General features: G+C 35.4%; 6 protein-coding genes across 8 annotated transcripts in view; 2 read left to right on the top strand and 4 right to left on the bottom strand.

Moving 5' to 3' along the window:
* Positions 1-5,068: 5,068 nt before the first annotated feature.
* Positions 5,069-6,112, top strand: LOC132033346 (protein LIGHT-DEPENDENT SHORT HYPOCOTYLS 4). The gene has a single exon (XM_059423331.1). It carries the CDS (start codon positions 5,345-5,347, stop codon positions 5,942-5,944), a length of 600 nt encoding a protein of 199 aa, XP_059279314.1. The 5' UTR covers positions 5,069-5,344; the 3' UTR covers positions 5,945-6,112.
* A 32,056-nt stretch (positions 6,113-38,168) lies between these two features.
* On the bottom strand, positions 38,169-40,706 carry LOC132068156 (putative E3 ubiquitin-protein ligase XBAT35). 2 transcript variants are annotated; one of them, XM_059461650.1, is made up of 5 exons: positions 40,506-40,706; positions 39,552-39,667; positions 38,944-39,024; positions 38,533-38,621; positions 38,169-38,439 (listed from the first exon to the last, which is right to left on the bottom strand). In XM_059461650.1, the coding sequence occupies exons 1-5, from the start codon at positions 40,604-40,606 to the stop codon at positions 38,338-38,340; spliced, it is 489 nt and encodes a 162-aa protein (XP_059317633.1). In that variant the 5' UTR covers positions 40,607-40,706; the 3' UTR covers positions 38,169-38,337. The 2 variants fall into 2 exon arrangements, with proteins under 2 accessions (XP_059317633.1, XP_059317641.1); XM_059461658.1 differs by having other exon boundaries at positions 39,552-39,655; positions 40,505-40,705.
* Positions 40,707-41,423: 717 nt separating this feature from the next.
* LOC132033642 (AMSH-like ubiquitin thioesterase 3) lies at positions 41,424-44,860 on the bottom strand. The gene is made up of 5 exons (XM_059423703.1): positions 44,315-44,860; positions 43,052-43,116; positions 42,886-42,961; positions 42,625-42,798; positions 41,424-41,905 (listed from the first exon to the last, which is right to left on the bottom strand). Exons 1-5 carry the CDS (start codon positions 44,417-44,419, stop codon positions 41,537-41,539), a joined length of 789 nt encoding a protein of 262 aa, XP_059279686.1. The 5' UTR covers positions 44,420-44,860; the 3' UTR covers positions 41,424-41,536.
* Positions 44,861-46,484: 1,624 nt separating this feature from the next.
* Positions 46,485-54,021, bottom strand: LOC132033519 (putative E3 ubiquitin-protein ligase XBAT35). 2 transcript variants are annotated; one of them, XM_059423551.1, is made up of 11 exons: positions 53,839-54,021; positions 53,030-53,144; positions 51,691-51,771; positions 51,504-51,592; positions 51,295-51,386; positions 50,870-50,951; positions 49,941-50,043; positions 49,775-49,849; positions 48,458-48,543; positions 47,585-48,258; positions 46,485-46,752 (listed from the first exon to the last, which is right to left on the bottom strand). In XM_059423551.1, the coding sequence occupies exons 1-10, from the start codon at positions 53,938-53,940 to the stop codon at positions 47,617-47,619; spliced, it is 1,467 nt and encodes a 488-aa protein (XP_059279534.1). In that variant the 5' UTR covers positions 53,941-54,021; the 3' UTR covers positions 46,485-46,752; positions 47,585-47,616. The 2 variants fall into 2 exon arrangements, with proteins under 2 accessions (XP_059279534.1, XP_059279584.1); XM_059423601.1 differs by lacking the exon at positions 49,775-49,849.
* A 9,876-nt stretch (positions 54,022-63,897) lies between these two features.
* LOC132033267 (11S globulin seed storage protein 1-like) lies at positions 63,898-67,812 on the bottom strand. The gene is made up of 4 exons (XM_059423233.1): positions 67,428-67,812; positions 66,208-66,464; positions 65,072-65,542; positions 63,898-64,492 (listed from the first exon to the last, which is right to left on the bottom strand). The coding sequence occupies exons 1-4, from the start codon at positions 67,762-67,764 to the stop codon at positions 64,100-64,102; spliced, it is 1,458 nt and encodes a 485-aa protein (XP_059279216.1). The 5' UTR covers positions 67,765-67,812; the 3' UTR covers positions 63,898-64,099.
* A 1,220-nt stretch (positions 67,813-69,032) lies between these two features.
* The window catches only part of LOC132033190 (11S globulin-like), a 4,224-nt gene continuing 1,167 nt past the window's right edge, over positions 69,033-72,089 (top strand). Inside the window, exons 1-3 of the mRNA XM_059423121.1 lie at positions 69,033-69,427; positions 70,230-70,510; positions 71,513-72,028. Coding sequence (XP_059279104.1) covers positions 69,085-69,427; positions 70,230-70,510; positions 71,513-72,028 — 1,140 coding nt within the window. The 5' untranslated portion in view covers positions 69,033-69,084. The remainder of the gene's footprint in view (positions 69,428-70,229; positions 70,511-71,512; positions 72,029-72,089) is intronic.

Raw genomic sequence — 72,089 nt, 5'->3', positions numbered from 1 at the left:
ATCATCCATAATCAAAACTATCATACGACATCGTATTCGTTCTCATTTTATACTTCCTTAACGTCATTTGTATCGTTTACAACAAGATTTTACTCATAATACATCAAGAGTCATGATCCATGTCAACTACTGTTCAAGAATACCATTATTTTCACATTTGAGCTTCATATTCTATTTTCTTCCATAATCCAAGTCTTTCAACCCCTCAATAGTCTAAATGAAATGAATTGATCATAAAACTTACCTTTGATTGAGTAGGAATGGGTTTTGGAAAAAAAATACTCCACTTGAGGAAAACCCTAGCTTCAATTTCCAAGAGATTCTTGACTTCAAACAACCCTAGAGATCTTCTTGCACTTGATTGTCTTGGTTTGATGAAGTTGATCCTTAATTTTTCTCTTGGTTTCTTATAGATGAAGAGTGAAGAGGGTTCTAGATAATTCTTGAAGTGTGGAGAGAAAGAATGGAATGAAAATAAATGAACTTGGGTCCCCTTATATTAACTTAAAATCTATCCCGCTCAGTTTCACGGACCAACATACGGTTCGTACAATTTATATGGACCGTATGTGTGACCGTAGGTTTGGTCCAGTGAAGGTTGCAATTCTGGGCAGATTATATGGCCTAACATACGGCTAGTATAATTTATACGGCCTAACATACGGCCAGTATCTTTTATACTGTCAGTATATCGGACCGTATAATCCACAGTTTTCCGAAACTTGTTCTCGTCGACTCGTTTGATCTCCAATCCTTATGGAACCTCCTTACCACTTGTTTATCACTTCATTAACAATCTAAGGTACATTATAACTCTTCTCCAAGACATCGTTAAGCCATCATTAACTTGGTACCTTGTAAATTCTTTCCGATGCGCAACGCATACCTCGCCTTTCTTGACGAACTTTCTTCTCTTACCTCGAATGTCTTTGAAATATCATTTAGAACCATTAGATACTATATCTTACTTATGGAAACATTGTCTACTTCGTGCCTTTCGTTAGTCCATTCACTGTGCATCAACATGAAATTTTCCGAGGTGTAACATCATAGTTCTATGAGGAGGCCTAAAGTCGAATAATCTTATCAGAGTATTCCAACATTCACTTTCCTCGATTAATTAGTTAAAAATAGAACATCCCTTCATAAGTAGTATTTTTAGTTTGCATCTTGATACTACCATCAAAATTTAGTTTCTTTCTTACATGCACAAGTGGAAAATCAAACTATTAGTTTGACTTGTTTGAGTATATGAGATTAACTAGGAAACACGTCAATATTTTCTCTAGCATAATCTGTTTGAGTATGAGTTATGTAGTAATGTAGGCAGACTTTTCTTTTCATGAATCAAATTTCTACTATTTTGCTTTTTCCTATATGCCATATAATTGAAATTTTAAGTGTAACCCTACAGAAGGATTGCCAAGCATTATTTATAATATCATCAGGTCATTCAAATATGACTTAATTAGCATTCGTAACATCTATGTGGACTTATAATATACCTGATAATATGTGACGAATTCTCCACATCATCGATATACCTATAGAATGAACATAAGTATTCCTTTTTTACTTTATCTTTTCTACTTTTAGTTTAATTTACATACAAATCATATGACTAAAGATTCATGATATTTGGCACAACTATCTATGTTTCGTGTCATTTTACATCCTATTTTTATGACTTTTATCGCTTAATCTATGATGAAATCGTCGTATTTGAGCTTATATCGTTATATTTCATGTGTATAGGTACGATGTAGACAAACGATGGAAAACCGGGCTAAAAATGGTTGATTTTGGAGCATATCATGATTACACGAGGTGACGAGTCGAAGACCACAAGTGATGAACTAGAAGGAAAAAATTGAACTGAAGGAAGCATATGTGCCTTGAACTGAAGGAAGCATATGTGCCAGCCCCGCATTGCGGGGCCAGCACGTGAAGGTTGAGTCGCAGAAACCAGGAGTTTCGCGCTGCATAAGCGTTGCAGACCTGGCACAATCAACTTCCAAATTTCACTAAAGGTCCCGTACTGGACCCGCAACGCGTGGCCAGCACGGGACAGGTTTAACTTGTCCGATTTTAATTAGGATTTTTTAAAGCCCAAGTCTTTTAGTACCCTTTAAATACATATTTTACACGGTTTTTACATAACTTTGGATAGCTTGAAACCTTTAGTTCAGAACTTTGGACCTAGAGAGAGCTTGAAGCCGCCGTGGAGGCCAGAGTTACAGGGTTTTATCTTTTCTTCTCTGTAATACTTATTTTTATGTTTTTATTTAGATTATTTGTTGTTTTCCTTCCATGTCTATGTGGAGCTAAACTCTTTAGTTCTAGGGCTTTGACACAAACATGAAAGTTGACGTTTGATTATCGTTTCTATCTATTGATTTTCCATCTTTAGGTTGCTTATTTATTCTTGTGCTTAATTGTTTAATTACTTGATCACTAATTAGACACTATTTGTGGTGTGTGAATTGGGCTTGAGATAGGGAATTCACGTATGTAATAAGAATAAATAGAGTTTGTTTGATATTATCGTTTTGCTACTGAGGATAGAGATATACCCTTTAGCCCTACTTAGTTGATTACGGAGAAGTAAATGCGTTAGTTACCTCCCCGACGACCATAGAGATATAGGCGTTATAGTAGCGTATCTATAGGCTTGTGAGTAGTTCGAGAGAATATCATAAAGTTATAATTAACCCATCAACTAGTAACCCATAGGTAGAACGATTTGAAGACTCAACTGGATTGTTAGTGGTCATAGCCCTAGATCTATCTTTTCTCCGATAAAAATTCGCTCTTTCTTGATTGAAGTTCATTATTTGTTTTATTTTATTTTTAGTTAGTTAATAATTATAATCTTGAGTAGATAATTAGTATCGTTTAATTTAGTAAATAGTTAATCATAAGTGTCTGTGGGTATGATATCTGGACTTAAAAATCCTATATTACTTGTATGACTGAGTATATTTGCGTGTGCGTTTGGGAGCAACAATTCACTGCAAAATTAATACTGCCAACAGATAAGTTTTAATTCATTGCAAAATTAATACTGCCAACAGATAAATTTTCAGGATCACTAAGAGCACTGTTTAATTTAAAAAGCGAACATAAAAAATTTAAGCTATAAAACATTTATAAGTCAAAAATAAGTTGGGGTAGGCCAACTTATTTTCTACCCCAACTTATTTTTTGGCTTATAAAATGTTTTTTATTTATAGTCGTTTTTTTAGATAAGCTAAGCCAAACGAGCCCAATTAATTTTTAGGCTTATTTTAAGTATAAAATGACTTTTAAAATTTGTACTAGCCCAAACACTCAAAAAAGCTGAAAATAGCTTATAAGCAACTTATAAGTCAATCCAAACGGGCTCTAACTACTGTTTTGTTGTCATCTATTATTAGGTTTTAAAGACCAATAGAAAAAAAGGCAATAAAGATAAGCCAATTTAATTGCCCTATGACTTATAATGAAGATTTAAGAAACCGTGACTTCGAGATACATATGTCTACAGTCTACTAGCACAACCATAAGGCCAATAGGATCTTAAACTACCTCGAAGATCTTTATGTGAATTTTACTGTTCAACACTACTTTTTTCATAATCTAAAAAAGCGATTGAAAAGATCTATAGTGAGATTCAACACACACATATATATGTATTTCTAAATATATATTTTTACCTGTCTATACAACGTAATTTTTCAATAAAGTGGTCAATTAATATCCTTGGATAGGGTGCAGGGCATGGCCACTAATACAAGTAGTGTGGTATGATAATGAGATTCATCCATCTTTACTCTTAGATTGAATTCGGGCTGATTTGAGAGTGAAAAAAACTCGAGTACTTTTTTAAATTAAATTTTATGCTATGTGAATCGAATTAATTGATGGAGTGAATTTCAGCTACGGAATATATAGTTAAACTTAAAAAAAAAAATGTGACCTGCAGATTTGATGGTAGATACCTAACCTTTGCCAAATGGAAAGGGCTGATCAAACAGTTTGAAGTGTGAAAACTTTTACATGCAGCGTATAGTCATATTTATCCTGCAAGAATGAAAAAAAGAGTTAGGCCATTTTTGTCATTTTAACAAGGTATTGTCAATCACTGCCATAAAAAGGTTCACTAGTGAAGGAAACAAAATCATATTATTCCCTTCAAAATTTCTTTTTAACTCAAACAGTATAAGCTTTTTCCTGTCTCCATCTATCATTTCCAATCTTACTGTCAACCTCTTTTCATTTCCACAAAAGCCCTAACCAGGTCCCTTTACACTTACCAATTACCACTACCCTACGTCCTCGTCCCCCCACCCCCAACCCCCAACCCCCAATTTCAAAGACTACAGTGTTGCTCCTTTTCTAGGAAAAGTATCAGCCAATCTCTGCAAACAGTTTCAGAAATCAAAGCTCATAAAAGGCATCTCCCAAATATCAAAGGTTTTCTTTTCTAGGATTGATCAAATTATTGACTTAAAAACCAAAGAAAGCTACTCCATCAGTCCCACTTTATGTGATACGATTTGAAGTACAATAATTAAACTATTTAATTCGAATATAGAGTCTTCAAGTTCTTTGAAATAAAATGAAAGAAAGTTACTCCTTCAATCCCTGTGAAGATATTTGAAGACAGATACTAAACTTAAGAAACTTCTTCTGAAACTTGTGATATAAAACAAGATACTTCTTCTGTTTCAATTTATGTGAACTCATTTTTTTATTAGTTCGTGTAAAAAAGAATGATCTTTTTCTATATTTGGAAATAATTTACCTTTTTGTAATGATTTATAGCCACACAAAATATATGTGACTCATTTTACATCACAAGTTTAAAAGTCTTCTCTACTTTCTTAAACTCCGTACCCAGTCAAATGGATTCACACAAATTAAAACGGAGAGAGTATAAAAAATTATGTGATTATAAATCATTGCATTACAAATATAACAAAAAATTTAAAAGTAAATTTCTAAATATAGAAGGATCTATTTTTTTCTTAAAATAGAAAAAAATATCACATAAATTAATACTAAAGAAGGGAGTAACAAAAGTTCAGGTCCTCTTACCTTTCCCCCTATCTTAGCTTATCGTCCTCCTCTTTAAATTCTCTCTATTTTATTCCATCATGTAGCTAGCAGACCTCACATGGTCATCATAAGCAAGCAAAAACCCTAATTCACTATAAATCTATTGATTCCTAGCCTACTTCGTAGCTCGTATACTACCCTAAAATTTTGTTATCCACCTCTCTCTACTATCACTCTCTTCCTTTCTTTTTCGTTCAAGAACCAAAGATCATTAAAAAAAAAAAAATCCAAAAGATCAAAGATAATGGAACACAACCAAGAAGTGGATTCTCCAAACTCTGTCATCCAACATCACCATCACAACCACAACAACAACAATAATACGATGTTAGCAGGTCATAATAATTACCCTGCTTCATCGTCTTCGAATTCCCCAACAACCCTAAGCCGATACGAGAATCAAAAGCGTAGGGATTGGAACACTTTCGGTCAGTACTTAAGAAACCACAGGCCACCACTCTCTCTCACTCGTTGTAGTGGGGCACATGTTCTTGAATTCCTTCGATACCTCGACCAATTTGGGAAGACTAAGGTTCACAATCAAATGTGTCCGTTTTTCGGACACCCAAATCCACCAGCACCTTGTCCTTGTCCTTTACGTCAAGCTTGGGGTAGCCTTGATGCACTCATCGGACGGCTCAGAGCTGCTTATGAAGAAAATGGTGGAAAACCTGAAACTAACCCTTTTGGTGCTCGTGCTGTTAGGCTTTATCTTCGTGATGTTCGTGATTCTCAGGCTAAGGCTAGAGGTATAAGTTATGAAAAGAAGAAACGCAAAAAACCAAATCCTCAACAACAACAACAATCGTCTTCGTTGGCACCACCAACTGCAACATCAAGCTAATGATAAGATTTGTTTTTAAGGGCAAATCTTGTTTACTAGCATATTTTCAGTATTGTATGGTATGTCTATTTCTAGCAGCTGTTTTAAAAAAAAAAATTGGAACTTGCAATTGGAACCCTTTTTTCCTAGGAGTACTATTTTCGGGTATTGAAACAATGATCTTGATCAGTACTTTTTTTTAACCTCCCAGGAGTAACTAATTATGATTGCAAATAATGGAACTATGTGGCTAAGGCTAATTATGAGCTAGCTAGCAAGAACCAAGAAGTGATAGTGTTTTTCATGGAAGTGGCAGTGGCAGTGGCAGTGCCTATTATTAATTAAAACCAAAACAAAGATCTAGGTGAAATATTTTTGTGCAATAGATCTTTCAACATTTGTCATGGATATTTTTCTGTCTTAGCTGAAAACCCTTTTGTGATTTGTTATTTCGTAGATTTGCTATATCATGTCTCATGTCTTTTTGTTCATATTTTTTGCAAATTTTTAAATGGATAACAGTAGGGGAAGTGTTAGTGGCTTGGGCAAGACACCACATGTCAGTTTTGTCTAGGACTGGTCTGTCTTTGACACTGCAAAATATAGACCAATTTTCATCATCAATCATCTTTTTCATACTTAATAATTGGCTATTTTTTAAACGGAAAAGGCTCAAATATGCCATTCAACTATCGGAAATGGCTCATTTATGCCATTCGTCAATAGTTTGGCTCATTTATGCCATCGAACTATAGGAAATGACTCATTTATGTCACTCATCAATAGTTTGACTCATTTATGCCATCGCTCGTTACCAAAATGATTCATCCATGCCATTTTTTATTAACGCCGATTTTATAATACCACGTGGCTTCCAACTAGATTATGGTTGTGGGTGGGTAAGGTGTATGGATCGGATATTTTATTAATTTGGTATTTAAAATGGGGCTGGTTTAATTAAATGACGTAGACCTCTAATTGGAGGCCACGTGTCATATCCGGTATTATAAAATCGGCGTTAATAAAAAATGGCATGGATGAGTCATTTTGGTAACGAGCGATGGCATAAATGAGTCAAACTATTGATGAGTGACATAAATGAGCCATTTCCTATAGTTCGATGGCATAAATGAGTCATTTCCTATAGTTCGATGACATATATGAGCTAAACTATTGACGAGTGACATAAATGAGCCATTTTCGATAGTTGGATGGCATATTTGAGCCTTTTCCGTTTTTTAAAAAACTGATGATATATATAATTGGCTTGTCTCTATATTTTTTCTTTTCTTTTAGTATATCCTCCTATATACTCTTATTTTGAAATTTATTTTTTCTTCTCGGGCCAGTAGAAGCAATTTTTAGCCCGGTCATCTTTAGCCATCCGATATCACCAAGGAAAAATATATTCTTACACATGTACGTATATACCTCTTATTTATCCAAGGGTTTTAAAGAAAGCTCCTTCAAATTCCTCTATATGTTAGTCATCAAAGTTAATGTCGATATGTTAGTTCATTATATTAAGGGAATCTATTGAAAAGTAGTGTATATATACCTCGAAGAGTTTAAGTTAATTATGTGCACTTATATATATATATATTTTACATAATCATGTCACTTAAAGGTAATTAAAGTGATTTCATTAATTTTAGTTTTTACACTGATAATATAAATAACCATTACACAGCCAATTCAGTTTAACTTAACTTGTTATCGTAGGTTATTCCTCTATTTTATAGGTTATGATGTCAAACTTGATATGAAAAATTACCTATTGTTATTGATCAATTTTACCCGATAGTGGAAAATATTTATACACCCTCGATGCATATTATGACAAATAAAGTTATACTGGTAGTTTAAAATATTATTTACACTATCTGTATAACCCAAATTCTATTGCAAATTAGTGTAAAGAAAATTTCACACTATCATTAACAATTTTACTTGTTATAACAAGTTTTTACCCGATTTCTTAGGTTACCATATAGATTTGATATGAAAAATTAGCTAAGGTCAATCCTGTGTGTTACCTCTCAATTTTCTTTTCTCCTTTTTTTCTTTAGTATATCTTTCTGAATTCTGTGTATGGAATTGTATTCAGGGTGTTCCTGATCAGCAAGATCTTATGACATCAATTATTAAACCAAATTCATCTCCCATTGCTTCATTGTGTCATCTCATCTTATCAAAATGTTCCCTAAAGAGTAGGGGGGCATTAAATTAGAGAGGTACAATTCAACATTTATAGGTTTACTCCAACAGTATTATAATCGAGTTAGATATTGCACATTTATGGCCATTTAGCCTTGACCACAAAAAAAGACAAAACTTAACTCCAAAATACTCACTAGATATTAGGGGTGTACAAAGTAAACCGACAAACCGCACCAAACCGATAAACCGAGTCAAACCGAGAAAAAAACCCGACTAGTGGTTTGGTTTGACTTGGTTTGGTGTTGGAAAAAAAAAACCGACCATAATTGATTTGGTTTGGTTTTAACTAAAAAAAGTCAAACCGAACCAAACCAACCCGACATTACATGTATTCAATTCTTAAAATATTTTATACATAAAAATATTTATTTTTAAAGTAATTTATAAATATTTCTTAAATTTTTTCGTAATGTTTTTATCTATTATCATATTATTCAAGCTTGAACTTAAAATTTTGAATGTCAATAAGTTTTATATCCTATGGATGTTAGTAACTCAAATAAAGTCCAAACCAAAACCAACTCAATACTAATCCTAACAAAAGAAATTCAATTTACCACTAGAAATGACAATAATGTTGGATATCTACTCTTTAGTTTTGCATAATTGATTTAGAGAGTAAAAATACATAACTTAAGTTTTTTTTCTTTGTCATATAATTAATAGTTATTTTAGCATGACTTAGTAATTTTAGATTATGGTCATTTTCTTTTATGGCTTGTTAATTAGCAATATTTATTTTAACCGATTATATTAGCTTTTGTTGAATATTTTAATACAATGTCATCACTCTTCTCATATTTTGTGTTATTTTCTTAAGAAACACCTTAATTATATAATTGTATCTTACTAGGACTAAAGAAATATTTAAAGTAAAAGTTATATGTTTTGTATCAAGACTATTCCCAAAAAAAAATCCGAAAAATCCGAGAAAACCGAACAACCTGAACAACCCGAGAAAACCCGAGGTTGAAAAACCCGAATTTTATTGGTTTGGTTTGGTGTATAAATTTTAAAACCCAACGCAATTGGTTTGGTTTGGTGTTTAAAAAATTCGAACCAATCCGGTCCATGTACACCCCTACTAGATATGGTTGCTCCCTCAAGTTATGGCCAAAAACTATAGTTCATTTGTGGTTTAAAATTCAATATTATATTGTTCATACGCTAATTATATGCAATCTTCAATTTGTTCGCTGTGTGTATATATGTATGTAAATGTATGTTTATATTCATCTGAAGTAGACTTATGCAGTGGAATCGAGTCAATGTGTCTGACAGACACATAAATTGGAGTAGTATAGGAGATGCTAAAATAAGTATTTATGATTATTGTTTCGTCCTGGTTGATACATTGAGCATAAAATACCTAACAGCTATGTTGTTTGGATTTTTATTTAAATATTGCAACATTCGTATCGGATTTTTTAAAAACACATAGCTTTTGAAGGATCCGTTATACGCTTGGCAGTATTTTTGAAAAATCTCAGCAACATATATATTTTATCAGCTATGCCACTTGGACCCTCTATGTTGTTGCACGTTGAATTTTCCAAAAATGCATACTTTTGGACGATTTGCGACACACTCGACAATATTTCTAAAGTGTCCAAGCAACATATGTATCCTACCAGTTATATATGTTGCTTGAACCTTCCAAAAATGTGCCACTCTAGTGCCGGTTCTTCCAAAATACATACTTTTGAAGGATTCGACGCACACCCAATAATATTTTTAAAGAGCCCGGGTAACATAGCCTACTGACAAAATTGGTAATTGTGATTTTTTGGCAAAAACTTGAGAATGATACTAGATTATTGTGTTAGATCTCCTATAGTTGTTAAGATTCATCAAACAATTTCTTTTAAAATTGTCAGGCGTGATGTTACATGTGCAATAGACTTTTCTTGTAGTCTAAAAATGCACGAATTTTTGACAGAAATATTCGAGGGAGGTTCATGGGAAAGTGGCACATCCAAAGCTTTTTTTACGGAAATATTTTTAAAGAGTTCGGGTAACATAGCCTACTGACAAAATTGGTAATTGTGATTTTTTTGGCAAGAACTTGAGAATTATACTAGATTATTGTGTTAGATCTCCTATAGTTGTTAAGATTCATCAAACAATTTCTTTTAAAATTGTCAGGCGTGATGTTATATGTACAATAGACTTTTCTTGCAGTCTAAAAATGCACGAATTTCAGACGGAAATATTCGAGGGAGGTTCGTGGGAAAGTGGCAAATCCAAAGCTTTTTTTACGGAAAGTCCCATTTTCCCGACGGATTCCCTCGAAAATTTTCTATCAGAAATTTGTATATTTAAATTTTAATAGTGTAGGAGCAATTGGGATTAAATGTAGAATTGTCTTTCCTTAAATCTTTCAACTTATTTTCAGTGGTGATTATTAGCAATACTATTCATTGTCTTATGGTTTTGAGAAACATTAACTAAAAGAAGTGCCATTCGTGTTCTTTCTTCGTAGTCTCTACAAATTAGCCTGTTACACCCGTAAGAGTCCGTGCTACTTGACTTAAGACAAAATGAACGAGTAAAGAAAGTTCAAGGAAAGTTAATCGAGTTAGTAAGAATATCGTTATATATATATATATAGTTGCCTTAAGTATCCCGAGGTGACATGGCAACCTAAAGGATTTGAAATCGTGTTATGAGTATGTATACGAGGTAATGTGAGTGCCCTTTTAAAGTATTTGAGATTATTAATAATGATATAGAAGATGGACAAAAGATATGAATGTACTTTTGCGATTGGAGTTTCGTCGAAGCTTTGTGAGTTCTCTAGTTATGTTTAAGGTTATTGTGATTCTCCGGACCCTTCGAGACACGTGTATGGATTGTTATGGATGTATATGAGTATGTATATATATGTATAAGAGGTTACATGAGGGTTGGAAGAGGATTAGAAGTTAAACGAATCTAAACGAAATGAATTGGAACAACTTCAAGTAAAATCTCAAACCAGATTTTTAGCCCATATTGTTGGAGGCATATCTCCTAGTATATTAGGAGTTTTAAGGTGTTTCAAAAGCCTAAAATGAAGTTCATCGAGTCTAGTTTCCAACGCAACAAACCGCTGGTCAAAATGATATCGGGATAAGGAGTTATGGACGATGCAAGTTAGGCTGCCGGGTCAAAATGATATCGGGACAGCAAGTTGAGACCCGATCCAAGCATTTACATTTCGGCCCATGAGTATATTTGGGCCCATGAGGCCCATTAACGTTAATATATATGGAAAATTTATTTGAGGGCTGGTCATTTGCATCTAGGAGCTTCCAAAACATTATAGAGAGAGGAAGAGAGCTTCTAGGCTAAGAAGCCATTTTGATCAAAATCCAAGCCCCGAATCCCGAAGCTCATGAAGAGAAAAACGTTGTACGTTGCGTTGCCTTCAGTTTGAGCTAAAAATCAGCCAAAAAGAAGAGTGTTGACGTGGTTGCTGCATACATAAGGTAAGATTAAGGTCCCTTTTTCATTGTTAATAAGTTTATTTAGAGTTTTAACGGATTAGAACGGAGAAAATAGCGTTATAAACTCGTTTATTGTTTTGTTGAGATTTATGGATCGGGGGATATTTTAGTTAAATTAAATGGGTGGGATTAGCTGAGTTATGATGTATATTAATGGTTGGTATTGTTGTTGATGATTCAATTGAATTGGATTTTCGGGATTGTCCAATTTATAGAGGAAATGCTGTCCGAATTTCATTAAGTTCCGTTCCTATACAAATTAGATAGTAAGTGGTGTAAATAGTCTAATCGTGATATTATCGTCGTGATTGTAGACATACGGACTCGAGGAGTAGACGTTGGGTGATTAGGTAGATTGTCAGGTATGTAAAGCCATCCCTTCCTTCTTTTTTGCATGAATTACATAAAACGAGCGGACGATGAACGTACATAATTTCAATGAATTCTAGTTCTCAGTGGTACTTGACATAATAGTTGTCTTTGATTCTCCAGTGTTGGTTTATTCTAATTATTCTATTGAGTCTCAGATGATGATTTAATTTGTATATGGTTGCTCATGATATTCTACTCGTGCATGCTGTTAATATATCATTCACCGACTCCCGAGCCGGTATGTATTCGTGCACAGTTTCATTGCATTGTTCACCGAGTCCCTCACTAGAGGGCCGGGTATGGTATATATATATATATGATCATTTCACCGAGACCTTTACTAGAGGGCCGGGTACGGTATATATGTATATGACTTCATTCATCAAGTCCCATAATGGGCCGGGTACGGTATATTATATAGATATGCATGACTCATCTCGTAAGGCACGGGTGCGCATTGGTATCTTTGATTATCATACTTGTCTCCGTCATCTTTTATTCGCTCATGATCTTCTTTATTGTATTTCATGCTTTATATACTCGCAGACATTTTTCGTACCGACCCCTTTCTTCGGGGGCTGCGTTTTATGCCCGCAGGTACAGACACTCAATTTGGTGATCCTCCAGCCTAGGACTTCTGCTCAGCGGTTTGGAGAGCTCCATTGTTCCGAAGCCTAAGTCATTTTGGTACAGATCCTTTGCTATAGACTTATGCATATCCAGGGTTACGGCGGGGCCCTGTCTCGTCATATTTCACTATTATACTCTTAGAGGTCTGTAGACATGTGTGGGTTATATATAGGTTTTGGTCAGCTACATCGATATGGTTCGTTTTGGATATTCCCGTATATAGTGGCAGCCTTGTCGGCTTGCATATTATGTTATGTTTTGGTTCGTGACTCCTCAGAGAGACAGTTCATTATGATATATGACGTTTGAGTCTATTGCTTGCTTTTACAAATTTTCATATTGTCCTTAGTTTCAGTCTGACTATATCTAGCAGGTTCGTATACGAGTGTTCAGCTCGGGCACTAGTCATGGCTCATCAGGTTGGGTCGGGACATAGCCAATGCTGCTTGTCTGAAAAGTTTGAGTCAAATGAAATGCTTGATTTAGTGCTGTTAGCATTTCATGATGATGGCCTCATAGATATCTGATTATTACGTCGAGGTTAATTTGTCATGATCAATAGACTTTTCTTAAATTATTGACATGACCAATTATTAGACCCTTAGCTGTAGATTTAGCTACTAGCATGTTACACCTCGGAAAATTTCCTGTTGGTACGCAAGTGGACGAACTAGTGATGAGTGCGAGGAGTGCGAGTGTTTAATGTTCATGGGCAATGTATGTAAATGGATGGGAATGGATGGGAATGAATAGAATAAAAAGTCTAGAAATGTTAAAAGTTGAAAGTTGGCAAAACTGCCCAGTGGTCGTGAAGTCCAAATACGGACCGTAAAGTGAAATACGGTCCGTAAACTGTCAGTCGTAAACTGCCATGCAAAGGCTTCGAGTTTCTGCCAGCCGAGAGAATGGTTAAAAACGACCTGGTGGACGGACCGTAAAGTGAAATACGGCCCGTAAACCACGGTCGTAAACCCCCATGCATGCAGCCTTAAGTCTCTGGTCCTTGACATGGTTAAAGACGACCACGAGGGACGGTCCGTAAAGTGGAATACGGACCGTAAACCCCCATGGACGACCACTGTTCATGCAACACAGATTTTTCAAGTCATTATATATGAGGACCAAGACTTGTTTTATTTCATTTCCACATTACACCACTTCTCTCTAGAATCTCTCTCTACATTTATTACACAAGTTTTCAAGGATATTTGAGGATCAACAACATTAAATAAGTGAATCAAGAGTAAAGGAAATCATCAAAAATCATCCAAGTCAAGAAATCCATATGGAGAAAAACTAGGGTTTTGCTCAAAGAGGAGTATTAGCAACCAAGGCTTGTTCCTAAAGCATCTAAGGTAAGATTCATGATATGTATATGTTGTTTAAGGTATTTGGGAGTTGAAATACTTGGTCATTAAAAGAGAATAGCAAAATGGGTTATGAATGATGAATAGTGACGTTTTGAGACATAGTTGGAATTGAATCATGAATGTTGTTGGGTTGTGAGATAAATGTGTTATAAATGGTATTAAGAACATGAACTAGACACTTTAGGCGAATGGACGAAGTTGGGTATTATGACCATGAATATGGGTGAATTAGAAGCAAATTGAGAAACCTAGATAACGTGAATGACTAATGGCCATTGTTATGATATTAATGAAGGTTTAAACGCTGTCATTGGAAGGAGTCATACAAGCATAGAATAGTGCGGCAAAAAGGTATGTGAGGCTAACCCTTCTTTCATAAGGCATGGTTCTTGGCCGATTTCCTAATTCCTCTATATGAGTATGTTGTTCCCAAACGATTGATATTCCGAGCTCATAAGCTCACGATCCTTGATATGTACTACAATTGTACTACGCACCTTATGCGACGAGTAAGCCTATAATGATGACGTTAATAATAATGACGGAGAAGGTGCCTACGGGCTATTAGACGTATGTGTGCCTATGAAGGGCTATAATGAAACCTCGAGCCTATGGTGCCGGGTAGAGTATATGTTTATATTTATATATATGTATGTATGTATATGTGTAGAGTATGCATACGACGACGTAACGCGCGCACACATCTGCAGAAGGTACGGATAACACTGAGCCTTGGTAGGGCCAGGTATGGATAACACTGAGCCTTGGTAGGGCCAGGTACGGATCACACTGAGCCTTGGTAGGGCCAGGTACGTATAACCTTGAGCCTTGGTTGGCCAATTATGTATATAACACCGAACCCTATGGTCGGGTACGCCATGTATGTATATATATGTGTACGTGTTATGTATATGATATAACTGTGTATATAATCTGAATATGAATGTGATAAGACTATGTATAGGAACACGAATATGAGCACAATTATGGTACGAGTACTATTATGGACTATGGATAATGATATGTGTGTACAAATATATATGACAAAGGGAAAATCCCTATGAAAAGCAAGTAAGTGTCATGATGATGGTATTGACGTCTTCCCTTCTATGTTGCTGCATATGTGGTCTACTATGCTTCTATATTGATGTTAATCATGCTTTACATACTCAGTACATTCTTCGTACTGACGTCCTTTTGTTTGTGGACGGTTGCGTCATGCCGCCAGTGCACGGGGAGCGAGACTTGACCCATAGCCGCTTATTCGAGGTCGCGCAACGAGCTCCATTTCTTCGGAGCCGTAGCTTTTGGTACTCATTCTTTTGTGTACATAATTATGGGCATAGCGGGGTCCTGTCCCGCTCATATGACATGTCATACTCTTACAGGCTCGTAGCCACGTGTATGTGGACAGATGTGTCTGACCTTGTCGGCCTATATTTTTGTATATCATTTTGCTGGCCTCGTCGGCCCATGTACGTTGTTGTGGCACAGACGCCCGTGATATGATATATGATGATTGTCGTCCAATAGGACTATTATGGTGTATGATTAGAATGCATGAAATGATTATGGCTCACCTAGATGTTATGTAGATGTATGCGAAGGGGTGCCCGGGTGGGGGTAGCACCGGGTGCCCGTCGCGGTCCCCTAGTCGGGTCGTGACATAGCATTACATGAAAACATAGTTATTGTTGCAAAGTTAAAATGCTAGCTAGCACCACTTGCATTTAATTTATTTGTGCAATTTTGCATTCTAATAATTTTTCTTTCTCCTCATCCATTATGCCAATTATGACTTATAAGTGAAATATTAGTGTTTGATGCTTTTCTTTTCATTGTTTTCTTTTACACTTAATCTATTTCCTAAAAGGAGAAACCTATCATTGGTAGGGAGGAATAGGTCGAAAACTAGAAATGTTTGGGTCGGAGAATTAACCATTTAGTCTATGAACTCATCTTCAACACCCTTTTTTGAATTAACGTTGGACAAGTTCTCCTTAAATTTTCCATTACATTGAGGGATCGAGGAGAGAAAAGGAGGAACGCGAATCGCACTTACATATATGCACTCTTTTATTTTTGTGATCTAATTGGTCTCGGTTGACACTGTTCATGTGTCAAGGCTAACATTTCTGGGGGCGTTTTCAGATATTTACACCCTTTTTCTTGGATTCAGTCCTTCACTCTGAGTCGCGGTATTTAAGGTTTTTTCCGGTGAAATCGGATTTTACCAAAAAATCAGTTAGAGATTTATTTTTCTAGGGTTTAAAGACAAGTGGGCCGTATCGAATTCCGAAAACTCTTTTACGATCTCGGTTCGGAGTGGTGATATGTGTAAAAAAAGCTAACAATAGATAAACATGCAAGATAGTGAGTAATAATCCTCTATCTGAGAAAAAATAGATAAACTTGTATATTGCCTTTGAGAGAGAAAAAGATAGAGTTACAATGGTAGGAACAAGATGATGCCTTCCTTCTACCCTAAGTTTTCCTTATATAAGCCAAGATGATGGCTTCCTTCTACCCTAAGCTTCCCCTAAACAAGCCAAGGTTAGATTTTTCAACCCCTAAAGTATGGGTGATGTGGCCTCTCTGTGGCTCCAATGTTCGTATGTACAGTGGCGCTCTGATCGAGGTTGACAGATGTAACCCGAGTTGGTGGGAGTGGAGGCAGTTTGTGTAGATCCTCCGATCCCTCCGAGCACACTGTCACATGAGCTAACTCCGGGTGCACTTTTCGCCCAATACAGATAGTCCCCCACTTTCCGAGGCCTCTATAGCATGAGCGCGTGAAGTGGAAGAATCTGATTTTTTCAAACTCCACACGAGAAACTAACGAAACGTTGCCATTCTCCCCACGATTCGGTCATCTTGCTAATGCAACATTTAATTCGCCTCTTTACTCATCCGGAGTCCTGTCGCGAAATCTTGGCTGTGTTTGCAAGCAGGGGTGGAGCTAGCATAGTATTCGGGGGTTCGGCCAAACCTAGTAACTTTGGTCTAAAAGTCTGTATTTGTCTTGAAAAATTCATTGAATATGTATAAAATTTAGAACCCACTAACTTAAACGAATTAGAATCTCGAACCCACAAGTTTCGAATCCTGGCTCCGCTTTTGTTTGCAAGTTCAATACGTTTTATGGTTGTTGCCTCACTAAAAACCTTGCTTGTAAAAACCCTTTGAAAAAAAAAAGTCGGCCATGGAAAAGACTGTACACGTATTTTCTGATTCTTTTCTGCTTCTATCGGAATCGATCCCTCTTCTAGCTAATCCCAGTCCCAGTCCTGCGACCAAAATGTTAACGGAAAAAACAGGAAAAGGTACGTTGGAAATTCATACTTGTGCCCCTCAAGGCCGTATAATAGTGACGAAGTTGTCCGAAAACTCTGGCAGGCCTCACGTGCCCTTGGGCTCTTTGATTTTTTGTTTTATGATGAATGTCTTCTGTCTGTTTGCTTTCAGCCTTAACTCTTTGTTCCTACGCTTTGACATGCGATTTGTTTTTGCAATAATTATGATCATAAAATGACCCTTGGCTTTTTTATTTTGCACTTAACCGTCGACACGTGACCGCTATGCCCCTCTACCGGAACTATGCTAATATTAGAGCGTTTGTTGTTTAAGTTAAGGCATGATGACTGGTGCACGCTTATGTCATTTTTGTGTTTTGTGTTTGAGGTCACCATTCCTAACTCAATTCGCGAATGTCACTTTCGAAAACGCTTTCGTGATATTGGGGATCTAATCATCCAATTCGCAATAAAGGAGGGCCTCGATTTTTGATGCTGATAGGGGGGGAAGGGGGGAGGGGATGTCTCAATCCCATTTAATGGTACAAAGGTTCATGGAACCTGGACGCTCGGAGGCTCTATGGCCATGTCGTGTGTTCGAAGCAGTTTTATGGGGCCGCGCGGCCTTCGAGTTTCGTTATGCCCCAAATATTTTGAGTTCAAAAGGTGTCTTGTTAACAACATTTAAGGAATAAGTGGGGATTCTTATTCCATTCTTGAAGTTCGGATGGACAAATTGTCCTGTTGATACATTAAGAGTTTTCAGAACTTTTGCAGGAAGAGAGAACGGGACGCAAGCACCAATTGTCGGCAGTCCCTGTCACGAAAAGGAAGCAAGTTAGTACAAGATAAATGATATAGCCATGTGACAATACCTGTTGCGTCTTGTGACGTAAAACTTCTTGAGGTGGCTGACTTTCCAGCTATTTTTTTAACTACTTTTTGTGCTCGTCTTTGATCCGGTAGGGTTCCTTGGAAGGGGCTGAGCTGTGTATGGCTCATACCAATCTCTCAGCTTCCTCTGTTTGGCCAGGGGAACATTTCTGGGCCTCTCCTGCGACCTACCCCTTACTTCAATCCGGGCATCAGCTTTGAGGTCATCATCTATCCTCATTTTAGCCATGTACCTGTTGTTCACCTCATTCTCAGACTTAGCTGGGAACTCCCTCAGGCTTTCCTTCAGCTTTTACGGATGCATCCAAACTGTTTGGATTTAGACCGTCTGCGAATGCGGCTATGGCTCAGTCCTCCAAGATTGCTGGTAGCAACATTCTCTCCCTTTGGAACCTGCCCATGAATCTCATCAGCGATTCATCTTCCCTCTGTTTTATGGTAAAAATGTCCTCCTTGTGCGTCTCAACCCTTCGGGCTCCTGCATGAGCTTTCACAATTGTATTTGCAAGAGCAACAAAAGAGTTAATAGAAGTTTCAAGTAAAAGAGTATACCAAGAAAGTGCTCCCTTAATGAGCATTTAGTGGAATTTTTTAGACATGACTGATTCAATTTCGTGTTGCTTAAGATCGTGCCCAATGACGTTTGCTTCAAAGGTCGTTCTATGTTCTTCCGGATCCATGGTCCCGTCATATTTTGGTATATCCGGCATCTTGAACTACTTCGGGATAGGTGCTGTTGCTGGATTCTTCGGGTACGGTGACATCTCGCATTTTCGAGCTCCTATACCCTTCATAATAGAGGGTGCCCCTGGTATCCGGTTCATCCTTTCAAGTACCTCCTTTTCGACCCTGACGAGTGCCTCATTGAATGCATCCAGTCGTTCTTTCGCACTCTCAGTTTCCCCTCTTTTGACATGTGGTGCTGCGGAGGCTTTTTCTGTATTTTGTATGGACGCCGGAGTCCCACCCTTAGAAACTTGATCATGGAAACCATAGATATCTCTATTCGCTACATTATCTCATTTTGCGACTTGAGCGTGCCTACGACTTCGTTGTTTGTCTTGGAGCCCCTTTTTTGAGGGCCTCCTCTCCGTGATGATTTCTGCTTTCTCACCCGAGGCTTGGGCTGAGCCCTTTCTTTAAACACATGTTATAGCTCGTATTTCGTACGTCCGGATGTTGCGAGATAATGGTGAGAAATTAAGGACAAGACTATGTTCTAAAATAATTTTAGTGTCGGAGTCGTTGGGAAAATTATTTATGAATATTGGAATTGTGGAAATATTGAGAAAGGCTAAGGGCAAGAAGAGAAATTCGCAAAATGGGTCGTGAAAATAATGTGGAAGGTTAGGGACAAAATGGTAATATTGAGAAAAGTCGAGGGCAAAACGGGAATTTCACCAAGGGTTCATGAAAACTCTAAAAAGGGCCAAATTGGCCATGTGACACAAAAGAAAAAGAAAAGAAAAGAAAGATGACAAATGAGTCATCCTTGCCATGGAATTTCAAGAAAATTCTAGAGAAATTAAGAGAGGGATTATGTGATAAAATTTCCTTAGTTGAGGGGCCAAATAATAAATATGGAAAGTAATGGAAGACATATATATATATAGTTGGAGTCATCTTTTTAGTTGAAGAAATAAGAAAGAAAAGAAAAGAGAAGATGAGAGAGAGACATAGTAGTATTCGGCCATGGCGACAAAAATGGTGCCATGGAAGATGATCAAGAAAAATTTGTTCCTTCGTGTTTTCCTACTAAGTAGAAGGCCCTCGTCGACATGGAGTGGTTGTTGGAAGAAGAAAACCAATCGTTTTGCAAGGAGCAAAGCCTAGCCGTGTAGGAAAGTGGAATGAAGAAGGTATGATCCAATCTTCCCTTTTATATGTTATGAATGGTTTGTGGGTGTTGTGGTATGTGGAAATGAATGAAAAACATGAAAATAGGGTTGTTGAAGTTGAGCCATGGATGTTAATGTGTGGCCGTGTATATGTTGCAAAATATAGAAGTGAAAAACTAATTTATTTAGCATGTTTGGAGTATGTATTATAGATGTTTGTGTGTTGTTGTAATGTGTGGAAATGGATGGACTTCATGGAAATTATGCATGTTGAAGATAAGGTCGTGTGGGGCTGTTTAGTAGAGTATAATGGACTCATTTTATATAGTATTTTGGTTATTGATTGTTGTAGATTATGTGATGAAAATGAAGGTTGATGACTCCAATGGAAATTATAATTGTTGTGGGCTGATTTGGAGCATAATGCAATTTTAATATAGTCACTTGAGTTGATGAAAATGATGTTGGTAACTTATGGAAATGTTGATATAGTTTATGAGTTTGAAAGAAATAAATGTATTGTTGAATGTTCTTATTGAATTGGAAAGTATTGGATGAAGTAGTATATTGATTGAATCGTTTGAAAGTTATATGAATTGAATGGAATCTAATTGAATTGAATTGTTGGCATTGTTGTTGGTATTGTGGCCGAGTTCCATTCTCGGGTTGTTGTTGTTGAATTGGGCCGAGCTAGAATCTCGGGGATGGCGCATTTGAGAGGAAATCTTTGCCGAAATTTTGGTAGACAAGTGTTATTTTGAGAATTCACCTTTAGATGCTCAAGTTAACATTTGGTAAATGTGACCAATATGTAGATTACGGCGAACTTGGAGCTTGAATTTGGAGGAGCGTAAGAAGCGGAAAAAGGTATGTGAGACCTTACTTTCTTTCTTTGGCATGTCTTAGACGTATAGGCTTGATTTCGCGCCTCGGGGACTTCCCTAACTCTAGAAATCCGAGATTGAAAAGTAGTTACTATTCATTCAGTGGCATTGAACCAAAAGTGCTCGAATAGTGAAAGAAAGGTCGAAACACCCTAGAACTTGCAAGAATAAGACCCGATCACCCTAAGACTTCCATAAGCGACATTATGAAACGTATTATATAAATTGTGTACGCCGCCTCATTCGATCGAGGCGGGCCCACTATTCCCAAACCCCTTCTTATTGTTACATTAAGCTTACTTCCATGCTATAGCTAATAAAAGTTTTTGGTTATCGTTCCTACTATCAAATTAGTAGTGGTTTTAACTAAACCCTTGACCCCAATGCATGATTTTCTTTACTAAAAGTTACAAGTGATTTTCCAAAATATTCATTTTTCTTCAAAAACCAAGTTTTACAATATTGAACGCCTTAATGACTAAAACGACGACCATAGTTCCATGATGATAATAATGATTCCAGTAATAAGAAAAGGTATATGACGAAATAGCCAAGGCTACGTTTTTCAATGGCTATGACGAGAACGATCTTATATCTAAAGGTTCCAAAGTACATGAAATGCCTACGATAGATATATGGACGATGTGTTCTGTTATAACAATGAAAATATGGAGATGCTAAACTGTTTCTGGATATCCCAAGTCTAGTATAGGTAATGACTACTCTAAGGATTTTAAACACACGGAATTATGCCTTATGACCCCGATAGATATGTGTACCCGACATACATATATATATGATAACAGAATTAGAGCGCTATATAGACGCTGATAAATATACATGATATAAGTATACATATATGATAGCAGACTCAGAGCGCTATAGACGCTGGAATATATATATATGAGATAAGTATGTGCATACGACAAAAAGAATCAGAGCGCTATAGACGCTGATCTATGTATATGATGAAAGAGACAGGGCGCTATAGACGCCGATATTTATACATGAAATATGCATATATTTGCGGGGAAAATAGGGATAAGGGCAGAGCGTTATGTACGCGTATCCACGATCGGTTGGAGTATGGCACATGATATCGTCCGGACGCGGGATGCCGGACGCGGGATGTGCATATTATGGTTAAATGGATCGGTTGCGACGCCTCGGCAATATTATATATATTCTATTCTTATGTATATATATATATATATATATGAGTAAGGAAAGCTACGAAAGCACGATGTACGCAAGGGCACTTATAAGTACGGGTTACGGCATTTACATAATATGTTCTACGGTTCATGCTTTCGTTGTTGTACATGATTACATCTCTTTCCATGTTACTATTCATGTCTTACATACTCAGTACATTGCTCGTACTGACCCCTCTTCTTCGGGGGGCTGCGTTTCATGCCGCGCAGGTAAACCCAGACGAGCTGAAGCTAGCATAGAAGATGTCCAATGGAATTGGTAGGCTCCACTTGTCCGGGAGTGCTGCCGAGTCACGTATATGTGTGCCATGACGATATGTTCGAGTTAGAGACTTTGCGGACGAGTCGTGGGTTCCGAGTCGATGCGTACTACGATACAAGTTCTGTATAGTTACATATTATATTTGATTCTAAGTAACAAAGGAATAATTCAGCAGCCTTGTTATGTATACTTGACGTAGAGATTTCAAAAAAAAAAAAATTTAAATTAGTACGTAGGAAAAGTCAGTGGGTTCGCTCGGCTCCGATTACGGGGTCGGGTGCCCATCACACCCTAGTGAGATCGGGGTGTGACAACACAGGCCTCCGAGGCCCATCTGAATCCTCCGCACTTGAAATGCCTCCGCTCGGCTCTTTACTAGGTTATCTTTATGAAATCCAACCTGTGTCATTTCTTAGCTCCCGAGAAGACTCATCGTTATGTTTAGACACTAGCACTTCCACCTGACTCATCACGGCTCGCGTGTTCTCAGGTTTACGAGACTCGCGAGAACTATGGCTTACCCTTGACATGTTCAGTTCCGTATTATAATCGCATTCACTCTTCTACGAGTGAGTTCTTGCTATAGATCGGGACGACACCGCAACTGTCTATCCCCACAGACGAAGCCAAATGATTTTCCGGTGAAATTGGATTTTACCAAAAAATCAGTTAGAGATTTATTTTTCTAGGGTTTGAAGACAAGTGGGCCGTATCCAATCCCGAGAACTCTTTTATGAACTCGGTTCGGAGTGGTGATATGTGTAAATAAAGCTTTAAAAATATATAAACATGCAAGAGAGTGAGTAATAATCCTCTATTTGAGTAAAAATAGATAAACTTGTATATTGCCTTTGAGTGAGAAAAAGATAGAGTTACAATGGTAGTAACAAGATGATGCCTTCCTTCTACCCTAAGCTTCCCTTATATAAGCCAAGATGATGGCTTTCTTCTACCCTAAGCTTCCCCTAAACAAGTCAAGGTTGGACTTTTCAACCCCTAAAGTACGGGTGATGCGAGCTCTCTGTGGCTCCAACGTTCTTATGTATAGTAGCGCTCTGATTGAGATTGACGGACGTGATCCGAGTTGGTGGGAGTGCAGGCCAGCTGTATAGATCCTCCGGTCCCTCCGAGCACCCGGTCACATGAACTCTGAGTGCACTTTTCACCCAATACATAAGTGTAAGTTAACTTTCTCAATACCAATGCTAGAAAATAAATATAGAAATGATGTTATGTGATTTAAGCAAATCTAACTTTTAGAGTTATCAGACTGATCAACCCTTATAGAGACGTAGTTGGATAAGCAAAAGAAACTAAACGCTAATCCACTAATTACAAGAAGGGATTATTCTGAGAACCACGTAACTGCGACTTAATTAGCACTCCTTAAAGTATAAAGTTTTTTCATATTTTGAAGTGTATAGTATATGTTTACTCAATTAGATAGCATAAGAAATTATGTTACAAGTATTTCTTGGGGTTTCTGTGGTTACACTTACACGCTGGGTAGAGCTACGTAGGGTGAAAGGTGATCAGTTGAACACTTTTTGTCAGAAAATTGTATTTTGTGTATAAGTCAAATGTTAATTCTTATACACATATATTAAAGAGAAATTGACATAAATAGCCGTTCACTAAAATAAGGCTGAAGTGACTAAAACACTCATAAACTTGGCACGAATTGCAACTTTAGTCCCTGAACTATTGTCACACTTAAAAACACCCCTAATCTTGGCTAACTGAATTTTAATTCACCCCTGAATTGACATGCCACAGCCAGTGGAATGCACTTGCTGTCTACTTGGCATTTTCGTCTTATGTGTCCTCCATCTAGATAAATTGTTTTTTAAAAAAATGGTAAAAAAAAAATAATAAAAAAAAAAAACGGGTTTTCCATTTTTTTTTTTTTAAAAGAAGAATCAGTTTTCTAGATTTAAAAAGTTCAAGATTTATTTTAAAAAAATGGGTTTTCCACATTTTTGAAAAAAAATCAATTTTTTCTGATTTTAAAAAAATCCATTTTTAATGGAGGAAGGGGATGATTTAGATGTTGGAATTGAAAAAAAAAATTAAAAGGAAATGTAAAAAGTAATTGATTGGTCTTGCTTAAAAATAAAAATAAAAAAAAACAAAAAAAAAACCGATGTGGAAGCTTCTCATGCGCGTGTAGGTGTTTGGGCACACTTGTTGCGCCATGTGTCAATTCGGGGGTGAATTTAAAAACCAGTTAGCCAAGCTTAGGGGTATCTTGAAGTGCATCAATAGTTACGGGACTAAAGTTGCAATTCGTGCTAAGTTTAGGGGTGTTTTAGTCACTTCAACCTTAAATAATAGCCAACAAATGTATATTTTTTGTATAGTAATATATGGTATACATAAAATCTACATTTTTTTATATAAAAAATAGTGTATATTTGACTAGGAAATATAATTATTTTTAGCCGATCGATCAAATGTATAACCTAAATCTCAAATACTTTTAAACACCCTTAGGGAAATCCCTAGCTTTGCTACTAGAAATTACGTTCAGTTGGAGCTCAGATCAAGGTCATCATCTGCTTGTACACTAAACACCATCCTATGGTCGTAAATTTTCTCTCTTAATGTTTTTAACTACTTTTTTTGGGTCCTTAGACCTACCATGATTTCTTGTCTGCCTAAAGCAAACCAAATTGCCTAAAGACTGGTTAAAGTATCTAAAGTGATAAAAGCATTAGGAACAACAGTAAATTTGATTTAGAACATTCGGAACATGATTAGTGCTTCAAGAGGGCTAACACGATCCAAATGAAAATTTAAGAAAAATTTGGCTGAAAACAAGAATTATCATTATATATGATGCATGGTAAGCAAATCTGAGTTATCCGGCACACTGAAACAAACGTTGAGAGTTACTTAAATGTCCTTAAAATTCATACATCCCATGAAATTTATAGCTTCCACTAAAATGTTCTTAAAATTCATATATCCCATGAAATATGTGTCTCCCACTCCCAATTTATCCAGAAATGAAACCATAAAAATTACTCCATCCGTCTCAAAATATTTGTCTTTTTATTTACCCAAGATAAAGTAAGTATTTTTTTTTTTTCATTTTACCCTTGTATTAATTACATTAAGGGGCTGAGTTTGTGAGTTTACATACCAACATTTAATAGGTTTTATCATTAATGGAGTAAATATTTATTGAGAAGTGAGAACATGATGAAATATATTAAGAGGGTAAAATAGTTAAAATGCTACACTTATAAATGCTTTCTTAATGGGTATGTAAATAAAAAATGTGACAAATATTTTGAAACGGAGGGAGTAAAATAAAGAGGATAGATCAATCCTGTGAAATTGAACTAGTAGAAACTAGAAAGTAGCATTTTATTATTTGATTTGATAACTACACAGATATTCATGTGAGTTATAAGAACTTAATCATGACAAATTTTGTAGGGGAAATTTCTAGAATTTTTGCCAAAAGTGTTGCAAACAAAAATATTAAAAATAGAAGTTTTTCCACTCTAATAATTTCAACTTCTAAATGTGACCATCTATACAATTAATATACTACTAGTGTGCGTATAGCTGGAGGTTTAGGTTTCAAATCTCACCATAATCCATCAACAAAATCTTTACACATGGCTGGTTTACCCGAATAATATGTATCCGACCCACAAGTGAGATGCACGAACTTTTAGATTAGGCAATTAAACTTTCAGATGAGATGATTCACAGAATTTAGTATGAAACTAGAGCAACAGAGGATTCCAAACTCAATTATCCAGTCACGCATCAACATTGTAAACATTTGCACATTTTTGTCTCTAGAAAGTGAATTAGATTAGCACGTGGGAGTAAGATTTTGAGGTGGAAAGATTGAAACCTATTTTATGGAAAGATTGAAACCTATTCTTAAATCCAAAAGAGTGTTGGGAAAAACCTCCTCTGGGGAAAATAAAGGTGAACACTGATGGGAGTTTCATTCAAGGGAGTGGGAAAGCAGGAATTGGTGGACTAGTTAGAGGAAACTTCATCATGGCATTTTCACTACAAGTCAACTGCAAGAGCAACAATGAAGCGAGAGGCACTAGGTTTGCTAAATTTGGAGCAAGCGGTGTCTACAAAATGGATATAGGGGTTTTATTCTTGAGATGGACTCTTTAATCATCAAGGATATGCTCATCAAGAATCACACCAACAATCGGATGCTCAAATACATAATTCTCAAATACATAATGTCACGCCCCGAACCATGGCCTGGGCGAAACACGGCACTCGGTGCCTTACTGCATGTGACCGAGCGAACCACATGGCTTGCTGAATCATCATGAGGCATACATGAGCGAAAATATAGCATGAACGTGATGAGCTTTCATAAACATGAGATGTCATAATAATTTAATGAAAATACTAGTTTAAATCACAAATGCGGAAATAACATGAGTTGAGCTAAAGATGACTAAACACCTTGCATGTCTAATATAACTACGCTGACTAGTCTATGAAACCTCTAATCGTGAATCCTGACTGGAAAACATACTTGCTGGGACAAGGCCCCTAGCATACCTTTAGTTGCAAAACTAATTAAAGAATGAAAATGTCTAAACCCCGAATGAGATGGGGCTCACCAATAAGCTGGTACGTGCAGATCCCTGCGAAGCGAGAGGCGTCGTCCTAGAATCCGTATCGCATCGTGAAATGCGAGCCCCGGGTAATAAAGGGGACGTCGGCACATTGAATGTCTTGTGTATGTAAAGCAATCGAAAGAAATAACATGGGACATGGAATAACATGATACGACCGGCGAAAACCGGACATGAACATGAGCATGAGCATGAGCATGAATACATACATATATATATATATATATAACATGATAAGTAGGGAGAGCATTTCATAAACCGATCATATGATATCACCATGTGGGTACGTGGAGTACGGTACCTCGCCGGACGAGCGAGCCCCCATACCTTGCCGGGGTATAAGGTGGTAACGTGCACAGATGGATCCATTCAGTGTAAAATTAAGGTATCGTCCTAACTGGGCGGAGCGATCCTTGTCCTACGGTGGCTACGTAGTTTCAGGCTATCTGAGCCTTCTCGGTAATTCGTACAACTCCCAAAAACATGAACATAATATAGTTGGCTAAGAAGCCCATGATTTTCGTGAATTAACTTGTACTTGTCTTGTAATCATGATTTCACGAAATAACTTGTAAACATGGTTTCATGAAATAACTTGTATTTAGCATGTATATATCTTGAGTCATGGCATGAACATAGTTATAAAATACAATTGCATGAAAACTTGTAGACATGTAGAATATTCATGAAATAAGCATTTTCATTTAAAAACATGCATGCAAGAACCCATGGAATACAAGAAATGGGTTTTCATGGATTACGGACAGATTCTCAATAATCATAATGACTATCAAGAACACAATGATAGAATAATAGCAACTCAAACATAATATAGTCATAGACATGGACCAAGTGTTATCATGAGCATAGTATAGAATAGAAACCCTAGTTTTGTAAAGTTTCATACTTTATGGATTAGGAGGCGTGGGGAAGAACAATGATATTCCCACACGTAGGTAGTAACTCTACATACCTTAGTCGCTCCAAAACTTGAATTAAAGACTTGAGCTTTGAAGAAGATTTCCAAAACCTTGAATTCTTGAACCTTGAGATGGGTTTTCTTGAAAACCCTAGTTTTAGGAATGATGATTTCTTGTTTAGATTACAAGGATATGTATTAGAATTGACTTGGGATAATTAGAGTAGGCTTACCTTGGTATTCTTGATGATGGAAGAGGGTAGGAGGTCGTTCTAGGGCTTGAAGGAATGAAAAATAATGATTTGAACTGATATGGACGAATATATAGTGTTCTGGAAAATTGCAGTTTACGTCCAGCACAGTACTGGCCGTATTTTGAAATACGGTCCGTATTCCGAAAGGACTGCACTGCGTCTCTTCAGTAAAATGGCCATAACTCTTTGTACAGATGTCCGTTTGACCCCCATAATATACCGTTGGAAAGGTATTTCAAAGCTCTACAACTTTCATCAAGGAAGTTTTCCCAAATTCCAAATATGTTTTGAAAAACGGGCCATATTTTGAAATACGATCCGTATTTAACAATATAACATTCAAATGTCAAATTTCAGAATGCTCAGAAATCCTTGGTATCAGTTTACGTTTTGAAATACGGGCCGTATACTGAAATACGGTCCGTATTTAACAATGTAACATCCAAATGTCAAATTCCAGAATGTTCAGAAATCCTTGGTACCAGTTTACGACTTGATTTACGGACCGTATACTGAAATACGGTCACTGTTCATGGGCGTAAACCCCCATATTACAACTGAACAGGGAAATTTCAATTCTCACATCCTTTATCTGATTTTCTAAGTCTAGGATCATGGTCAAAGCTTAGGTCAAAGATACGAGGTGTTACACATAATTTAATACATATCACAAATCCTTCTTCAAGCTGCTCCTTCACCTACACATTTCTATAGAGAAGCAAACCAAATAGCTGACATTCTAGCCAAAAATGCTTGTTGAAAAGGAGAATCTTTTTTGTATGGTGATTTTCATAACATCCCAAGGGAAGCTAAGCGGCATTTCTACATAGATAAGAGTCAACTGCCTAGTTTTAGAATTAGGTATGACAAAGCTTATTTTTTTGTAAGTTAACTAAAGCTTATTTTTTTGTGAGTTAACTGATTTTAGAGAAGGGGACAAATGACGTAGCAAGGTCATCCAGTCCAATTCTGTCTCCAGGATGAATTATAATCATGTGTTTTTGGTAGCTGAAGGTCAGGCTTTATGTTCCCCTTCAGTCCTTGCAATGATGGAATGAAGCTCACCCAAGCTATTATGGGTGATTAGATTTTAAAAAAAAATTAAGCTCGATAGAAATTAGTATAATCAAGCATCAATAATTAACTTTAATTGGTTCGTTCAATGTCAACAGTACATCTGTATATGTCAGGCACTGAAAATGAATCGTTTTCCCTAAAGGTGAATTCAGAATTTGAAATTTGTTGATCGGTTCCTAAAGCAATCTCAAGTAACTATTATATTATATAAATAAGTTCGCAATCAAATAATTATAAATATTTGAAAAAAAAAATTAATATACATACATGATTTATATAAAGTTACTGATTCACGTGAACTCAGATATTATATTGCAGATCCACTATGTGCGTCTACCCAAATTTACAATTCTCCTAGGAAACTTATATAGATACCGTTAATAACATAACATCATCACGATTGAATCAGGTCAAAGTTGAAAACCTACTCTCTCATCCTACTCATCCCTTTGGTGCTTATATCCGAACTTTTTATAAACAAAAATATCTTTTCTGGGGTATTAAAAGAAAGTGATTTCGTTGGCCTGGTGAAAAAAAAAAAAAAAAAAAAAAAAAAAGGGAACGAACCAATGAAATGGAACTATTTGCAACTCGTAGTTAAATGGTATAATCCACCTCCTCTTGAAGTATCTATACACCAATTACCGCCGCCGAGTGACGTGGTGGGATGAATGGAGGAAATTTCGCGATCTTTATTAGAGATCTCATGTCTGAGTCATGCGAATTAAAAAATTCTTGATATGGAGCGTCTTTCTTTAATAAGGACTATGCTCCGCAAATTCTTAAGTTCATTTGTACTTAAAGTCAAACTCGAACTCAAGTTTTGCAACATGTATTTGAGTTGAGCTCTAAGTTTGAAACTCGATAGTAGAAATAATTATTGTGGCCTTTTAGCTGGATACGTATATACATTTGGTTCCTTCATTACTTTAAAGCTTGCAGTGAATGATATCCTCACATTGTATCCTTGAATAAACAATGTTATGTGTCATCAATCTTTATATCGAATCCAATAAATGTTGTCGATACAATCACGTTTAATATGATTATAAAAGAAAATAGTTGTACCGCGAACAATAACCATATGGATCTTGATTTATGTGAATTACCATTGTTTTCTTCTCCCTTAACCTTTTATCCGTGTTACTATGATGTTCTACCAACTATCAAACGAGTGAGAGGATCGCAATGCTCAATGGTACAATTGGTAAATATAGTCTTGAAAGATGAAGTGAGAGTAATACCACGCATCGGGTTGAATAAGTAATACTGAAATTATTATGTTGAGATTATAATAGGTGAAATTAATAAATAATGATGAAAGTATTTAGTAAACATACTTTCTTTGGTATATATTTGGTTTATTGGACTAAAATGAGATATACGAGATCAGGGGCGGAGCTACCCTTGCTTGAGGGGTGTCAAGCTTCACCCCTTCATCGGAAAAAAACATTGTATAGATAGATGAAATTTTAATTTTATAGGTATGTATACCATTGTTGACATGCTTTGACACAAGCTGAAGGCTCAGTGCAGTGGTTAAGGGGTTCAAAAAGTCCCTTAGGTTGTGGGTTTGAACCTGGGACACAACATATCTATATTTTTTGACACTCTTAATATAAATCTTGGCTCCGCCACTGTACGAGATATATCATAAAACATGTGTTTGAATTATACTAGATGAATTGGGATAAACCTTTGGAGAAGGACATCTTGTTTTGGTGCTTTTCCGGGATTAGATACCATGTGGATGGAAGAAATAAGATCTCGTGGCCTCTTACAATTTGAATAGAAGAATATATCAAATAACACCCTAATTATGATATAAATAATCCCAAAATCTCTAATTTCAAACATAAAAATTTAATCAAATAATTCCGTATCTTATTTTGAGATTATTATTTTCCCACAAATTATAATAGTAAGTGGAAAAATTTAACTCAAAGAAATGCGGCAGTCACTAGAAGGCAGTCCACAGGTGAATATCTGTCATTTTCATAAACTTTTCAGTCCCATACACAAAAAGAATCTCAAATCCATACATATTTTTGTCTAAAAGGAAACAGGTACGAGAATCCCTCCTGCTATGCTATGAGCCGGTGACCCAGTCAAAAAGTATTTTCTAAAATTTAAAATTAATTCAAATAAACAAAAAACAAAGTAGAAAGAATTAGTAGTGTAAGATTTTCTTTTTGCACATAATCATTCAGCAATCAGAATTGATGACTAACTTTTTTACTTGTATCGAAGTCTATTAAAGGAAGTAAAGCTCTCATTATTACAAAAAAAAAAAAATTAAAAAATTAAAAAAATAATAATAATTTACTAAGACTCGAAATCACAGCTTATGCGTAAAACAATTTCAACTATCCGATTCGATGTTGACAAAAGAAAATTAACATCTGTCTCTGTTTAATTCAATTCACGTGACCGGTGACACATTTTTTTAGCCTATCCTAAAAGGAAGATAATTTTTCTGTATCTAAAAATACTTTAACTTTTATAAGTTTTTATTTTATATCCTTTATAAAATGATTAGTAGCTAAATGATAGCTAAAATTTATTTTAGATCTCAAATTTTAAAATATTTTTTAAATGAAAATATTCTATTTAAAAAAATAATATCACATAATTAGGATAAAGAAAATAGAGATTTTTTTTTTTTTTTGGATCGTTTGTGGTACTACTTAATTACTCCTTCTCCCTCAAAACACTTTTTTTTTGTCCTCAAAAGAATGATATAACTTTATATTTAGAAATAATTTAAATTAAAACTTTTTTTTTTTAGCCTTAATGAAATGATTTACAATCACTCAAATTTTTATTACTTATTTTAAATCACAATTTTAAAAATCTCCCTTTTTTTCACATTAAGTATTTAAATTATAGGCGAAAGTCATAGATAGTCCCTAAACTTTGCCACATTTTCCTCTGGGATGCCTAAACCGAGACCTATTGGGTACCTAAACCGGTCCATACTCGATCCCATTGGGTACCTTTTTCACAATAATCAGCAAAATTAGGAAAGTGTATTACACTCTCCATGATGTGGCAACTTTGTCAAATGAAAACATGACATGTGGCGTTTGGGGGGGGGGGGGGGGGAGGGGGGATCCATCATAATAATTAAAAAATAAATTATACACCCCCCCCCCCCCCCCCCAAAAATTCTGGCTACCTCGCCCTCGCCCTCGCTTGAGAGTTGACCGGTGACAATTCCGGTGTTTGATCGACCTGGGAATTTACAGGGGGGTGCGCCATGATGTGGGGAGTAATCCCCAACACTCAAACTTGGACGAATTTGAGCGCTTGTAGGTCGAAATTGAGGATTAAACTGAGGCGACCCACCTGCGATTCTCCCAATGTTCGCCTAAGCAAATCTCACAAATTGAAAGGTGGAATTGTGTGGAACTTTGTGAGCAGGTGGATTAGGATATGGGAATCTTCTCCAACACTTAGAATTACTCAAATCAGGAAATAATTTCATGAGCCCAACGCCACTGTTCTTCTCAGGCGATTTCTCCAGACAAATTCCCAACGTTATGGAATGAATTTTGGGATGATTCTTGTTGGGTTTTGTGCGCAATTGAAGGGTGCTTCACATGGGTCTAGTCCGGTGGTTCAATTCCACCGGACGGCGGCACCGTGGCCATATCGTCGTTGGGGGGGGGGGGGGGGGTCACCACTAGAGAGAAGGGGAGCATTTTTAGAGAGAAAATGACGGAAAAGTTAAATTGGAACGAAGAAGAAGAAATTAAAAAAAATGGAAAAATAGGCAAAATAATGCCTTCCACGCGCCTATTTTGTGTGTATTACACGCACTTTGCCATATCGGCAAAAGGTGCTTAATAGGTTCAAATGTGTACTGATTTAGGCATCAAATTGAAACAATCCTCAATTGAGATGGCTATGAAAAATATGTGAACAAGTTTAGAGGGCCGCTTATGACTATTGCCAATTTTATATCATATAATTGGGATGGAAATAGGTGACGTTTTAATCATGCCTTTTTGAATTATTTAAAATTTTATCTCATAACATGAAATGATGAGATAAAATGGCATTTTACTGTACACTGTGACTCCCACTTGAACTGAGCCATATGATTTGACATAAAGTCCAATATTGGGCCCACGGTACCTGTCCAATGCACGTGGGCATTGTAGTTAATGTCGGCCCATATAGGTACACCAAGAGTTTGACGCTATGTGGAAAATATTTGTAGATAAAATACTGGGCCGTGAAGGTTGTTGTATTGTCTGTGTCAAGTGTGGGCCCATTAACCCTTATGCCTTGTCTTGTCTGGGTCAGTCTTTCTTTGGTTCTGTTTCATTTCTTTTGTAAATTTCTTACGTATCCTTTCTTGTCATATTTTCTCTTACTTTCTCATTTTGGCCAAGGAATATTTGGAATACTAAGGCTTTATGATTTACAAATACTTGATTGAAGTAATTTTATAATATTATTTTCTCATCTCTTTTGTCATTCTGCGTCTGCCTTGGCAATTACATCTGTAACATGGTAAAAATGGGGTGAATCTGTGGCCCAGTGACAGTGATTAGTGTAAAAACATTTTTTTTTTTTTGTGCAGAGTGCCCTTCAAATGCACTTGTCTTTAAATTTTATCCCTCAAATTAGTGGTCTTTAATTTTTATCCTTTGCCTAAAATTTTTAGGTTTTGGGTTCAAACTTTCATTCAGTCAAAGTTTTAAAAAAAAATCGCTAGGTAGAACTTGAATTCGCAAGTCAGAGTTTTAGCCTGCGAAACTCTGCCTTAATGCAGAATTTTGCCTTCAAAACTCTGCCTTAAGGCAGAATTCTGCCTGAAGGTAAAATTCTGCCTTAAGATAAAATTGTGCTCAAAACTCTATCTTAAGGCATAATTTACCTGCAAACTCTGCCTTAAAGAGAGTTTTGCACGCAAACTATGCCTGAAGGGGCAGAGTTTGTAGGCAACCTCTGCCTTGCGATTTTTTTTTTAAAATTTTCGCCTGAGTAGGGGTTCGACCAGAACTCTGAGATTTTAGACAAAGGACAAAAGTTAAATACTTTCATTTTGATGGGCAAAATTTAAATACCACCCCAAAATAAGGGCATTAGTGCGAATTTCCCGGGTAAAAACAAGACAGATTTCCTGATTTTGGACCATTTAGTACTCCCTCCTTCCCAATATACACTCTTTTATCACAGATGCCCCGTCAAATAAAAAAAAATTATCCGCCCATATTCCCATTATTTTCATGCCCCAAAAAAAATTAAAAATATTTACCCGAGATGCCCCCAGTTATGATACCAACATGGTATATAAATATATTGAAATGGTATCATGGGAGATGCTTCCGTCCTTCTCTTAGTCCTCCATGATACCATCATGGTATATAAATATACTGAGATGGTATCATAAAAGATGCTTCAGTCCTTCTCTTAGCCCTCCATAATACCATCATGGTATATAAATATACTGAGATGATATCATGGAAGATGCTTTAGTCCTTCTTTTAGCTCTTCATGATACCATCATGGTATATAAATATACTGAGATAGTATTATGAATGATCATGTTCGTTTATTAAAAAAAACACACTTTTTTCGGAAAAAAAAAATCTCTATGATATCATCATCTTACCTTCAAATACCGTGATGGTATCATGAAGGACTGCTTCAGTCCTTTAATAAGACACTCCTCAGGATCACGATGCCATCTCAGTATATTTATATACCATGATGGCATCATGATCCTGAGGATTGTCTTATTAAAGGATCGAAACGATCTTTTCATGATACCATCACGGTATTTGTATGTAAGATGATGATATCATAGAGGTTTTTTATATACCATGATGGTATTATGGAGGACTGTTTCAGTCCTTCTCTTAGTCCTCCATGATACCATCGTGATATATAAATATACTACGATAGTATCACAGAGAGGAAGGGGTTTGGCTGAGGGGTATACCGGGTGAATACTTTCAGCTGGGGGGGATAGAAGCGAAAATAGTTTGGGCGAGGGTATGGGCGGGTAAATATTTTGTATTTTGGGGTCAACTAGTGATGTTTTCCCTTCTTTTTAGTCGGTCCAAAAAAAAAAAAAAAGACGCATTTTATATTTAGTAACAATTTACCTTTGAAGTATTTATTTTACCCTCAAGAAAATGATTTCTAATCACATAAAATTTGTTGGCTTGTTTTAAACCACAAGATTTAAAAATCTTCTCCTTTCTTAAATTTCGTGCCCAATTAAATACCCTCATGTAAATTGGGACGGAGGGAGATATTTAATTAAAGTTTGAAATAACAACTTTGTAAGGTAGAAAAAATAAAATATTTTTAACTAATCACACAACATAATTCCAGCACATTTATATTTATAAAGATTCAAACTTCAAAAAAGAATTGAAAACTAAAATAGGCATAAAAAATGAAGAATGAGTAGAAGCCCAAAATTATTAGCCCACTGAATACTGATTTTTTTTTTGGTTGGGGGGGGAGGGGGGGGGGGGGTTGGGGGGAAGGACACAAATGGCCATTCGGGTGAAACTATTGACACCTGATGGCCCAAAAATTTTAAAAGTGATTTTTTAGTCTTTTCAAAATAATTTCATTTTCTAGTCATTTTTCAACTACTCCAGCATATGAACATAAACTGTATAGTTGTTGTATATGTATAGAAAATGTATCATTGTTGTCGAGAATATGTATCACTACTATATATGTATAAAAAAAAAATTATATGTATAGAAGTTGTATCATTATCGTATAAATATGTATCCCTACAGCATATTAATAGAAAATATATCATTGTTGTATAACTTGTGTATAATAAATGTATAAGCAACGTATAATTAGAAAATTTATCATTGGTGTATAATATATGTTTAATAAATGTATACTTACTAATTATACACATATTATACACATCTTACACATGTTTTGGGATATTCTTGAAGGCTCAATTAACGTATACTTGCTAATAATACACATATTATACATGTTTTGGGATATTTTTTGAAGGCTCAATATGAATTTTGTCGTCAAACTTTAGTGGCGACTTTTGATCTTTTATGGCAACTACAAGTCGCCACAAATAGTCTTGTTCTTTTTGGAGTGACCATTTTAGTGACGACGTTTCGATCTTTTGTGGCGATTAAAGTCACCACAATAAGTCTATTTTTTTTTTTTTTTTGGGTTGTAAATGAGCTGCTGGGCTAGCCCTTGGCAATACTTTGGGCCGAACCACCAACGCGGGTATTATGCCTAAATGTGGGCCAAACAAATATTGGTTGGCCATTGTGTGTCCTTTTACTTTATTTTTTTTTTTGGTTTCTCAATGGATGTTTTATACTTTTATTGGGGTTTGGTTAATCTGAATTCGTGTAGAAAAGTTTTACTTGAGAGAAAACAGTCCCTATCGAACAAGACTTTATTTCATATGGATGGAACTCGAATTTTCTAGTTGAGCATTAAGCATCACTTACTATCCCACCACAATCTTTGATGGTAAAATAAATAAATAAAATTGATGTCAAAGCAGATAATATTGATGCACATACTACTAGTCCATTTTCCAAATAAAAAAGATTGGAGTATTACTTGTTTAATGGAACTGAAATAAGCAGAAGCTTATTATTTTCAAGAAATTTATTCTAATTGCATTACAATTTTATCATTTGTCACTAATTATACTCCTCCATTCCAAATTATATAACACTCTTTTTCATTTAGTCAATCCAAAACAAATGACATATTTTTATATTTAGTAACAATTTAACGTTGAATTTTCCATTTTACCTTTAATGAGATGATCATATATAGTCACACAAAAATGTATGACTTATTTTAAATCATAAGTTTCAAAAGTCTTCTTTTCATTCTTAAATTTTTGTGTCAATCAAACACGTTCACATAAATTGTGAAGAAGAGAGTATAATTTGTTTTCGGAATGGTTTACACAGTATTTCAACTTTGAAATGGTATAATGCATAGTCTGCCGTTTCAACTTGTTCAAAACTTTACCACACGTGTTATATCAACCGATGCATTAGTGTCTCTTTATTGCCTATTTTCTGTTGGTTAAATTGATTTAGATTCGTTGCCAGGTGTTCAATGTGTTGAGATCGAAATATAGGGCGTTATGCGGAAGCTAACAATTGCAAATCTTCAACGACGATAAATCCAACGACAAGGAAAATTATAAAAAGACTTTATTATATGATATGAGTTTGGTCAATTGACCTACACATGACAATACTAATATAAAAAAATATTCTAAAACTATTGAGAAATAAATCTTCCCTTAAGCAAAACCCTCTAAATGATTATATTGTAGATGCTATTGTGTGTTCTCTAGTTGTGAGAAGAAGGTCTTCAATTTATAGATGTCCAAAACTTTTCCTCCAAGAAAAGAGTTACTCAAATGTGAGATTTATATTTTCCTTTAGGAAAAAGTAAAGCAATTACGGTCATATTTTGACTTTCCTTCAAAAAAAAAGAAGTAAAATTCAAACATGGTAAGAAAATCAGGGCAAAACCCTAACACAATACTCATTTAAGAGAAAAGTCTATGTGTATAATTGAACTTACATACAAAGAATGCCACTTTTAGACATGTTGAAAACGAGGAAGCTGAATTGGGTCTCTTTTTTATATTTTTTTATTTTATTTTAAAATTATAGGAACAGAATAAAGTAGGTAAGTGTTCATTCTACTTTCACGTTATATATCCAAAGAGTATTTACAAGTAAGCCTCCTTAAAATATGGAGTTTGATATTTTAAAAATAAGATATTTATCTGTTATAACAGGTAAAGTTGACTTGATGGTGTAAAAATATTAAATATGAAATTTAAAATTTTAAAAACAAGATATGTTGCCTGCTATAATAGGTAAAAATGACCCGATACCGATAGTATAAATATTATTCATACTAACAGTATATATTACTTAAACTCTATTTACATATGCAGATATCTTAGCTTCATTTTGACAAACAACATATGGAAATAAAAGTAGCTACACTTTATTTCCAACAAGACATATATACCACACCACTTGAACAGGAGCATCTAATCAGATTAATTTCATAAGTCGAATAAGCACGACCAGAAGAAGAACCCCTAAGCATATTACATAAAATGAATTATCATTTCTACGCTGGTAGTCAATATGGCCCTGAACAACAATGTGAGAAATGAAAATTAAAACATCTTCATAAAAAAAGTTTGAGAAGCTTACAAATGAAAGGTGAACATCATATATATGTACCTCAATTGCCCGAACAACATCGATGTATCCTTTATTTCTAGCAACATCTAGGGGTGTTTGGCCATCATCATTCCTTCTAAATGCATTTGCTTAATTGATTAAGATTTAACACATGCAAAAAGAAGGAAGAAAGTGCATGTGTCAATATTGGAAGACTACTGCAAAGTTAGAGTCGGATGCCAAATCTTATTCATGTCTAAATAAGATTTATACTTGAAATTAGATAAAAATATGTTTTTCAATTTCTAACTAAAGTAAATTTTGTATACTAAATAAGAGTATTACTACCTAATATGTAATATGGCAAATCGTGGATATTATTAAGAAATTTATGAGATTTTCTTTTCCTTCAGTCAAAGGTTTGATAACATTAAATGAATTGTATGTACCATAGTTTCAGTAGAGATATACCTCTACGTGCTAGAAGTAACTCAACTGTCGGCACAAAATCTCTTCTTGCAGCATGATGTAGAGGAGTACCCCCACCTCTTCCTAAACAATTAAGCACATAGAGGTGTTAAAGAAATGATCAAACAGAAACCCATAATATGATGTAGCAGATCATTGTGTTAGAAATATAGTGAACTTAATTGTATGGATGTTTAAGAAGTGTCTAGGTTCATATATGCTCCTAGTTATATAGTACTTTATTTTAGGCGCATGATCTTTTATATAATTTTAAATGACTTTTATGTTATGAAAACATAACTAAGTTGATAGTCGATGTAAAAGTATTTATAGGTTTAAGTCCAGGAAGACAACTCATTGTCACCTATATGAACTCCCCTTGTAATATAGTGTTGTTTTGTAAGAATGGAGTCTTTCGTAATATTAATTCCTGTTGTGCTTTTAAGTTTGTCTCCCTCTTTCATCCTTTTTAATTGGTCCGTATGATATTTTGAGGAATTCACCTTATACTCCAACATCCCGATTATATCCATGAAAAGTTAAATTTCTATACTGATAATGTAATAGTTTGACTGTCAAATCATCTAAAAGATAACTATATGTAACATTACCTAGACGGTAATGGTTGACGTTAGCACCCAACTGTATCAAAGTTCTCGCAACATTGTAGAGCTCGGGTTTCATGCACGCCACAATTAAAGCTGTCCTACCTTCCCTATCATTCCACAGAAATCAACACATTACACTTTCCAAAAACAAATTCCTGCAATACTAAATAGTCAAAATTTACATGCGTTTATAGGCACAAATGACAAACATAAATGCGTCCATGCGCACACACAGAGAAATATAATCAATCAAATAAACCACGCTTTAGCTAGTATAAACTCTTAAATACACTTTACTAATTATTAAGTCTTGAAGTGTGTGACCATCTATATCTAAATGCTTAAGTCGTAGAAAGAGCATAATTTTATTTACTCTAATCCTACTTAATTATATTATTATGTTTTAACACTAGTTTCCTTGTAGTAGTGTCCTCCACTTCACATGTTTTCCACTTAAAATGTAAAATTCCAAAGTTAGAAAAATGAAAAGCAATTCATACAAATAAAATAAGATAAATCTATATAGAGCTCATACGTATATTTAAAAAAGGAAGGAGATATCATAGGCTCCAGGATTTGAAGTTTATGAGTTCGGGAGTCTAGCCTTTTGACTTAATCGGTTTTAAATTAATAATTTATATATATGACATAAATTTTTTAAGACAAAATATAAGGTTTTGACCGAAGCTATAAGATTCAGTTGAATATGTACCCTTAACTATGCATCCGCCCTGAAGGAGGGATGATATAGGACTTCAAAATTGGGGATAGCTTGAAGCGAATTCAAAAGATCAACTGGACAGATATTTTACTGTGTGTTACATACTATAGATGGATTAGCACAACAGGAGGTTGAAAAGCAAAATGAGTGAATGATAACAAGACCAAAATGATTAGTGGTTGAGATTATATATGTAATCTGCAATTTTGAGAAGAATAATTTTGAATAATAATACCTCAAGGCCAGCGCCTTGTTGGTGGAGGGTTATGATGGCTTTGACGTTTCCAACTCTTGCTTGTTCATACAAACGCTCCTCTAAGCAATTCTGCCTCCTCATTTGATAAACTTTGACAAGAAAATCGAAATACTTGCCTTAATTTTTATAACGAGAAAAATTAAATGATTTGCTCGAAGAAATAATAATTGAAGTAAGAGATGAATATGGACGTACCTAACTGCATATATTCTTATAATACTAATCAATAGCATAAATTTGATCTTTCGTAACAATTTTGTTTATAATCACAAAAAGAAAAAGATATAAACTCGTGACTAGTCTTAAGCTATTGATAATGAGTGGACGAATGCATTAAACCGTTCTCATTAGGTTTCTTCTTTTTATAGAGTAGCAGAGTTGGTGCTTATGCTTTGTTGGGTGAAAGAAAAGGTTTTTGACTTTTAAGATAAGAAGTAAACGAACTAATACGTTTGCACTTTCCAGTGGCTAGCTGTGTTTCTTCTGGTCACTCTTTCTAATAAGTATAAATAAATTAACTAACGGAAACAGTACTAATTAATTAAAAATCTATTAAATTAAAAGAAAAGTTAAACGATAAACATACTTCTCAACTGTTATGTTAAATCTGCCTATAGAACTAAAAGCACATTTGCTCAAGAAAAATATCACTGAAGCTGACATGAAGAATACATTTCTGCCACAGTACGTTGCCAACTTGGCTCAGAAACTTACACAATCTTTATTTACAAATGACATCAAGCTGCAGCAAAAACCAACAATAGCAAGAAAAAAATGCTGGGATAGAAATTCAGATGTTGAAACTTGAATCTATGAGGCATATCATGGACATTAACTTGATACAACTAGCCACTATTGGGACATAACAAAATAGAAACAAGCTGAGGGGCAATCAGAATTTGGACACTGACATTTGTTTTGCTTTATAATTTACAGAACACAGCAAAGTATAGCACAAATAAGTGGTCATTCTAAACACATTTACACCAACATTATATCCTTCTTCATTTGTTAAACAGCATATAAACGTAAAACAAGCTCGATTTTAGTGCGACAGACAGGGCATCCCCAGCTTTTGGCTTTAATCTCGTTCAAACAAGACATGCACCCAGCCATATGTCCACATGGTACACAAGCCCCCTCTATTGGGGCTTCATAGCATATAATACAGGACGAAGCAGCATTAGAACTTCCTTCGTCTTGTCTTTTCGATAAGTTCTCCGTTGTTGAAGAAGATGAATCCACAAAACTAGACTCAGCTGAACCAGATTGCAATGGGGCATCATCATCTATGATCAAATTTTCAATTGGTGGTGCTGAAGGTACAACTTCAGGGTTAGCAGGGCGCGGAATAGTTAGTGTCAGTCTTGAATGCCTTGTCTGTAAACAATTATGCAGAAACAAGAAACAATTGGTAGTCAATGAGCAATTTTTGTGCATAAATGATATGTCTGAATTGATACAATCCGAAGTTGCTCGAACTCTTTGAAAAATATCGCTGGGAGTGTATCTGACCCTCCAAAAGCTACACATTTCAAAGAATCCGACATGGGTGCAACAACATTTTTGGAGGGACCGACAACATAGCATAAATTATATGTTTTGGTGGATAAAATCTATGCTGCTCGAACTGTTCATAAATACGGGCAGGTGTGTCTTGGAACATCCAAAAGCTATGTATTTTTTAAGGATCCGAGACGGGGTGCAGCAGTATTTTTGGAGGGTTAACATATCATAAATTGTAGAATGATTTAGTGGATACATCCTATGTTGCTCGAACTCTTCAGCCAAGTGCGTGTGTCGAATCATCCAAAAGTTATGTACTTCCAAAGGATTCGATATGAGTGTAACAACATTCGTGGATGGTCCGAGCAACATAACATAAATCATACTATGTTTTAGTGGATACATCCTATGCTGCTCGAACTCTTCAAAAACATTGCTAGAAGTGTGGCGGATCCTCCAAATGCTGTGCATTTTTTGAGGATCCAACACAGATGCGACAACATTTTTGGAGAGTCCAAGCAACATAGGATACATCTGACATGGATGAAAATATAAACAACACGTTTCAAGAAGAAAATTTCACAATGCATTACCTGCTTATTGTCTGGCCATAAGGAAGCCATTCTACTATGAGGTGACTGTCTAGACGATGATGCATTGTTTAACCGAATCTGTTCCTTCAGTGCATGTTCTCTGTTCACTTTATTAATTTCTCGTTCAAATTGTGGTCTTAAGCATTCCAGCTCACGAAGTACGTCCAGTAATTTCTTAAATCACATCACAGTACTAATGATTTAACATCCATGAGGATAAAAATCCAAACAAGTGCAAGTTTAGAGATATTGCTTAATTACCTTTTTGTAAGATGTCTTTCCTGTATGATTTGAAGCACTGTAGTCTCGGTGGAAAGGTATAGTTTCACATATAATACTGGAACCACAGAAATATTTAAGAAATTACATATATATATAGGCATTAAAACGCCTCAAGTAAGTTATAACCATGGAAATATTTGTTTACCCTGCGTATCTGATAAGCAGAATGTACAGATCTATGATTTTGTTCTCCTGCCGATAAGTGTTTGCCTAGAGGAAAATGAAACAGAACTTTAACTTCAATAAAATTGGCTCACCAACTCAGAGTTAAGCAGTGGTGTGTAAACATAGTCTTATTAAGTGGTTGATTTGAAAGAGCACCATATACTAAGGCAGGTAATCTTGTAAACACCTGTCAAAAATGATAGAACTAAAGAGTATGCCTTTGTCTCTCTAGAAATTGTGCTAACATCCATTTATTTGCATAGACAAAATCAGACTACACATGAATCTAACTATACAATTGAATTTGTATAAACTTAATAGAAGATTTACTTGCTTCTTTCATTTTTGTCCAAGAAAATGTCAAAGTTCTTTATGTCACCCTTGTCCAGTTAGTAATTGGTGGCTAACTAGTAGTACAATATAGTTCTACTCCAATTCTTGAGCTTCTATGCAGGGGGAGATGCAGCTTTGGAGAACCAGATTTATCTGAACCCAGTACTTTTAAAGATATAAAAACATAACTTTGAGAATATAATGGGCTCAACAATAAAATCCTAAAGGTTGAAATCATAAAGCTTAAATTTTGGATCTGTCCTGCTTCTATGTCTAGAGTATACGTATTTTGATAAGATAAATTTGGAAGAAATGTAGCGACAATCCATTTTGTTAATTCTCCCACACATCTACCATTTTCCTTATCATTTCCCAAACAGAAGCTATTATAAGAACATGGAAATGAAACCAGAAGGCAACAAAATAGTTTCATGCATGCCTATATAATTTGATTCTGTGTTCAACATTCACATGCATAGGGAGGGTTGCAAGGGATAAGATACAAACTGCAAATTTACCTATCAAAAGGAAAGGGGGGGTGGGGGGGAAGGGAAATGATACAAATATACAATTAAACTGCAAATTTTCCCTTCAGGTAATAAGATCATCTCAATTTTCAACAATAGAAATGAAGACTCCAAGTAAACTCAAGTAGTATACAATTATACATAATTTGCTCGCAAGTACTCAGACATGACAGAGGATTCTGAATTAGAAATCCTACCATTGCATGACAATTACGGTCAATTCATTTAAGTACTGTATATATAGTAGAAAGAAAAAAATATTAATGCAGACATAACAAGAGTCGTGATGGGATGGATAAAATTCCTAGCAACATTAACAAGAGGTCTCGGATTCGAGCTCTGGATATGCAAAAAAAATGAAAGAGAGAGAATGATATTGGGACCTCTTTGAGAAGATTATCAGCAGTCTTATAGTAAAACTTGAGAGGAATACGATGATCAACTTCGATCTTTCTAGTTACTTCTCCTATGTTGATCCCCGAACTCATTTCACCGATAAAAACTCCAAGTTTGAAGTTCCGGTGAGTTGACTTTGTGGAATTTCTCAACTCCTAAGAATGGAATTAAATGTAACTAGTCTTTTGACTTTTGGCGGCCCAAAAGAGTGGCACGATCATATTCTTTCTCTTTTTTTTTTTTTTTTTTTTTTTTTTCCATTTTTCTAAACATAATTTATATTACACAGCCATAGGTTTGAGGATACTTCGTATTTCTCTTTACACAGTCAACAAAGAGTGGTTGAGAGAGGTTTAGATGAATAGTCCTAAAATAATCCGTTGAAACTAATTTTTTTTTTTCCAACTAGTGAAATAATGTACGAAGATTCTTGAAACCTGTGCCATCAACTAATTTTTACTAAGGAAATAGAATTAATTTGAGATGAGTTTATCCCATGAGATACAATCTCGGTATAACTAATCAAAATAATAACTTGTTCGCTCGCCAAACGAGAGTGTCTATCGTAGCGTCTTATAATAAGTAGGCGTTTGGCTATAGAAAAAAAAATTACTTTTTTTGAAATTTTAGAGTTGGAGTTGGAGTTGTGTTTGGCCATAGTTTTTAAAATTGTATTTTTTGTTAAAATGCAGATGTTTTGGTTGTGAAAAAAATGAAATTTTAAAAAAAATAAGTTTTTCTTATTTTTGGAATTCCAGAATATTACTTCAAGTTGTATTTGAAATTTTCATGGCCAAACGCGATTCCAGAAAAAAGTGAAAAAAATTTCCAGAATAAAGTGAATAATTCTTGTGGCCAAACGGGCTCTAATTCTTCTTACCCTTATTCATCATCATAAATCACCATTACACCACCTTTGCCCCTACCTCGACAGATCAATGTATCAAACAATGCTTACTTTGTATCCAACTATAAACTGAAACGTGATATAAGAAACAACGTTTTTTTTTTTTTTTTTTTTTTTGAGAATGGTAATGTTATATAATTATTTACGACATTTCTCCATAAATATATTCCCCATGAGAAACATTCACCTTTACAAAGAGGAATCTTACACCCCCCCCCCCCCCCCCCACCCCAACCCCAAAAAAAAAAAAAAAAAAAAAAAAAAACGCCGTAGTTGGATGCAACACAAATTTTAAAAACGGAAAAGGGCCAAATATCTTCGTTATCTCAGCCTAAATATACCCTAGTTATCTTTGAACACAAATATACCCCTCCACCGTTAAAGTTGACTAATGTGTAACCCACTCCCACATGACATCAATATTTTAATGAAGCAAATAGCATGTGGCATGCCACCTCATTAATCACATCCAATTTTTAAACACCCCCCCCCCCCCCCCACCCTCTCAGAAACCCCCTCCTTCCGTATCAATTTCAAGGTGCAGCTGTACACAGTATGCCAAGATCAAGAACTGATAATTATATGCCTCGAACAAATTTGTGCAAAATATTGGGGCTTAAACTGTAGAACCCTTTTGTCCTAAAAATGGGTTTGGAGAATTATGCGAAAGAGTCGAGATATCCACAACAACGCCTTCAGTTGTATTCTAGCAAGCTTCAATATGTTCGATCCCAGATTCCAATGTAAATAGACTTATCGTCATGCCTTGTTCATCTGATGCTCCAGAATTAATAATTGGAGGGAGGGGTTCAGGTACCCTCTGTTAAAATAGAAGAAAGCAATCCAATTACAGTTTTCTTTTAGGACAAATAATGATCCATACATTAGGGGTTTAAAAGACTTCTGTAATGGTGAAATTGATATGGAACGAGGGGGTGGGGGTCGGGGTCGGGGTGTGGGGTATAAAATTGGGTTTAATTAATGAGGTGGCATGCCACATGGTATTTATTTCATAAAATATTAATGCCATGTGGCATTGGGTTATACCTTAGTCAACTTTAACGGTGGAGGGGTATATTTGTGCTCAAAGTATAACAGTAAGGGTATCTTTAAACCCAAAGTATAACGAGGGGTATATTTAGCCCTTTTCCGGTAGTACAAGGGTATATTTGGCCCTTTTCCGTTTTAAAAAATGGAGTACATAACCGGACAATTTATACTGAACTGAAGTAAAATAAACATCACCAGGATACTAGTAACGCAATAACCAAGTTGAAGCTGCACATAAAGGTCCCAATAAAAATAAAAAATTATTCACAGATTTTATCAATATATCTGTAATCCCAGCAACAGTTTCACTTCTCTGCACAAGAAATTTACATTCTTTCCAGGAAGAAAAACCATGAAGACAACCGTAGCATTTTGGTTCCTTTAGAAATCTTAAACACAACTAGGCATATATATATATATATGTATACAAACTCGAAATTTCCAATAATGCAAAACTTCTGCGTATGCCTGCAAAATGAAAAAGAACATAGATGGTCAGCTGCTAGTAAGAAATCTTGTAATATGATTCTACCACATTCTCATATGCACAACAATCATATTCATAGCCATCAAGTCTTTCAATCAGTGCATTAATCAAAAATTGAAAATGCTGGGTTCAGAACGTCGTGAGACAGTTCGGTCCATATCCGGTGTGGGCGTTAGAGCATTGAGAGGACCTTTCCCTAGTACGAGAGGACCGGGAAGGACGCTGCACCTCTGGTGTACCACAAAAATGGAGACGAACCAGGATAACGTCCGATCTTGTTTCTGGATTGAGTAGAAAGCTAACGAGAAGATTCTGGTTAAACCGGGCATTCCTCAAAGCAAAGAAAGATTTTTCCAAAATAGAATCACAGCAAAATCAGAACATCTGGTAGCACTTGACATAGCTAAAAACCTATACTCTCGAGACAGTCAACAGGCAACAAGGATGTAACTGCAGGTGCTAAGCAAGGGGGATGTTCTAAGAGAACAAATAAAAGTTGAACGGAATAGTGGAAACACCTATCAGTTCCAAAATTGGTCATAATTCCTGAGATGCTTTTGATTATGACAGCAAGAACTTCTATAATGTACTGTGTACAACTGTAGATCTAAAAACATTTTTTTCCCCAAAAGCAAGCACATTTTCCTCCCTTTTCTTAAATGTTATACACTAACAGCAGAACCCAAGATCTACTTAAACAAGAGCCAATTAATCAAAAGTTGGGATACCCCAAAACTTGGTCTTATTTACTTTGCTATTATATCTAGTGAAACAAAAGCAAATAAGAGGACATGAGGTTCCCGAAATGCTTACATTTAATGCTTCAATCATTTGCGGTTCAACTGTTAAACAGCATATAGCCTTATCACCTGATCTATCTTGGCACGACAGACAGGGCAGCCCCACTTCTTTCCCTTAATTTCATTCAAACAAGACATGCATCCAGCCATGTGGCCACAAGGGATGCAAGCTCCTTCCACTGGAGCATCTAAGCATATTATACAAGATGAAGAAGCGCCATCAGGATTATCGCTTTCGTGTGCTCCGGAGTTCTGAACAGTCGGAGAAGACACGTCAACTGGGCTGGCGTCGATCGATGGATAATGAATTGGCCCATTGTCTATTACGTCATCCGTAAGAGGAGGTGCTGTTGGGGCAGATGCAGTAACCGGATTCTCCGGCATTGCTTGGACAACAGTAGACGTATCACTCGAAGCCTGGACTTGCTCCACTTGAGTGCCACTTGAACTGGCTTCCTCAACTTGACAGCCAGTACCGCTAGCTTTTTGGGAAGAAGCCCCTGTAAAGGAGCTATCACTATGACTGGCTGATCCAGGGTGATTCTCATGAAAAGTTGGTCTTTGTTGTGAAGCGGACTGAAGAGAGGCATTAATCGCCATTGCTAATTCCACATCCTCTGTGGTTGATGGAGCAGTTGGAGGGACCACAGGGGTTTGAGATCTGAAAGGAAATGCTGGATGCATGACCTGAAAATGTGATACAGCAGCTAAGTTTTTTAACTAGACATTGACTAAAATAAAAGCACAGTTCTATGTGTCCACTGAATATAATAAATTAGTAATCATCACTGAATATAATAAATTAGTAATCAGTTGGCAAGCAACAACTAGGTCTAGACATGACTGCAAATTAGCTCTGAAGAGAAAGGATGTATGATATATATACCTGAGGAATTCCCTTGCATGCATTGCAGAAAGACTGCAATTGCTGCTTTTCGCTCTCCTGGACTGCTGTAAGTTTAATCCTTGCTTCTGCAATCGATATTTTGGAAGTGGGGAAAGTGATTCAGTAATAAAGTTGCATAATTTAAATTATGAGTTCTTTGGCTTAAACAACGGAATCATGCGATGGACAGATAATTATTCGGTGTCCTGGGACCCCCAAAGATAAAATTCATTTCTACAACATGGAACAATCATTTCAAATCTTTAAACTAGCAGATGGAGTTTCTGAGAGTGTTTAACCAATTATTTCTCTTATGATTGGGGTAGGTCAATCTTCATCTTTGAAATATACATCTGAACCCATTCATTCGTTAAGTTTGCTAAAGTTGAGCACATTTGGCCCAACTGACCCTTAAAATTAACAAGTAATGATGAAACCACGTGCCACTCATGTGCCACAGTAAAAGAGGTGGAATTGGGGAAGACGGCTCAGGATGGCCTTTTATCTAAACCATGCTCTTGTGACTGGCAAATGGTTTCACCATTAGTTCTTTGGTCCAGTAAGTATCATTCCGCTAGTTGGATCAAGTTTGCTCAACTTTAGGGAACTTGAGGGATGATATGAGCTCGTCTATATATTAAAAGAATGAAAATAGACCTACCATAAACATAAAGAATGGTTTTGGTTAAGACTCAAGTTTTTGAACAATGTTTTTAAGCTTGAGGTGAAGGTATAGCATAAGCAACACGCAAAACGGATCTCATATGCTTAAGTTGGTAAATAATAGTATGAGAATGAGACGGTAAAGTATTATCATATGAGATGCTAAAGTATTATCATTTCACACATTCGGAGTAGATTTGACCAATAAGATTTGATATGCCTAAATGTCAAGCACCAGCTAGGAGAGAACTATCTTAGCAATATATTAGAACAGCTGGCAAAACTTCTAACTGACTTGATAAGCTCTCAGCAAATCATTGCATAGTCCAATGCTAAGTAATCATTGCACAGTCCAATCCTAAGTTGCGCAGACTCTTCACTTTCAATGCCGCACTTGTATCGGATTCTCCAAAAATACACTACTTTTGGAGAATCTGACACGCACCCATTGACATTTTTGAAGTGTCCGAGCAACATAGGTCCAATGTATAAATGTATAGACAGAGCACACGTTACCAGTACATTTAAGTAATAGAACTGCCTTATTGTGACTTTCAAAGTTCATAAAATTGCATAGCCCTTCCCCTGGTTACGAACTATGTCACCCCAATTCTTCTGGGGGACATTAACTCGATCAGAATACAATGTACTTACGCCTAGCTCCTTGGAGTCTATTCCTTATCATTTGGGAGGGCGTTATCCCTCGCCTTCGCCTCCAGCGCCTTGGGACTATGCATGAAAATTAACAAATAATCATCTTCAAATGGAAATATTTCATTGCAGGCTATAAGAACTCTGGTTAAAGAACGTAGGAAATTACTGTTTGAAACATCGGATATGATAACTGCTGAATCAGGCTGGCTGAAATTTGGCTCTTCCATATTGGCCTTCCACAGTGCAACTATTGTGCGGGGCTGAGCATCCTGGTCAAGATATAGCAATACATATGTCAATAGTGACTTTTCAGAACAACAAACATATTGCGTTCCCTGGTCCCATATGAAAAGCATATGACATGAGCAGCAATCAGGAACGAATATATGAAAAACAATGGGATCTTGACTTTTCTAACCAAAAAGAACCCATAGGGAAGAATGTAATCTACCAGCAAAAGAAAGAATCTAAAGACTTGCAACGTAGCAAGTCCACCTGAAGGTTTTGCCCAAAGATAATGATCACATTTTGTTCTTTCACAAATGATATGGTTTATCAAAAACATACTTTTACGAGAAGAGACAATAATTTTCTTAAGTTTTTGAGAGGCATTCCAAAGAAACCATCCAGGACTAGGACTAAGAGGTAAAAATATGAATTTAGCTCATTGCTTAACACCAGGAGCCAAGCCCACCTGAAAGTTTCGCCCAAAGAAAATGATCAAATTTTGTTCTTTCACAAATGATGTAGTTTGTCAAAAGTACGCTTTTATGAGTAGAGATGATAAATTTCTTAAGTTTTTGAGAGGCATTCCAAAGAAACCATGCAGGTCTAGGACTAAGAGGTAAAAATATGAATTCAACTCATTGCTCAACACCAGGAACTAAGTATATGAATTTAGCTTGTCAATGCAGTATTACCTATGGTCATTAATTAAGATTTAGATATAGTACGCTAGTATATGCTTTGTCTGTATAGGTCTATGACAAACAAGAAACAGGTTAAGCTCCCAGTCATTAAAAAAAAAATAAAAAAAAATTAACAGTCATAAGTTCCCAACTGATACATTGTGAAAGATTAGAAAGCTAAACTTACCTGGACAGCTGAATATATAGCAAGCTCCAACCTGAAAGGCTTTCTGAGATTACGGGAACCACATGGTAAGACAACCACCCAGCTATAAAAATGAGGAATCGTCGTAAGTCCATTTGGATAATAATGGTAAAACTTGAATAAAAGGCAAGAGCAAATTATTGAACTGTAAAAGGAATCGGTAGCAGCGGAATAAGATATATAAATCAACACCATGCAACAATGATGCAATACGTAGGATAACAAGCCAACGGACGGGAAAAAATTATACGCGATGGTGTGAGACCAGTCTAAGAAGTCACACACCATACCATCTCCAGTAAATATAATCACGTGAATATGCATTAATCAAGTCTGAAAGAAACACCCTCCAAATGGCTCTGGTTAAAACAATTTTATAGTGAAAATAAATTGAACATTATACTCACACTTTCCGGCTAAGAAACTGTGGTGCCAATACTTCAAGGAATCCAGGCCCGTAAAGTTCCCGTAGCCAACCAGAAAATAAGCAAATATGGCTCTAAACACATACATGAAAAAGAAGGATGACATTGTATGATAAAAAGAATTAGAACATAATCCTCTCATAAGTTGAAGGGTTGAATTAAAAACATAACACTGAAGTGTGAACATATACCTCAATTGCACGGACAACATTGCTGAAACCTTTATTTCTGGCAACATCAAGGGGAGTTTGGCAGTCATCATTCATTATCAACGCATTTGCTAAAGACACATGAGATAGGAGAGAATCAAACAAGTCAACAAGGGGCTGATAGCATAAAAGAATCAGTCAATAAATATACCAGTTTGAGTAGATATACCTCCATGTAAAAGGAGTAACTTAACCATCTGCTCAAGACCTCTTTTTGCTGCATGATGTAGAGGAGTCCCCGCATGACGACCTAAAGATGTACATAAAGGTGTTAAAGAAGGATCAAATAGATATCCAAATATTTTTTCCTACATAATTAAATACAGCACTGATAATATAAATAATTAAATACAAATATTGTTTCCTACATAAGAGCTGAATGCACATTATTTGCTGTGACGAAATAAATTTGGAAAATTAAAACACATGCAATACAAGTATCCTGATAAATTCAGGACACTTCATCTGAATCTAGGTGAAGAGGCTGGAGAAAAATCAAAGCATTTTAATTTACTAGTAATAACCGATGTTTGATTAAACAAATGCACAATTGCTTGAATTAAAAGAAAAAAGAAAAGATTAATCACCGTCCATTCTGAGAGATATTGATATGCGATTGATTTGGCTTATTCCAAATGTTACTCCATCCATTTCTTCTAAGTAGATGATATACTTTCAGTAGCAACAGATTAACATAAGAAGTTTGCAATTGGAATACTTAATAGGCGTTTGGACAATATTGGTTGGGGTTGAAAATAAGAGTATTTGAAACTGAAGTTTAAAAAGTGTATTTGGATGTTGATGTGTTTGGACATGGATTTCACTCGGAAAAAGTTAGAAGGTTTGTGAGTGAAAACCATTACTTCACTCGAGAAACTTCTTAAACAAGTTTTTCAATATATCACCAGTATTTTAAATACTGAAGTTTAGTATTTGCAAATACTGACGGAGAAGCTAGTATTTGCAAATGCCAAATTGGGTTACTATTTCACAGTTAAACAAGTTGTTCTAATTTCTAAACAATAAATTAAAATGTCAGCAGGAAAAACAGCTAGCTGAAAAGATAATATCACCACTAAAATAAAATAAAAACTACCATTACTTTGTATGCTTGGAGAGGAACAAATATCCTATTTAAGAGAAAGGGAGAAGTATGTTATGATGAATGAAAAACCGAAGCATGTAAAATATGTAGAAGTATCTCTTATACAAAACAATTCACATTTCTTAGCATTAGAATCGATCATACTATTATCATTCTCAAAAACCATTAGCATCGATCATTTTCTCATAAAACAGATGCAAGAATCAAGTGACTTAATATGAAGTCTAACATGTCATGTCGAAATACTCATGTCGCGAGTTGCATACACAAAAATGAAATACCTGTCAATCAGCACCATGAGTTTTCTCTTTTAACTCACTCCATTATTACACAGAACTTTTCCCGGTCAAGCACACTACCACAATTGACCATCTTAGTATACAGAAACAGAGAAGACCGTTACCTGGACGGTAAGCATTGACATTTGCACCCAATTCTATCAAAGTTTTTGCAACATTGTAAAGCTCGGGATTCATGCACGCCACCATCAACGGCGTCTTCCCTTCCTTATCTAGCCACTGAAATCAAGCCATTTTAACACATTATAACCACAAATTCCTGCAATACTCTTAATCATTATAAGCACAGACACTATCTATGTAAGCTTCACAAAGCATAACTAGGGCCTAAACCCGAAAAGAGCCTGAATAGAGCGGATAAATATCCGATAATTAATACAGCACCCCCCAACTAGTTTGGATTGAATCATAGTTCATTCATTGATATTTTTACTCATAATAAACATACAAATACTTTCAAGTTCACAATTTTACCACAATAAAACAGAAAAACAGAGATATCTATAATCAATCAAAACAAAAACCATAATTCAGCTTTTAAAAACTTAAAAACTTCAGTCAACCATCGATATTAACTAAATTCACAGTCTTTCATCACTATAGCAATTCAATCTCATCAAATTCACAATTTTTTCCACTTATCTTTCCCTAAAATTCAAAAAAAAAAAATGAAAAATCTCCAAAATTAGAAAATAAAATAATCATACTCCCTCCGTCTCAATTTCAGTGTCTTACTTTCCTTTTTGATGAATCCCAAAAAAGAGTATCTCTTTCTATATTTAACAAATTTACAATTCAAACATCCTACGCACACATGCCCAACTTTATGCCCAATCAAATTAAGACACTTAAATTGAAGCGGAGGGGGTATTAATGCAAACAAAAATTTAAAAAAAAAAAAAATTGATAATACCTCAAGGCCAGCGCCTTCGTTGTGGAGAGATTTAATGCCTTGAACATTACCATAATTAACTTGCTGATACAAAAGCTCGTCTTTAGATTGCTGTTGTCCCATCCGATAATTGAAAAAACAAAATTGGAATTATTTTTCCCCTTCTTTTGGGGAAATTTATATTTTGAGGAAAGAGAAATAGGGAAGGGAGTTGAATTACGCGGTGCGTGTTGGAAATATGTGGGGTTGAAATAATAAATAGCGTGAAATGTAGAGGCTTGCTTAATAATTAAGAAGGGAGTGGACAGGTAGATGAACTGACGTTTAGACTAAGAGGTTAGTTTTGCTCTTTAGGTCCCTCTATTTTCTTGGACAGAGACTGCGTTTGTTTAAGAATTTTACTTCAAAATCAATCTTTTATTTAGGTGGAAAAGCTAAATTTATCTCTCTAACTTTGATTATAATTTAAAATTGTTTTTGGTTCATTGTATGCTACTCCCTCCGGATAAAAAAAAATCCATTTAGCCATTTACACACTCTTTAAAAAAATACTAACTTCTAGACAAAAATAGATAATTTGACTAAACTATCTCTAATTAAATAGACATTGGGATTTGATCATATAACACTTACTAGGGGCAAATATGAAAAACAAGATTAATTCTTTCTTGATTTGCTAAGTGAATTTCTTTTTTATCCAAAAAAAAAAGGCTAAGTGGACTTTTTTTTTTATCAGGAGGGAGTAATACATTTGAACATTTGCCTTTGACTTTAACAAGGTTCCAATATGGACTTGAGACTTTGACCAGGTTAAAATCTTGACATAATGAATTTCATATGCCAAGCATATTTTGAAAAAATGCTCGAATTTATTATCCTACTTGTTATGAATTAATAGCGATATAGCAAAAACACAATTAACAAAGCTTTAAAATATAAAGAGAAAGGGAGTAATGGTAGAAGCAAATAAGAAAGCTGCCTTTTTGTTTCTTTCAATTGTGTGTCCCCTTTCCATCGAATACAATGCAATTTATAGGACAAAAAGTAAAGTAGGTAACTTGTACACAACATCAAATAGTAAAGGATATGGGTTGTCCTGAACAACATGGGCATCCATTCTCTTACTACTATTTACTTTGACTATTTACAACACTCCCCCTTGGATGTCCATGTAAAAAGAAATTCTAGTGAAAGAAAAGGTGTACATAGTTATTCGTAATACGTTCTTCTGTCGCTCATTAAAAACCTTACCAAAAAACCCAAAGGACAAAACCTTAGTTAAGGGAAAAAAAACGCCGCGTATTTACTCCCCTGATGAAAACATTACTTAATGTCTCGGAGATGACGCATTCCAATTTTGTATATCATTTTCTCAAATGTTGAGGTTGGCAATGCCTTAGTGAACATATCCGCCAAATTGTCACTTGAACGAACCTGTTGAACATCTATTTCACCTTTCTTTTGAAGATTATGAGTGAAGAAGAATTTTCGCGAAATGTGCTTTGTTCTGTCTCCTTTAATGTATCCTCCTCTTAGTTGAGCTATGCATGCAGCATTGTCTTCATACAATGTTGTTGGAATATCTCTTTCCAAAGCAAGGCCACATGTCTCCTGGATGTGTTGAGTTATTGATCTCAACCAAACACATTCTCGACTTGCTTCATGAATTGCTATTATCTCTGCATGATTTGAAGAAGTAGCAACCATAGTTTGTTTGGTTGAACGCCATGATATTGCTGTACCTCCACATGTAAATAAATAACCGGTCTAAGATCGACCTTTATGTGGGTCAGACAAATATCCTGCATCTGCATAACCAATTAGTTGTGAGTCTGATTCATTTGAATAAAACAGTCGCATGTCAATGGTGCCACCAAGGTATCTGAATATATGCTTAATACCATTCCAATGTCTTCTTGTTGGGGAAGAACTAAATCTTGCTAATAAGCTTACAGAGAAAGCTATATCTGGTCGAGAATTATTGGCAAGATACATTAATGCCCCAATTGCACTAAGATATGGTATTTCAGCACCAACAAGCTCTTCGTCATTTTCGTAAGGTCGAAATGGATCTTTATTAATATCAAGTGATCTCACAACCATCGGGGTACTTAATGGATGCGCTTTATCCATGTAAAATCTCTTTAAAATATTTTCAGTATATGTTGATTGATGGACAAATGTTCCGCTTGTAAAATGCTCAATTTGTAGACCAAGACAAAATTTTGTCTTTCCAAGATCTTTCATTTCAAATTCCTTTTTCAAGCATTCTACCGCCTTTGGAAGCTCTTCAGGAGTTCCAATAATATTCAAGTCATCAACAAATATAGCAATTATGACAAATTCAGATCCAGACCTTTTCATAAAAACACAAGGACAAATAGGATCACTTTTATATCCTTCATTTAGCAAAATTCTGCTAAGGCGATTGTACCACATCCGCCCTGATTGTTTCAATCCATATAAGGATTTCTGAAGCTTTATTGAACAAGTTTCTCGTGAATTTTTGTACGCTTCAGGTACTTTGAATCCTTCAGGGATTTTTATAAAAATGTCGTGGTCTAATGAGCCATATAAATAGGCTGTGACAACATCCATCAACCGCATATCAAGCTTTTCACGAACTGCTAGATTTATTAGATACCTGAAGGTAATTGCATCCACCACAGAGAATATGTCTCCACATAATCAATGCCGTGACCTTGCGAAAATTTTGTGCCACAAGTCGTGCTTTATGTCTTACGACTTCACCTTTTTCATTTCGTTTTCGCACAAACACCCATTTGTACCCTATTGGTTTGACATCTTCAGGTGTTCGGACTACTGGTCCGAAAACTTCACGTTTTTCAAGTGAAGTCAATTCTGCTTGAATTGCGTCTTTCCATTTTGGCCAATCATTTCTCTCGTCTACATTCATCAATAGATTTTGGCTCAAGATTCTCATCTTGTTGCATTATTTCAAGAAAGAACATTATAGGCAAAAGTATTGTCGACCACAATATCATTTCGGTTCCACCTTTTTCCCGTCGAGATATAACTTATTGAGATTTTATCATTCTCAATGTTTACAGGTAACTGGACCTTCTCTGTGGTATTATCATTTGTTATATCTCGAGGCTCTTTTTGAGCAATTGCCTCCATATGATGATCATTTTGATCATTCACTCCCTTTCTTTTTCGAGGATTTTTATCCTTAGAACCGATTGGTCTACCACGTTTGAGATGTGGCCTAGACTCATTTGCATTAACCATTTGTCCTACCGGGACATCAACTCGAACTGGAGTATTTGCGTACCGGAATATGCGATTTTGTGATCCTCGGAAGGTTAGTAAATGCATCCCAAGAATTGATTTGCAACATTTTGCAAATAAATCATCTTTTGAACCTTTTGTTCACATTGATTTGTTCGAGGATCTAAATGAGATAGTGATAATGCATTCCAGTCTATCTCCTTTTCCAACTGCTTCTTTTCTGTCCCTAATGTTGGGTATACTGATTCATCAAAATGACAATCAGCAAATCTTGCCGTAAATAAATCTCCAGTCATAGGTTCCAAATATTTTATAATGGAAGGAGATTCATACCCAACATATATCCCCAACCTTCTTTGGGGGTCCATCTTTGTGCGTTGTGGTGGAGAAATTGGAACATATACCGCACATCCAAAGATTCTGAGATGGGAAATATTTGGCTCCTGGCCAAAAGCCAATTGTAATGGGGAGAATTCATGATAACTGGTTGGTCTTATGCGCACAAGTGCTGCTGCATGCAGAATAGCATGCCCCCATACAGAAATAGGAAGTTTCGTCCTCATTAGCAATGGTCTAGCTATTAATGGAGGCGCTTAATCAATGATTCGCTAGACCATTTTGAGTATGAACATAGGCAATCGGATGTTCAATCGTTATTCCAAAGTGGCCATACAATAATCATTAAAAGCTTGAGATGTAAACTCACCAAAGCATTATCAAGACGGATTGTCTTTATTGCATAACTGAAATTGTGCTCTTAACCTTATTATTTGAGCCAACAATCTCGCAAATGCCATATTGCGAGTTGATAATAAGCACACATGTGACCATCTTGTAGACGCATCTACCAAGACCATATAATATTTGAATGGTCCACATGGAGGGTGAATTGGTCCACATATATCACCCCGTATACGTTCGTAAAATGCAGGGATTCAATCCAACCTTAATTCGATGGTTTAATAACCAATTTTCTCGAGAACAAGCAAGACAAGAGAATTCCCTTGATCAAGAATCTTTTGGTTCTTCAAAATATGCCCATTTGAATTCTCAATTATTTTGCGCATCATATTAGAACCGGATGGCCCAACTCGTCATGCCAAATGATAAAGTCATTAGAATCGGTAAACATTTTGTTTACTACAAAGATGTGTTTCAACCACACCAATACTTGTATAGTACAACCAGTAAGAAAGTGCGGGTAATCTTTCTTGCACAAATTTTCCCGCTTTTATTGTAGTAATATAAAGGTATTCAACATTTTCTTCATTAGCGATCTCGACATGATAGCCATTTTGGCGAATGACCTTGAAACTCAACAAGTTTCTCCGAGACTTACTACAATACAATGCATTATTAATGTCCAATATTGTTCCTCCAGGTAGTAATAAGGCCGCTCTTCCAGAGCCCTCAATTAATTTTGTACTACCAGATATTGTATTGACATAGGCCTTTTTCATAACCAAACGAGAGAAATATTTCTTTTCTCTTAGTATAGTGTGAGTTGTGGCACTATCCAGAAGGCACATATCTCCATTACTCATCTTGGATCCAATTGAAGACTGAGGAATTTTATTTATCTTCATAAAATAAAAGTACATCATAAGAACATAGAACATAAAAACTTAAGTACTTCTTGAAAAATAAAAACAACATAAGGAAGAACATAATAATTAAAAACATATAGATAAGAACAACAACATAATTCATTCCCCAGCCAAATGATCAAACTTTAGTTTTGATCCCCAAAGAAGTCTTCAACTTCCAAATGAGTAATATCGTTGAGGCCATCAAAATCATCATCCTTCAGAGCCATATTTGCTTCAGCAGCATCATATTTATGTGAAGGCCCTGCCTCAGCATCATTGTTGAAAGTCAAGTGTGACTCAACAGAAGAGGCACCACCTATATTTGCCTTTCTTTTGAAGGAATTCTGATAAAGCCTAGCAAAATGCTCAGGCGCCCGACATTCATTTTTCCAGTGGCCTTTCATACCACAACGATGACAGTTGCCTCTAGAATGATTGCTCTGAGAACCCATATTGTTCTCCCTTTTCTGGTGACCACCACCACGACGATTATTATATCGTCCCTTGCCCTTGCCACGCCCACGCACTTTATTATGGCCCCGATTATTATTATTTTGCCTTCTTTCAGGGTGGCCATTTACCACTACCACATTCGCACGGGAATGGGAGGTTCCTGGGGGACGGGCTTCATGATTTTTGGAAGGGTGTTATGTTGCTTAGCCACAAGGAGGCATGAGATCAAATCAGAATGTTTTTAAATCCCCTTTCACGGTATTGCTGCTGTAATACCAAATTAGAGGCATGATATGTTGTAAGACTCTTTTCCAACATATCCTCATCTTTTACATTTTCCCCACATAATTTTAATTGGGAAGTAACTCTACATACAGTAGAGTTATAATCACATACATTTTTAAAATCCTATAACCGTAAGTGAATCCACTCATAACGAGCCCTCGGCAATACCGTTGCCTTAAGGTGGTCATACCTTTCCTTCAAACCTGTCCACAATTCAAGTGGATCTTTCACTGTCAAATATTCGGCCTTCAAACCTTCATCCAGATGATGACGAAGGAAGATCATAGCTTTTGCTTTGTCCTGGCTCGATGCTGCATTACCCTGGGTAATAGTGACACCAAGACCTTTAGCGTCTAGGTGAATTTCAGCATCGAGCACCCATGACAGGTAATTCTTTCCAGTGATGTCAAGTGCCACAAACTCAAGTTTTGATAAATTCGACATAGTGAAGCTATCATAGAAGATAAATAAGTTAGAGATAATAAAATAACACAATCTCAAAACAATATCTTTATTTTCATAAGCCAATAACCCTTTTTTTTTTTTTTCAAACAGTAGCATAAGGTTCCATGGAATATTATACTTGCTAAAAGAAAGTCACATATAATATTTGTATAAATATACGAAACATGTTAAACTAAAATAATAAAAAGCAACAGAAGGGATTAGAGAAGATAATTTCTTTCCGTCAATTATTAAATCTACTGTATCATTTTTATTTTTTTATTTTTGTATCTATTAAAAGTAAATGGATGTAGCACATACCTTAATAAGATTTAACTTAGTAGAGATAAGTGTTTGGTTAGAACCTCGTGCTGATAACGTGTTATGAATTAATAGTGATATAGCAAAAACACAATTAACAAAGCTTTAAAATATAAAGAGAAAGGGAGTAATGGTAGAAGCAAATAAGAAAGCTGCCTTTTTGTTTTTTCAATTGTGTGTCCCCTTTCCATTGAATACAATGCAATTTATAGGACAAAAAGTAAAGTAGGTAACTTGTACACAACATCAAATAGTAAGGGATATGGGTTGTCCTGAACAACATGGGCATCCATTCTCTTACTACTATTTACTTTGACTATTTACAACATTACTATTTTTTTTAGCATCTTATGAAGTATAGAATCTTCTTAAGTTAAAAGTCTCAACGCAGGCTTAGCAAACATAGAGCTGTTAAAAGATTTTAAATCTCTAAACGCAAGATCTACTTTAGATTTGGCCCCACAAAATTTATGCCATTTTTCATAATGCATTTTTCTTTTCTCCTCATTTAGTTCCCACCAAAAATTAGAAAAGATAGCAGTAATCTCATTACCTAAGTTATCAGGAAATTGAAAACATGACAATGCATATGAAGGAATAGCAGAAAGCATTGATTTAAGCTTTCTTCTTTGCCCGCAAAACTTAAGAAATTACCTTTCCACCCTTTTATCTTAGATTTAAATATACACTATTGATTATGTTTAAAATTACCTTTGACCCTATATCTTATCAGGCTAGCAAATTTCTTATGTTTTGATTTAAAAAAACTTTGTACTTAGTTTTTGTTTCCCTTCCCTCTCCCCCGGGTGAATATACCTTGCCCTTGTGTAGATATATGGATATAGAACATAGATAATAATCAAAAAAACAAAAATATTAGGTATAAAAATAAAAATCAGACCGTTATTATTATAGTGATGTATTTATTTGTTCAATTCATTGCCCCACCTCGATACCAATTTGACTGGAATATTATCATTCTAGTAAATTTCATAGGTTTTTCCTTAATAAAGTTTGAACCCCATAAATCGTTCCTACATTCTGAAACTCCAACAAATTTTGAACCCTGTCGTTCATTGCTTTTTGAACTTATAAAGATTTCAACCCCATGAAATCGTTATTTGATTTTGAACCTAAATCAAACTTTTGAACTGATGAATATTTGCTCAAGCATAGCATGAAGAATTCTGACACTAATCATTGGAAAGAGTTATCTTCTTTCATGAATATTCGTTGTATCTCCCCTTTCATCGCTGCCCTAACAACATGTGGTAGTAATAAAAATAAAAAGCAGCAGCACCTCCTTTGTGTGTTGCCGGACGGGGGTTCCGGTCCCACATAAGGTATGACTCAAACAATTGGAAGCAATGTGGCAAGAATTACGATGTCTAGAGAAAACTTGGAAGTGCATTGATGATCTCAATTACACAACTGCTAGTGGCTATAATACTTTTAAACAAGTTGCTCAACATGTTGATAATTAGCCAGCGGCAATTCTGTTTTATTGCTTGGGTGAGGGTTCTATGTTATTTTTGAATGTAACTGATGGTGGTGCTTGTAATTCAACAAAAGGTCTTGTACACCCTACCGACTTTGATTTGTGGATGCGTTCCCTTCCCTCAAAAGGTCTTTTTGTCGTGCTGATGTGTCTATGCTACAACTTCTTACCAGCAATGTAGGGGTCGTGTTGACTGACGGTATGTTTTATTGGTGCACCCATGATCATTTTCACTTGCATGGATATGATACTAAGAGAAAAACTTGGCTTTGCTCACCAAGTAATAAAAAACATTTTCACACAAATAGAATCTTATCAGTCTAGCAAATTTCTTAAGTTTTTGTTTTAAAAAAAAAAATTATACTTAGTTTTTGTTTCCCTTCCCTTTCCCCTGGGCGGATATACCTTGATCTATGTGTAGATATATGGATATAGAACATAGATAATAATCAAAAAACAAAAATATTAGGTATAAATACAAAAATGAGACCGCTTATTATTATTGTGCTGCATTTATTTGTTCAATTCATTGCCCCATCTCGACCCCAGTTTGACCGGAATATTATCATTCAAATAAATTTCATAGGTTTTTGCTTAGTAAAGTTTGAACCCCATAAATCGTTCCTAGATTCTGAAACTCCAACAATTTTGAACCCCGTAAATTGTTCATTGGTTTTGAACTTATAAAGATTTGAACCCCATGAAATCGTTCTTTGATTTTGAAACTAAATCAAACTTTTGAACTCATGAATATTTGCTCAAGCATAACATGAATAATTCTGACCCTGCCTATTGGAAAGAGTTATCTTCTTTCATGAATATACGTCGTATCTCCCCTTTCATCGTTGCCCTAACAACAAGTGGTGGTAGTAGTAGTAGTAAAGATAAAAAGCAGCAGATATAAAGGTTTGTACCCCATGAAATCGTTTTCTTTGATTTTGAAATAAAATCGTTCTGTATAAACCGTTTATACTCTGATGTCTTGTAAAAAACCTAAGTCCTATTCTATGTAGTCATGATTGTTCAACTCCTATTAAATTGGTCTTTAGCTCACATATCAAATGTTTTTAGCGTTGTTTTTCTTTATACGCAAGCATGATCGTTTTCCTTCTTTCGGCTCAGGGCCTATTGAAACTTACTTGCTGGAAGTTGAAAAGTTTTAGATCCTTAAAACTTGAATTCGTCTATTTCATCTGTTCATTGTATAGAAAAGAAATATTCCATGATCAGAGGAGATCTCGTATGAGTAGGATGGCAATTTAAGAAAAAATATGATGCCAATATATAATGAAAACACTAAGGAACACGAAACACTTGATTTGTATCTTTATCTAAGATTGTTTCTGTTATTTATGTTACTTGAAAGACATCAAACTCATACCTTGTTGGATAAACTTACAGATTTTTGTTTTGAGTGTCGATCATAAACCGTGATCAATAGTGTTAACAAATGTAAGATTGAAAAAGATGAGAAGACAAGCAGCTTCATGGTCCTCGTGAATTGTCAAAAGGGGCCCAACAAATTGGGACAAAGGAATCCTTTTATTTCTTAGAAGATGTTCGATGCTCAAGAAAAAGTAACATCATTTCTTTGTAACTTTTATTTCCTCAAAGGGTTGTTTGGTTGGGTGTTACGGGATTATAATCCCGGGATAAATTATGGAATTGTAGCATACTCTTGATGCTGATACTTGTATAAAAAAATTCTTTGCTTATCAAAAATAAATAAATTAATTATGGAATTTTTTTATCCCATTTTGCTAAAATTATTGTCAAATAACACTCTTAATCTATTACAAAATGAATCTTTTCCAAAATACGATGAAACTCCACCAAGTAGAGGCATTTCTCCAATTCTATGATGATGATTTGACATGAGTGTCGAAGGTTGAAGAATACTACCTGCATGCGTCTGATTTACAATGGAGACCTAATGGTGAGGAGTTGTTTGATTTTCATATTTTTGTCTCTATTTGTGTTGAAAGTTATTGGATCGTGAGGCTATATATGGATGAAATAGGAAATTTAAGTGCATCCATTATTTTTAATCTTTGTATACTAATAAAATGATGTGATTTTTCATCATCCTGCCAGCAATCAAGTTGTTGCCTGGCTTTTCTTTTGGTGGGGTTGGGTGTGTAGGTAAAGTGAACACACTTTAGAAGCATTGAAGCTGAAAGTAATTAATAAGGAAATAGCTAGTGTCACAGAACTGAAACAGAACTAATAAGAAAATAGTATCCACAAAGCTGAAAGTGCATTATTATTAACTCGCCATTTAAACACAAGAACGCCCGCAGTACAAGTTCTTAAAGCCAGACTCTCAGCCATTTTTATTGTCCTATCATACAAGCCTAGCTAACTTGAAACATTGCATAACAGAAGATGGTACTCAACATAGTTGTGAATTTTTTTGCCACAATACGTTACACTTAAATTTCTAAGCATATTCCCTCCTGCTAGATCTAGACCCTGGCGCAAAAACAGTCACTTCCTCCCTATTATACTTCAAGCTCCTTGCTTCTTGCCTAGAAATCTGATAAGAATTCATCAACACTTCTTCTGGCATTGCTCTAAGTGCTGATAATCTTCCAGCAAGTTGATTCGTCATGGCATTGTCGTTAGTCTTGAAAGTGATGTACTCGAGTCCTTCGTTGCCTGCTCTCTTAACTATCGCAAAGTTTTGGGGCACGATGAGTAGTTGATTCTGTCTAACTTCGTCGTCGAATACTGACCTTCCAGCGTTTCCGACTACTTGAATTCGGCCGCTTCCTCTGATGATGTAGATTATTGAGTGTGCGTTCGTGTTCCAGTGTGGTGCAGCTATAGCATTCTGCAAAATCAAGCAGGTAACATAAGAAAGTTATTACATATGTTTACTAAGGGGCGGTTTGGTTACAGGATAATGGGTTATCCCAGTATAAAAATTGAGATTATGAAATTAAATTTGATTATGGTGTTAGTTAAAACTAGAATAAAATTAATACCAAAATCATGAAATTACATATCCGTCTCATATAGAAAGTGAGATTATGGTTGTAATTATGATTATAATCTTGGAATAATCTTGTTTTTAACTAAAGGATCCTATGAGAGAGATACATATGAGGGTATGAGTTTGTTGAAAGAACCCGCAATCTTAGAATCTAAAACTAATAAACTTCAAAACGTTATACAGTAATTATTACTCGTCCTTTAGATTTTTTGCACATTGTCTAAAACCGTTTGTCTAAACAACTCTTGAACATCTTTTACTAGACTACCAGCTATTAACGTAATAAAATACATAAGAAAAGAAATGTCAAAATTTTTAATAATTTAATTGGCGATTAAAAGATATTATAGCCAGTGATGTCATATAGAAGATCATCAGGAAAACAATAAAATCCTCGTAAACTTTGCATATATGTACCTGGAAGAGGGTTCCTCTCTCAGCGCTGAGCTGAAGCCAGTTAAGAATAGGGAGTGTGTTACTGTTGAGAGTGGTGACGCGTCCTCCACGTGGATTGTACACGTCAGATCTCGAAGGATGACCAATGTGCTGCCTCAGCTTCATTGTACACAATGTTTCTTCCAACCCATTAACAGGCCATCTTCCTCCTTGTTGCTCTCTTCGTTCTTCTTCTTCGGATTCTTCTGGAAGATTTAATCGAAGCTCTTCGGCTCTCACGATAACGCCCCTCTCTTCGTTCTGTCCTTGAAGTTTCCTTATGGTTTCTACGTTCACGTTGAATGCTTCGGATAATAGTTCAGTGTCGAATCCGTTGAAAATGTTGCCTCCGGATCTCTCTTGTTCTGATCTCCTTGCTTGCATGGTTGCTTCTCGTCTTCCTACGAATTGTTGTTGTACTCCACGGTGTGGGTTTCCAGCTAGGAAGAAGCTCTACATTATTAATACACAATTGAAAAGTTTAGTTTGAAGTTCTAACTATAATAATGTAAATTACACAAACAGTGAAAGTTACTCCCCCTTAATGCAAAACAAAGTTAGTTTACTCCCCCGTCTCTTAAGTGAGATGATTAGGAGTACTAGGTCCCACTTATGAGATTAAATCAATAGGTTCTAAAAAGAGAAATTGGAATACCAAATTCATCACGAGAATCACTTTACAAGTAAAGACATCCATCAATCATCTCTCAATCCATCAATCATCTCTCATAAATGAGAGAGGATTCAGGTACGATCTCTAATTAGACTATGATCAAATTTTTAAATGTGGGTTCAAATATAGATGTCTTTCAAAATTTTAAATAAAATTTAAATATTCTGAAATTAGTTAAAAAGTAGAATAAATCACAATAATTAATTCAAAATATTTAAGAAGAATAAGCCGCAATAATTAATTATTCAAAATATTTAAGATTAATAGATGTTGTATTAAAATGGTTCTTGTGAAAGTATCTTCAAAATACCCAAATGGTGCCATTTTGACCTTTTGCCAAAGTAAGCTAATTTTGCTTGTAGCCTCTGTTTTTCTAATCCTGATCCTATATAATATTTACTATTGACAAATACTAATCTTAAGATATGACTTAAATTTGCGTTACCCTGAAGCTGAGATCAAGTTGATTAGCATGGTTGGAAGTGTCAAGAAGTGAGACAGTGACAATAGGTTCCTCAGCATCATTATACATCCAGAAAGACACACCCGCAGGCAATGCAAGAACATCACCAGCTCTGAAACGTCTCAATTTCTGATGCCTATCGTTGAAACTCCGGCGTCTTTCTCCAGTTCTTGATTCTCCCGATTGTGATTCAAATGTCTCAGCACACCCCGGTATCATAGTCGAGTGGATACCCCTTCCTGCATTAATTTTTTAATTAATTCATCAAACACATCTAAAATTTAATCAAATAGTCACAGCAGATATAAAATAAATTTGATGATATGTAATGTATATGAACTAAATCCAATAAATAAATGTGTACTTTGTTTAATTGCTTAAGCTTATAGTCAATAGAAAAAATGAATTAGCGGCAAAATTTTGCTTAAGCTTAATGCTTATAGATTACAAAAACAAACATGAATTAGCGACTTTATTTGTTTGTTTGAGCTTATAGATTACAAATTGCTTAAGCTTATACATTACAAAAAAGAAACATTAATTAGCTATTTTTTTGTTTAAGCTTATAAATTATAAAATAATACTCGCTCCGTTCCAATTTATGTGAAACCATTTGAATAGGCACGGAGTCTACGAAAGAAAAGAAAGAAAGATTTTTTAAATTCGTGGTCTAAAACAAACCTTAGATATACGTGTGGTTATAAATTATCTCATAAACTTAAATTATTTTTAAATACAGAAAGATGTCATTCTTTTCGTAGAAAATTAAAAAAAAAATGTGCTATTGGGGCACCGGGGAAGTAATAATAATAAAAAAAGAATTAGCGGCTAAAAAAACATAGCGACACAAATTTTGTTTAAGCTTATAAACTAAAATAAAGCATGAATTGGTGATAATTTTCTAAATAGCAAAACTCGGCACTAATTTTTCATTAATAGACACTAAAAAAAAAATGAATTAGCGACGAATAATTTTTATTGCCAGACATAAAAACTTGAATAGCTAGTGATGAATAATTCCTATCGCTAAATAACACAAATTAAAAACATGAATAGTTCTATCGCTACAACAAAAATACATTAGCTAATTTATTTTTTAGAATAGCTGAGTGAATGTCATAATCAACACAAATAATACCAATCAAACAATTAAAAAAAGAGTTTGAACAATAAAAAATAAACGTTTTTGTTAAATTAACTACCTTGGATAATGTATATGAGCAGGGGGGTGTTGGTATAATAAGGAAGCAAAAGCCCATTTCTTCGAATCTCATGGCGAACAGCTTGAACTCCAGCACACTCGAATTGCTCCTGAGTAGCATCCCAGAACTCAATCACACCAGCCTCAGACTCGAATCTTCGAGTGGGTTCTTGAGCATTCAAACGCTCAATTTGGCACTCGGTTTTCGACCTGAGAGCACGGTGTTGTTGCTGTTGTTGAAGCCTCTGCCACACATTCTGTTGCTCTGAGAGTTGAGCAAAACAACTGTGGGAGAGAATTAAGAAGCAAAGGCTGAGTAGTGAAGAGTAAGAAGCCATTCTTGGTTTTTTTGTTTCAACTTTGTGGTGATGGGAAGTAGAGATGAAAATTAGATGGAATTTATAGGAAGGAAAGGGGATTTAAGGTTTGACACGTACTTATTTTGCATGTATGAAAGACTTGCATGCTTTACACATACTGAAGAGGAGTTGAGGGTTATGTGGCTAATGGTTTCTGCAAGATGGATTCACTTCTCTTTGTAGTGTTTGGATTTACATGCATGGCTCTTGTATTCTTCTTCTAGCTAGCTGGCTACTAGTACTAGTATAATCGATCCGCGAGTAATTGGAATAGTCTTACAAGTTTTGTGTTTGCACACCAGTGTAATAACACAGAAAATTAATACTCCATCGATTTAATTTGTGTTTTTGAGTTATTTGATATGAAGTTTAAGAAAGATGGTCTTTTCGGATTTGTAATTATAAAGGTACAAAAGCATATCGTAAACAGTAAAATAAAAATGGTTTAAAATTATGTTATCTTTTCCCAAAACATGTTAATAAAAAAAGTATGCCATTAAATTAATTAAATAGAAGGGAAAATTATAGCATCTACCATTCGATCATCTAGTTTATAAAATATGTATATTGTATAGGTAATGTCTAGTTTACACCAAATATACATATACTATACATACATCTACAGGCAATATACATATCTGTACATATGATAGACATATTCATACACAATATATACATCGAAGTGTATAGTGTACACGTCGGTCATGTTATAGATTAAACTAATTGCCCCAAGGGTATATTTATGTAAGTTTTCTATAAATAAAATAAGATTAAAATGGAAATTTTGTGTTAAATTATTTTTAAGTTTAATTTAGAAAGAAATTCTTTCTTAAGCAGATTAAGAAATAGGTTTACGCAAAGTGAACCGGATGATGGATACATATAATTCCCTCCAAAAATGTTAGTCTCAGCTTTATTGTAGTGCATCATTACTGTGTACTAAATCGGTTTATGTTTATAGCCTTCAAACAGGATAAATGCATTTACAACTCCTCCTTTCTGTCTCCTCTGCATCAAAAAAACAAGAATCCATGCAAACACAAACAGATTTTCACTACCTTCTTCTGCGGATATTCGCCACATAGCAAATTATTAACTTCTTAGGTGTCAAGAACCTAAGAATCTATCCAATACATTAATGCATGGTGATGCAGAAAAATCAAGGCAAATGTCTCACCACAACATTTTACGTGTCAAATCCTACTCACCCTTTCTTCTCCTACAAATACCAAACCTCCATTTTCCCCTTTCAGATCACAAAAAAAAAAAAAACATCACCACTCATCATATCACCAAAATATGGAAATAAAATTATGTTCTCTTCTTCCTCTTAGCCTTTGCTTTTTTCTCCTCTTTAATTGCTGTTTTGCTCAAATAGAGCAGCAGCAAGGATTCTTATCGGAGAGACTTCAGCAGCAACACCGGCGAGGCCGACCTCGAACCGATTGTCGGATCCAGAGCCTTAGTGCTCGGGAACCGACACGTAAGTTCGACTCAGAGGCCGGGTTCACCGAGTTCTGGGATCGGAACTCGGAGGAATTTGAATGTGCTGGAGTTGCTGCTGTTAGGAATGTTATTCAGCCTCAAGGGTTGCTCTTGCCTCATTATAATAATGCTCCTCAACTCCTCTACATTGTCAAAGGTTTTTTTTACCTATCTAATCATTGTTCTTTATTGTTACTGAACTCTTTCAAAGTGATTTTTAGGTACTTTATCAATCAAAAATTTTACTCTCTCCGTCCCAAATTAAGTGTCACAAAGTTTAAGGAATAAAAGGAGACATTTGAATCTTGTTGTCATAAATTAAATATGTGTGTAATGTGCTAAAATATTTTTTGAATTTTGTATTTTTAAACTTGTCAAATAGAATGTTTGAATTCTTAAATATAGAAAGAGACTCTTTTTTTAGATTTTTCTAAATAGACTAAAAAGAAAAGTAAGAATCTGGACGGAGAAAGTAATTAGAATTTCCCTCTTCCGCGATCTAAAGCAACTCTTGAACAACTTTGTCGCTTTATTATAATTCTGAAAGTTACTACTCGATCCGTTTTGTTTTGTTTTATGTGTTCCAATTTCAGTGGGTTCTCATTAATTAAAGAATAAAATGAAAATATTAAAATTAAAAATTTACTAAATACCGAATAGCGACATTCTTAAAAACAAATAATATCAATCTTCCAAATGTTATTGTAGCTGTATATGGCATTACTCGCCTTGTTTTTGCTTTTTATTTTAGCTAAATAGAAAGTTCACTACAAAAAAATGGTCATGGATGACGGTCGCTAATCTTATTCAATGACAGATTAGTAACAGATTATCAAAAAAAAAAAATCCTATTAGCTATGGGCAATTTAGCTATAAATTTATTAGCTAATTTTTTTTTTTTTTTTTTTTTGAATGATTCCTAATTACCACTGTTTGTTTTTATTTTTGGGGGAATGAAGGAAGTGGACTTTTAGGGACAGTAATTCCAGGATGTGCTGAAACATTTGAATCACCACAAAGAGAGAGAAGTATGAGGGGACAAGAAAGCAGAGAGGGAGAAAGCCAGTACAGAACAGGCGGTGATCGCCATCAGAAAGTCAGACAATTCCGACAAGGCGATGTACTTGCATTGCCTGCAGGTGTCACACTTTGGTTTTACAACAATGGTCAAGACCGCCTTGTTACTGTTGCCTTGCTTGATACCAGCAACCCAACTAACCAGCTTGATCAACAATTCAGGGTAACAACTTATTTTGTCACTACTCCCTCCGTCCCAAATTAGTTGTCATGTTTCGCACTATTTAGACTTTGACCAACCTAAGAAAAATTGCAATTTATAGTGCTTTTCTTATGATTTTTGAATATCTAATAAATTATTCTACTCACAAAAAACAAAACATGACAACTAATTTGGGACAAAGGGCGTATATGAGTTTGTTATAAAATATATGTATACAGTCATATGACCTATAAGATAATTATAGGTGAATTCATATAATAAGTATTACTCTGCCCCAACATTTCTGTGATTATAAGATTTTTGAAATTGTTGTATTAAACATGCATTTCACTTTTGAAAAATCTAGTTAATAGTTTCATTGCATATATAGGAGTACCATTTTTTTGCAAGGGAGTAATAATAAAGGAAATGGTTCCAAATTATTTTGAAATATCTAAAGTTAATAGTTTCATAGGTAAAATGTACCAATGTTTTTCGGAAGGGAGTAATAATTAAGGAAATAGTGTCAAATAATTTGGAACCGGTGAGTAATCAATAGCTTTATAAGAAATTGATAATTGATATGTTATTGTAATATTGATGTGAGAACATTAGCCGGCTATATATCGAGTATTTATGAAGTACAAAGGGATTACATTAACTCATGGCCGATTGGCGAATTATTGAGCCGAGATGGATTTGGTAACATATTACATACATGTTCGTGACATATTATCAACGAATTTACAGTCATCCATGTTGGTAACATATTCCAACAAATTTATAGTCCGTCCCCATCAATGCCAAGGTCTACAAGAAGATGTCCAGTTCACCCAGATGTAAAAATAATATTCCTAGTAAGAAAATTGTTCTACATCTTAAAAATTAAAATTGATCAGAGAAAGCTACATGCAGTACTATACTTATAATGTTAGTTATACTGAGTTCCTACTTATTATCGCGAAACTTGTATAAATTTTCTCTAAAAAGTGATATTAACAATATAGTTTCAATACTTTACAGCATTTCTTCCTAGCTGGAAACCCAAATCCCAGAGAACAAAGTGGAAGCAGGTACGAGGAAGAAATCCGAGCTCGAAGAGAACAAGAACAAGGCGAACAACCACAACGTCGTCAATCGGGCAACCTTTTCGATGGATTCGAACAAGATCTCCTAGCCGATGTTTTCAACGTGGACCAGGAGTTAGTCAGGAACTTACAAGGCCGAGAAGATCAAAGGGGAAGGATTGTTCGGGCCGAGAATTTCGATGTTCTAAGCCCGGAATTTGAAGAAGAAGAAGAAGAAGAAGAGCAATCACACAGGCAAAGAAGAGAGCGTGAACATGAGGGAAGAAGAGGATCACAGCCCAATGGGCTTGAAGAAACTATTTGCACTATGAGGCTTAGAGAGAATTTGGGCCGTCCATCTCGTGCTGACGTGTATAATCCACGTGGAGGACACATCAGCACTCTCAACAGCCACAAGCTTCCAATCCTCAATTTTCTTCAGCTCAGTGCTGAGAGAGGAGTCCTTTACCAGGCAAGTCAAATTTTCTTGCAGAAATTTAATACTTTGGCCCATTTAAAATTACTTATCATTC

Source organism: Lycium ferocissimum, chromosome 1 (genome assembly GCF_029784015.1).
Source record: "Lycium ferocissimum isolate CSIRO_LF1 chromosome 1, AGI_CSIRO_Lferr_CH_V1, whole genome shotgun sequence".
In the NCBI taxonomy this organism is placed as follows: Eukaryota; Viridiplantae; Streptophyta; class Magnoliopsida; order Solanales; family Solanaceae; genus Lycium; species Lycium ferocissimum.
The sequence above is the reverse complement of the archived record's forward strand: the minus strand, read 5'-3'. Positions and strand labels throughout refer to the sequence as shown.

Bases quoted from the DNA above. Each gene is read 5' to 3' on its own strand.
- LOC132033346 (XM_059423331.1), top strand. From the start codon at position 5,345: ATGGAACACAACCAAGAAGTGGATTCTCCAAACTCTGTCATCCAACAT.
- LOC132068156 (XM_059461650.1), bottom strand. From the start codon at position 40,606: ATGAGGAGGCAGAATTGCTTAGAGGAGCGTTTGTATGAACAAGCAAGA. The intron at 39,668-40,505 runs GGTATTATTATT...GTGTTGATTTCT, and splicing joins CAACAAGGCGCTGGCCTTGA to GTGGAATGATAGGGAAGGTA. The intron at 38,440-38,532 runs GTACATATATAT...ATTGTTGTTCAG, and splicing joins ATGTTGTTCGGGCAATTGAG to GGCCATATTGACTACCAGCG.
- LOC132033642 (XM_059423703.1), bottom strand. From the start codon at position 44,419: ATGAGTTCGGGGATCAACATAGGAGAAGTAACTAGAAAGATCGAAGTT. The intron at 42,962-43,051 runs GTAAACAAATAT...CTGTGGTTCCAG, and splicing joins CTGCTTATCAGATACGCAGG to TATTATATGTGAAACTATAC. The intron at 41,906-42,624 runs GTAATGCATTGT...AATTGTTTACAG, and splicing joins TATGGCCAGACAATAAGCAG to ACAAGGCATTCAAGACTGAC.
- LOC132033519 (XM_059423551.1), bottom strand. From the start codon at position 53,940: ATGGGACAACAGCAATCTAAAGACGAGCTTTTGTATCAGCAAGTTAAT. The intron at 53,145-53,838 runs GTATTATCAATT...GCTTGATTTCAG, and splicing joins ACGAAGGCGCTGGCCTTGAG to TGGCTAGATAAGGAAGGGAA. The intron at 51,387-51,503 runs GTATATGTTCAC...GTATGTGTTTAG, and splicing joins ATGTTGTCCGTGCAATTGAG to AGCCATATTTGCTTATTTTC.
- LOC132033267 (XM_059423233.1), bottom strand. From the start codon at position 67,764: ATGGCTTCTTACTCTTCACTACTCAGCCTTTGCTTCTTAATTCTCTCC. The intron at 65,543-66,207 runs GTAACGCAAATT...TTAATAATGTAG, and splicing joins AACTTGATCTCAGCTTCAGG to AGCTTCTTCCTAGCTGGAAA. The intron at 64,493-65,071 runs GTACATATATGC...TTGATTTTGCAG, and splicing joins AGAGAGGAACCCTCTTCCAG to AATGCTATAGCTGCACCACA.